We start from the raw sequence: 67986 nt of genomic DNA, 5'->3' as shown, positions 1-67986 counted from the left end.
GGAGCTGGAATGCTGGTCCCGCCTCTGCTCCTTTCCTGTGGGTGAGGCTATGGGCTGGATCTCTCTCCTGTGACTTTAGGACGTTAGTTCCCCTGTAGCTCCAGAGGCAATCAGACCAAAGCAGGATTGTGGGTCCTTCCTCTGTTAGGACACACAGGCCAAGAGGGCAGAGGAGATGCATGGATGTTTCTAGACCCCAAAGTGAATTAGGCCCCATACAGAGGATTTGGGGCAAGGGGGGAGGGGGATGTTTGGAGGAGTTCCCGTGGGTCATGTTGATCCGCATGAGAGGCCACAAGAAACGAGGTCCTTCTTATTGGGAGGCCAAGGGGAATCAAGGCTGAAAACCAAATAGGTTGCAGGTGAGGCGTGAACACTTCTAAGGAAAAGGCTTCCAAGAGGGTGCTCCATCTGGAAAGTCGGAGTCTCTTGACACTTATTGTTCAGAGGCCTGTCTCAGTCTCCATCACCCAGGCCGACATCCCACCCGGGGGGTAAAGGATGGTGGGGGGATGGGCTCAGGGTACCATGTTCCACCACCTGAAGGAGAAGGTCTGCCGGCGCACGATGGTGCCGCAGTGTACCTCCCCGTGCAGCTTGTGGTATAGGGTGAAGTCGTCAATGAAGGTGCATTGGAGGCCCAGCGGTTCCAGCAGGGACCGCACCTTCTCCCCCAGGCAGCAGCGGCCGCAGATGATGGGTCCGAAGGGCTTGGGGATGCCCAGATGCTTCCCCAGCACCAGCATGTTCACCTACAACAAAGGGGGAGCCCAGGTCAGGGGCAGCACTTCATCATCGGCTCCCACCCCAGCACCCTCACTATACCCGGCAGGACCTGGGTTTGTCTTTGAGGCAGGCTTGCAAATAGCTACTCGCCTCTCCAGGCAGTGGGAGAAGAACTTGGGCTGCTAAGAAATCTGGCCAGCTGTGCATTGCCATGGGCACGTCTGCAGAGTTCACAATGACAACTTATTTCTCTGGTGACTGCCCTCCTTATTGGTGGATCATGGTGGTTGCCATGTCTGTGCTACAGAATCCCAAACTCCTAGGCTGTAGCCAATTGGACCAGGGTAGACATATGACCCCAGCTGGATCAATCAGATTCTCTCCTCCGGTGTTTGAAGTTGATATGGTGGGAGAGTTGAGTCAATCTCTGCCTGTGTCTATACTTATATGTGGCCATATTAATATTCATCCCCAGGGACAGAGGAGCAAGGGAAACCAAGAAATGGAGGAGGAGAAGCAGGGAAGGAGAGGGATGAATGATGTAGACGCAGAGACAAGAAATGGTTCCACGCGCTCCTGATGTCCCCCACAGCTGCCCCTGGCTTTCCTGGGGTCCTTATACTAAATCTTCTGCTCTGGCTGAAGCTGGCTTGGGTGGTCCTCCTGCAAACACAAGAATCTGGACCAGTGCACAAGCTTCTTGGGGGCACAGACATAATTGCCAGGCCTCCTTAGATATGCAGGAAGGAAAAGGAGTGATGAGAGGCTTTACAAGTGGGGAAATCAAAGATGGCAAAAAGCCAGAAAGGGGAAGGAAAAAAGGAGGGATGAAGCAATGGTGGTGTGGACAGGCTCCCTGCAAGCCTCTGATGATGGGCGAGTCTAGTTCCTCTGGAGGATGGAGGTGTAGAGGGTTTGAAAGGGTAGGGGAAAGAAGAAGGAGGAAGCCGGGTGATTGACAGCAGTGATCTCAAAGTGTGGTCCTCAGAGAGCAGCAAGCATCACCTGGATGCTTGCTTGTTAGAAAGGCAGCAGTGTCTCAGGTCCCTGCTAGATCAGAACCCCTGGGGTGAGGGCCCAGTGGTCCATGTGTTCCAGATGCAAGTTCAAGTTTCAGAGGTAAGGCCCTCAGGGCTCAATCAAAGGCCACTTCTTCCATGAAGCCCTCTTGGATCTCCAGTCCTACCTCTTGTGCCGGAAGTGATTTGTCCCATCTCTGAACTGCCACATCACTTTATTATACAAAGTAGATTGTTGGGACACATCCTCAGAGAGGTGAAGAGAGTTTTCCCCTGAACAGATTTGACCGGCAGCTCCTTGGGAGCAGGGAGCAGCCTTAATCATCTGTGTATCTCACACAGGGTACCCTAAATATGTGGAGGATGGTGAAGAGCTATTTACTGGGAGAAAGAGAGCAGAATGGGCACCTGAGCTTCCAGTGGATACTACATGCTTTACATGCACAGCCTCATGCAATCTTTCATTCACTCCACAAATATCAAGTGGGTCCCTGGGAGGAGAGAAGAGCCCTTCCCTGATGGCCCCTGAGCAAGGGCTTGGCCAATGAGCATTTCATAGTGACCATGACAATCAGCCAAGAAGAAGTCCTTCTGCTGGGCACCATGGGACCTCTGATTCTCCCTGCCGCCGCTACCAGCCACCACAGTCCCAAACATGGCAGCGACCAATCGTCTTGCCCACTGGGGAGCAGAGGCTCAGAGCTTAATTTGATGAAACCTTAAATCACGGGTGGTGGCCTCACCAAGTCAGGGAAGAAGGCCACCACCTTTCTCCTCTCCATCTTGAAGAGCTGGGGGATGTCGATGATGTCACCATCGGTCAGGCCCAGCTCCCGCTTCAGCACCTCCCGGCTCCAGTCGACGCAGCCCTAGGAGAGGAGGAAGGAAGAGGTAGGAGACCTTGCCCGTATTGGAGGGAACCCCAGGGGTCATGTCTGGTTAAGGACGGGCAGGATGCCCAGAGATCAACTCTCCACACAAACCTTCTCTTTGTACCCCTTCATCAAAATATACCTGCCCCGTGTCCCACCCCTCATAGTCCTATCCCATTAGCCAGGCTCAAGTGAGAGTGTTCCAGAGTGTTCCATCCTTGACCCTCTCCTTTCTCTAGATCCTTCACTCCTTAGGGGATCTCCTTCAGTCTTTTTTTTTTTTGGCTGCGTTGGGTCTTAATTTCGGCGTGCGGGATCTTTCGTTGTGGTGTGCAGGCTTCTCTCTAGGTGTGGCACATGGGCTTAGCTGGCCCTCAGCATGTGGGATCTTAATTCCCCGACCAGGGATTGAACCTGAGTCCCCTGCACTGGAAGGCAGATTCTTAACCACTGCACCGCCAGGGAAGTCCCTCTCCTTCAGTCTTATGGTTTAAAACACCAGACACTGACAACTCCTAAATTTCTATCTCCCAACCGCTTTATAGAGCCCAGCCTCTTTGCTGAGCTCAGACGTGCAAGCATAACCAGCACTTTGCATCTTTACTTGGGTGTCTAACGGGCACATCAGATGTGACGGGTCCAAAGACAACCTCTTCATTTCCACCCATGCCCCCACCCCGTTCTTCCACTCTGTGAATGGACCCATTGCTTGGGTCAAAATCCCTGAGGTCATCCTCGATGCCTCCCTTCCTCTCACTCAGCATCCATCATCAGCCAGTCCCGTGGGCTCTACTTCCAAAATATACCCCCGATCGGACCCCTCCCCACTACTTCTACCCCTTCCACCCGGGGGAGAGGCCTCCCCGCCGCCTGGCTGCCGGCAGCGGCCTCCTCACTGGCCTCCTGGCTTCTTCTGGTCTTGCTTCATGTGGCGGCCATAACAATGCTCCACGAAGACCTCCAGCCATGGGAGTGGAATTGACCGAGGGCCCAGCTGCCCAGATCCAGCTCTGAAATCCTTCCTGTGCTGGCGCCCGCCCGAGGCCACACCTCCCACCAGCTGCTAACAGCCAATGGCTGAGCTCCGCAAGGATACTAAGGCAGACAGTTTCTGGGAGCCGGGACCCTCTGATGGCTGATTGGCTTGCAGAATCCCGCAGTTTGGCCGAGCCTAACTTGACCGTGCGGCAGTAAAGGATGCATCCACCCTTCCTTCCCTCTCCTTCCCTCAGGACCAGCTCGCCCAGCCTCCTCCAGCTCCCTTCCTCTTTCCCTCCTGCAGCATTGCCCCTAATAAAATCCTTGCATGTTTAACCCCCATCTTGGCATTTGCTTCTTGGAAGGCCCTGGGCTGGATATTCTGTTTGCTCTACTGGACCCACTGTCACCCATCTTATCTGCTCTGTGCCCTGGGAGGCTGCCCCTTGGGAATCAGGGGCTCCCCTACCCACAGGCTTCCGGTTGGGTTCAGCCAATGGGGGCACTGGCAGAAGGTGGGGGGGGCTGGTAGGAGAGTGCGGTTGGGATCTTTGTTCCCCCAGCTCCCTCCCTGTCAGGTCACTGTGGGTTGGCTGTGAAGTCCCAGCTGCTGTCTCATAGCCTCTTCTTGTAGTGACCCCTCCAGGTTCCAGTAACATCTTCCTTGCCTAATTCCTCCAGGCCCAGGGGTGGTGACGGCTCCCCTCTTTCTACCCTGGGGATATGGGGCAGGCCTTTGTTGATTTCCTCAAATCCTCCCTATGTCTTTGTAAATATTCTCTTTGTTAAACTTTTCTACAGTTATCCGCTTCAAGCGCCATATGTTTCCTGCTGGGACCTACTGTCACCACCTCCCACCCCTCGCCATAATAGAAGATATATTCTCAACACAGCAGCAGAAAGATCATTTCAAAGCATAAGTCCTCTGCTCAAATTCCCCAGTGGCCTCCAATCTCACTCGGAGTCACAGCCAAAGCCCTAGTGATGCCCTACAAGGCCTTATGGGACCTGTCTCCCCGCACTCCACGTGGGCCTCCTGGCTTGTCCTTAAACACCCCAGGCCCCTCTGTTCCTCCTCAGGGCCTCGTCTGTGCTGTGCCCTCTGCCTGGAATGTTTGTCCTCCTCACATGCGCCTGCTTACCCCCTCCTTTCTCTCGGGTCAAAGTCAGGGTTTAGGGGCCCTCATCTGGGCCTGCTCCAGCCTAAGCTTTCATGAACTGTGAGCTTCAGACCCCCGTCCCCATCCCGGTCCCCAGCCACACCCAGCTCCCACTCACAGCCCACGGCCCTGTACCTGGACAAACCTATTGTAACTGATGAGGTTTTCACCGGAGAGGACCTGGTCGATGGAGATGGCGTTGATCTGCTGATTGCCTGTGAAGGAGAGAGAGACACGAAGGGCAGGGCGAGAACAATGCCAGCAGGGAGGGCCACCTGCTCTGGGAAGCAGCCAGACAGAGGCCAAGTTCGCAGGTACCGGTCTTGCTGAGTCAGCAGCTCCCCGGCCTTTCCGCTTGGCCACTGTGCGAGTCTGGGCGTGTGAGGACGGCTGGGGCAGGTGGCTGCAGTGCCATGAACTTTAGACCCTCATCTGAGCACTTCGGAAGTGGCGACACCTTTTATTGGAAATGTACAGCCTCCCCCTCTCCCACCGGGGCACTGGGTGATGATCGCTCTTTTTTGGCTAGTGGTGGGTCAGGGAGCTGGGTCACCCACCTGCCACCAGTGCCAGCCCTGACGGACACCACTGGACCCTGCCCCTGACCTCCAAGAGGTGACTGCATGGCAAAGGGGCTCCCCCAGGCCCAGCTTTCCTGCAGCCTTGATGAGGTGCCCGTGGAGACGGGCGTGACAGGGGAGGTCAGAGCCAATGGCTCACAATCCTCGTGGCTGCCATTTATGAAGCTCTTACCCTGTGCAGGCCCTGAGTCCAGCGCTCTACACTCAGCACTTCATTTAGGCCTCATGGTAACCCTACAAGGTATGCATCATCACCCCCACTTTACAGATGAGGAAACTGAGGCTCAGAGAGGTAAAAAGACTTGCCTCAGGTCTTGCAGCTAGGAAATGGGGGTGCTTGTGATTCAAACCCAAGCCCAGTGCTCATGAAGGGGTGAAGCCTTGACCAAGGGAAAGGAGAGGGCTTGCTGGCCACCCCCCCCCAGGCTTGACATCCCCCCCACCCTAGTTGGAATCCAGACCCAGCTCCACTGCATTCTTGCTGAGGCCTCTGGGCCAGCGACTTACCCACTCTGAGCCTCATCTTCTGACGTGTGAAGCAGAGTGACAGTAAGCCTCACAGGCTCTCCTGAGGTCAAATGGGGTAAACTGCGTGGACCTCACAGCCTGGGGGCTGGTACACAGTAGGTGACCACTGAGGTGTGCTGGACCTCCACGGCCACCACCCTGGGTATCAGCTCTCCAGTGCCACACGGTGGCTATGTGTGGTCTGACAGCTGTGAATTCCCTCACTGTCCTGCTCAGGACACTGCTCCCTGTAAAGCGGTACTTCTAAGAAAGATGAAGATAGCTTTCTCCCTGCCTGGTACATAAAATTTGGATTTGAGGATTTTTTCAGGTTTCATCTGAGCTCAAAGGAGTCTATTCGTGGTCCTTGTGGGAATGATGGGTTTGGGGGAAATTGTATTTCTTCCACTTTATAGCTGGGGCTTCCGGGTGATGGTAGTGAGGGGTGGTAAGGGGACGTGGGAAGTTATACTCGGGAGCTTCTAAGTTCTATGGAAGCTTTTCTCTCAGAGAGAGGTGTGGTCCAGGGTGGGACTGTTCATGAGCCCAGGCTCCAAGCCCCCAAAAGATGCTCCATTGATCCATCAGATTTTGCTCACAAAACACAAATTATTAAGATTTTCAAGACAGTGAAGGGCAGAGCGTCAAATCCCAAGTGCTGGACCCTTCTGAGCAGAGGGCCCTGTATGACTGCCCTGGTCACGTGCCCACAAAGCTGGCCACGTCTCCACTCTGTCCACACCCACCACAAGCCCTTCATCCATCATGGAGCTCCCTGCCAGCTCTGCCCCAGCCATGGAGAGTGGTGTCTCGTGGAGCAAGGGATCTCACACCTGGGAGGACAGCCCTGTTTTAAAATGTGCCCTTCCTCCCTCAAGCCACGACGTGTCTTAATTTAGGTGACAGGGGTGGGAGATCTGTGATGAGGGATACAGCACTGGTACCCACCAATAACCCCTTGGAACAGGAGGGCCGTGCCGTGGCCCTGCTTCTGCTTTTCCTGGAAGAGCTTGAAGCAGGCGCTAGGGCTGGCCAGGAGCGTCCGGAAGCCCTGTGTGGAGAGAGCAGATTCCATTGAGCTCGCCGGCCTCGGCATGGCTCCTTGGAGCTCATCCCCTAACCCAGAGCTATCTCCCGAGTCCTTACCTTCCCATGGGGGGCAGGGACAAAGCTCAGAAACTCATCCACACGGCCCGTGGCCAACCAGTCCACAAAAAGCTCCACAGTGAGCTGCACCTTCTGTGCGTGAAGGAAGTCCCGAACCACCTGGGTGACCCTGCGGCCTCTTGACCTGGGGCCCAAGGGGTTAAAAAACAAAAGTTAACTAAAATTATACATATATGCAGAAATGGAATGACAAGAGTTCAAGATTTCTGCAACATCTGCCCCAAAATGCATTGCTTTTGTAATCAGGGAAGACAATAAATATATATTTAAATTGCACTCGGGGCTTCCCTGGAGGTCCAGTGGTTTAGAATCCACCTCCCAATGCAAGGGACACGGGTCCGATCCCTGGTGGGGTAACTAAGATCCCACATGTCGTGGGGCAACTAAGCCTGCACGCTGAGACTCCTGAGCATGCGAGCCACAGCTAGAGAGAAGCCCGTGCCCAGCAACGAAGATCCCGCGTGCCACAACGAAGACCCAAGGCAGCCAAAAATAAAAAATAAATAGGCATGGACTTATATATACTACCAAACGTAAAACAGATAGCTCGTGGGAAGCAGCCGCATAGCACAGGGAGATCAGCCGGGTGCTTTGTGACCACCTAGAGGGGTGGGATAATGAGGGTGGGAGGGAGAGGCAAGAGGGAGGAGATATGGGGATATATGTATACGTATAACTGATTCACTTTGTTTTAAGCAGAAACTAACACACCATTGTAAAGCAATTATACTCCAATAAAGATGTTAAAATAAATAAATAAATATTTTTAAAATATATATATATAATAAATTACACTCCAGGTGAGTTCTCGATGAGGCAGACACAGGACAGGTCAATCACACCAGGTCAGTGACCCACCCAGGTCTCACCATCCAGGCAAATCCTCAGAAACACCCTCAGGCCCCATCCTCACATTCTCCAAGAGACTGATTTCACCCCCATATTCAATCACCGGCTGGGCAGTGCTTTGTAGAGTTTAACGTACATCTCTCTTGCTGCAGCCTCGCCTTCCTGCATGTCAGTGAGGGGAGAGGGTGATCTTTTCTCATAGCCCCGGCATATTACGTTCATGAATTTAAACCCCATTCTTCTCTTGCCTTCTGAAAAAGTATCTAATGGCATGGCCCCAACTTCCTCTTTCTGTGAGATCATGTGTTTGAGGGCAGGTAGTCCCCTTCAAAGCTTCTTGTTTCACCTGTTGTTTGATCACAAGTCTGTTCTAACTGCTTTGCTGAATTTGGTTGGCTCAGTTTTGGTCTATTCCGTAGCAAATAACCATTATCATATAATTCCTTTTCTTTTTCATCAATATCCCTGTGTCACATATTGAACAAGACATCATCAGTTACACTCTCTCTTTGTGTCACTGCTGTCTCAATTTTCATGTCCTATACCTCCCTTTTGCTCTCAGGACAAGGTCTGATATTAGTCATTTACATCATAGTGTGAACAAGCATTGATTTAAATGTAATTTCTCCTGGGACTGCTGAGACTTAAAACTTTTTCATCTATAACTATTAATTGATGTCAACATCTATTTATTTTCTGAATCAGAAGACCTAAGTCTAGTCATAACTTTGCAGGCTATGTGACCCTTCCCAGGTCACTCACCTTCTCTGGGCCCACTTATGAAATGAAAGCGTTGGACTGAAGGATCTCTTACATCTCTGCTTGCTCCAGTCTTCTCAGACTCCCCAAGGTAAGTGTGGACAGTGTCTGGAGAACCGTCTTCTGCTCCCACCCCCCCACATCCAGGTCTACAATTTCATCACTGATTTTTTCTGGTTCTCTTCCAGGAGTAGAATGGCCCCTCCCCCAGCCACGATCACCACCCCACCCTCAGTCTCCACCCCAGGAACACCTCTTTCACCCAGGCAGGTTGCCACCAAAGAGGATCCTCCCCAGGGGGTATTCTTTCCCATTGGCCACCACTGGGGGACTGACCTCCAGGTTCCCAAAGGAATCCAGGCCACTCACAGAGTTGTCTCGTGGTTCCCAAGTCACGTAGCCGAAATCTGGACCCTGGTAGGGGAAGTTGAGTCAGGCTGGGAGTGGGGAGGCTCACCAGGAAGAGCTTGAGCCTACCTGTTGGGCTTTGAGCTCCTTAGAGTGGGAGTGACCACCCATTCTTCAGATGGAAATACTGAGTCAAAGATGGGGATCTGACCTAGCGGTATTTTATTCACGTCTGCCAAGGCTGGGACACACACAGCCCACTGACTGGCCCCGCTGCCATATTAGAGAACGTTATTCCCCATGGTGATGGGAAAACAGCAGAGAGGGCCCTGGCTGCTCCAACACTCCCCATTAGACACTGAGCCTGAGGCCATGGCCTCCCCCTTTACCCTCTGCACGGCCTTCCTGCCAAGTCCAATCCAAGGCAGGTATCTGGCTGCTCTAGAGTGGCCTACTTTGGGGACAAATAGGCTGTTCTCAGTTTTTCAACTGAGACTCAGTTTTTCAACTCTGGAAAAGGGGAGAACTTCCCAGGGCCATCTCTTAGAAGGAATTTAGACAATATCGAGGGCCAGGGGAGAGCTCCTCCCACCTTTGTGATCCAATAAGGTGCTGGAGAAGTCTTCCGTTCTCTTTGGCACGAGGGAATCTCCCCTCTTTTCTCAGGAGAGGTAGATTAAGACACTTTTTTTTTTAATTTTATTGAAGTTTAGTTGATTTACAATGTTGTGTTAATTTCTGCTGTACAACAGAATGACTCAATGATACATATATCTCTTCTTTTTCATATTCTTTTCCATTATGGTTTATCACAGGATATTAAATATAGTTTCCTATGCTAGACAGTAGCACCTTGTTGTTTATCCATCCTGTATGTAACAGTTTGCATTGGCTAAGCCCAAACTCCCAGTCCTTCCCTCCCCCACTCCCCCTCCTCTTTGGCAACCACCAGTCTGTTCTCTATGTCTGTGCATCTGTTTCTGTTTCATAGATAAGTTCATTTGAAGACACCCTCTTTATTACCAATAATCATATGAGCAAACTATGTTGTATGTTTTCTTCATGTAGGCATGGAGAAGCCTCACAAACACCTGTGAGGCCAGGGCTAACATATTTTTACTGATGAGGAAATTGAGGCTCAGAGAGGGGAAATTATTTATGCACGGTCACACAGCATGTGAGTGACAGAGCCAGGCTGTCTGGCTCCAAAGCCTGTGTTCTTAACAGCTGCACCGTCCTGCCTCCCTTTCCCTTCTCGGGCTGCCAGATTTAGTAAAAAAAGAAAAGATACAGGATGCCGGGCTTCTAGTAAAAAAAGAAAAGATACAGGATGCCGGGCTTCCCTGGTGGCACAGTGGTTGAGAGTCCGCCTGCAGATGCAGGGTACATGGGTTTGTGCCCCGGTCCGGGAAGATCCCGCATGCTGCAGAGCGGCTGGGCCCGTGAGCCATGGCTGCTGAGCCTGCGCGTCTGGAGCCGGTGCTCCGCAACGGGAGAGGCCACAACAGTGAGAGGCCCGTGTACCGCAAAAAAAATAAATAAATAAAATAAAGATACAGGATGCCCAGTTCAATTTGAATATCAGGTAAACAAATATTTTTAGTATAAGTATATCCCATGCAATGTATGAGATATACTTATACTAAAAGTTACTCACTGTGTAGCTGAAATTCAGCTTTAACTGGGCATCTCCTATTTTATCTGGCAACTCTACTCCTGTCCCTAAAGAACATAGTTCCCAGTCTGGCCCTTGGGGTAATGTCTCTCAGCCCTCAGGCCTAGGCTGTGGCCTTGACCACTCACCAGGATTCTTTTGTAAGGGAAGTCCTGCAGTTCTCCATTCCCCGGGGGAGTCAAAGACTACTGGGAAGGTCTTGTGCGGTGCCTGAACATAGCCCAGCTCCATCCCATCCTGCAAACATGAGGTCGCCAGCTGTGGATGCTCAGCAGCTTCCCCTGCTTGCCTGGCACTCAGCACCTTGGCGAAGACTGTTCATGGGAGTTCTGTGCCGCAGGCCTGCTTTGCCCTTGCGGGGGAGGGGCCGTGATGTCTGCTAGCTGGGGGAGGGGCTGGAGGCTCAGAGAGGGGGTCCCCTTGCCTAGGGTCACACAGTAAGACAGGTCAGGAATGAACGAGAACATGGCCTTGGGGTTGTCCCTGTGCTGTGTCAGGGCAGAGTGGATACAGAGACGGGTTTGGGTGGCCTGCAATGGACAAACAGGCTGCTGGGTACCAGCCAGCACATCTGGCCTCTGCACGTGGTCATGAGGGATTGACGGCTGGACAGGGCTGAGGGGACCTAAGGAGTACAGATCTGCCTCCTTTTCTTTTTGTTTTGCCACGCTGCATGTGGCATGCGGGATCTTAGTTCCCCGACAAGGGATCTAACCCATGCCCCCTGCAGTGGAAGCTCGGAGTCCTAACCACTGGACCTCCAGGGAAGCCCCAGGCCTCCTTTTCAAACACGTAAACACACCCAGGTCAATTCTGAGCCCTCTGGCTCCGGAGGCAAAGATGACCCATCACTGATGAACTATGTATCCAACAAGAAGCTCACGATTATGGGCCCGGCCCTGCCTTAAGCTCTTTACAAATATTAACTCCATCAGTCCTCATGACATGCCTGTGTGGAGGTGCCATGATTACCCCATATCACCGGTGAGGAAAGTGAGGAACAGAGAGACCTAGTTATTTGTCCAAGGGCACACAGCTGGCCAGCAGCATAGCCAGGATCCAAACCCAGCCTGTCCGGCTCCAGAGTCCTGCTCTGAACCACCTCATCGGACGAACCTCCAGTTGAAATGAAAGCTTCTTAGCTGGGCATTCAAGGCCTCCTACCTCAACTCTTGCCCTTCAAAGAAACTGGGCCCTGGCCAAAGAGAATAGATGACATCTTTTCTCATGCCTCCCACCTCTGGTCCTTTGCACATACCAGTCTTCTGCCAGGACCACCGTCCATTGAGTCTCAGCACAGCCCTTACCAGATCTGTGGCCCTAGGCATTTACTCCCCTGAGAGCTCCTTCTTTATTGACAGGGCATTGTCAGGAAGATGAAGTGATGCTACACACGGCCAGCAATGAGTGCTCGATAAACGACACAAATCATCATCCACTCGCCAAATCTGGTCCAGCTCAGATGCCCCCTCCAGGCAATCTTCGCTGATCCCCCAGACAGAGGTGATGCCACACGCCTCCAAACCCTGCTGGCACTTTGCCAGTACCCCTGCTACATCTTAGATTGCTGGGCGGGGATTTCTGTCACAGTCATTCTCTACATCGGGGCTTCTAGCCTCGGCACTCTTGACACTTGGGACCAGATAATTTTTGTCGTGGAGGCCGTCCTGTGCATTGCAGGATGTCTAGCAGCACCCTCGGTCTCTACGCACTGGAAGCCAATAGCACCACCTCTCTCAGTGTAACGACCAAATGTCTCCGGATGCCGCCAAATGTCCCCTGGGGGGACGAAATCACCTTCCATGGAGAACCACTGGTCCAGGTTGTTGAGGGCAAGGAGCGTGTGCCCTGCACCTCTGCCATCCCCTTCAGGTTCAGCCCAGTGCCTATGCCAGATCCTATGGGTGTATGGATGTCAAATTCAATGTCAGTGTTCTTGAGCCTCCAGAAGGTTCTGGAGAGAAGGGGAGAGCTCTAGGTCTAGAGTTAGAAAGAGCAGTGCCCTGGGGAGGACGAGAACAGCCCCGTTCCTCCTGGATATTCCCAGCAGCACCCGCGTTGGGATAGGCCAGCCTCTCCCTCCAGGCCAGTGTCGGGTGAGGTGCTGCCCAGCGGCCGTGGTACCTGGATCCAGCGGTCGTTGCGGTTCTCGGCCTGTGGGCAGATGGTCAGCTTGCAGCCGGCTCTCCTGGCCAGCTCCGCCACTGCATCTGCAAAACACGTGTTGTTCCTCACACTGCAGACGAGCCCAGGGAGAGTGGCTCAGGACAGAGCCGGGCCTGGGGGTGGAGAGAGGGGCCACCAGGGTCAGAAGGACACCCAGCACCCCCCGGACTCACCGGCACACGTACACCTCCAGGGGCGGCAGGGTGCTGGGCGTCATAATCCAGGGAACCACACAGAACACCACGGTGTCAGTGAAGATGGGGGATTCGGAGAAATCCTGCAGGGGAAGACCAGAGGGAAAAGAAACTGGCCTCAGGGTCCAGAGCCTGGATGGTTCAAGGACCACCGTGGACTTGAGCAAGCCGCTTGCTCCTTACTTTCTAGAGGGGCACCAGCGGGGTGGTCGGGATCTTTCACGCCAGCGTCAGGGAAGGAGAGGCCCTCTACGAAGAAGCACTCCTCATCCCCGTGGAAGCGGGGCACCTGGTACGACGCCTTGTTCTGGCCCAGCACGTGCCTGTAAGCCTCTCATGAGCCCTCGGGACCTGGGAGGGGACAGAAGGGGTGGCCGTGGCTCCTGAGCGGGCCTGGGGAGCAGGAAGGGCTGTGTAGCCTTACCAACAAAATGTAAGCCAGACAACAGCTCATGCCTCTTACCTCCCACTGGCAAAGGAGAGAAAGATGCCTAATACCTGGCATGGGCAGGCCTGGGTGGGGGCAAGGGAGGGCATTCCTTTCTAAAATCAGTGCCCAGATCTTTCCGAGGGCAATTTGGTGGCATCTAAGAAGGTAATGTTGGGACTTCCCTGGTGGTGCGGTGGTTAAGGATCCGCCTGCCAATGCAGGGGACACGGGTTCGAGCCCGGGTCCAGGAAGATCCCACATACCGCGGAGCAACGAAGCCCGTCCACCACAACTACTGAGGCTGCGCTCTAGAGCCCACGAGCCACAGCTACTGAGCCCACGTGCCACAACTACTGAAGCCCGCGTGCCTAGAGCCCCTGCTCCACAACAAGAGAAGCCACCGCAATGAGAAGCCCGCACACTGCAATGAAGAGTAGCCCCCGCTCACCACAACTATAGAAAGCCCGCGCGCAGCAACGAAGACCCAACACAGCCAAAAGTAAATAAATAAATAAATTTATTTAAAAAAAAAAAAAAAGAAGGTAATGTTTACCCCTAACCAGCAATTCCATGGCTAGGTATCTTTCCTAAAAAATACATGTACAAGGGTGTTCACTGGTTAATTATTCATTCATTGAATAAATATTTACTGAGCACCTACTATGCACCTAGGAGGCATAGTTCTGGACTCCGGATATGGCTGTGAGCAAGGTCCCTGCCCGCCAGGAACCTAGATTGTTGTAAAATCAGAACACTGCAAAAACTGTGCCTTCAGGGGACCAGATAATTTACAGCAGCTCCAAGCTTTGGAATACGATGAAGCTGTGGAGGAGACTGAAGCGGAGCTAAATAAACACACAGGGAGATGTGTAGGATGTATAACTCAACGAGAGAAACCATTTGGAAAGCAGAGTATGTACACACACACACGCACGCACCCACACACCATGCACACACACACACCATGCTCATCTAGTGCACATAGAGAAAAGTCGGGAAGAACACACACCAGATTGTTAACAGTGAACACATGTTAAGGGTCAGGTTTTGGGGTAGGGATAGCAAACTCTCATTTTTTATTTTACATACTTCTATATTTTTTAAATGACCATATTATTACTTGTATACATTTGTATTTTTAAAATGTAAAAAATTTTGACGTTATATACTTTTATTTGTGATAATGGAATTGTGGCTATGTAAAGCAATAGTTTGGGTTGTTTTTCTTTGAGTGGAGTGGGGAGATACAGACTGAATTATTATAGAGGCAGACAGCCAGGGTGTCTGGGACTGACTTTAAAATACTTCAGCAAACCGAAAAGGATAGATGAAGTAAGAGAGGCAAAATAGTGATCACTGTTGAATCTGAGTGGGTGGCACATGGGGGTTCATTACACCATTCTCTCTACTTTTGTGGATGTTTGAAAGTTGTGATAATAAAAATTTCTAAACGTGCTTAGAACATATTTTAAAAATTCAGTCATCCGGTAAAACCACCTGAGGCACGGCTGTGTCAGGGATGCCAGCCAACCGGTTCTGGAGCTCTCTCATCTGATTCTTCTTCCTCTGACCCCCAAGGCAGCCCAGGAGCCAAAGCAGAGCCTGCTCTCTCACCCCAGGTGGGGAAACTGAGGCCCCCTTCGGCAGGGCAGGATGGGCATGAACTCACCACAAGCACGGAAGAACTGTGCCCACTTGGCGTCACAGCTGGAGGTGTGGAGGACAAGTGTGTGATCGTCGAAAAGAGCAACGGGGCCTTGGGTCCGCAGGACCATGACAGACATATCTTCCAGGTCTGGGGAGCCAGACACAGGGCGGCAATTCAGGGGGCCTCCGACACCCCAGCTCCTCCGACTCCTCCCCGTGCCCTCCCCAGGGCAGAAGGTGCCGAGACTTGGGTCTCTGAGCCCCAGCTCTGCCCAGCCTGTGGAAGCACTGGGAGCCATCAGGAGCAAACCACAAAGATGGCTGTAAGCATGTGACATGGTGAGCTACTTCCTACCCTCTCGGAGCCTCGGTTTCCTCATCTGCCCAGAAAACCAGGAAGTATAGAGCAGCCAGCCCGGTGCCTGGCACACGACAGGTGTGCAGGAGAAGCATGTGTGGTAAGAAGCCCACCTGGGCAGCACGAAGGTGAAGGCCCCTGTCTCAGTCCCAGAATCGCTCACTGCTGCCCTGGGCCAGCCCCTCCCCGCCCCAAAGCCTCAGCCTTCCTGTCTCCAAAACAATCATGCCAACTTTTAGAGTAGCATGGGCATCTCATGTGTGAAGCCCCTGGCCCACACCAAGGATGCTTCTGCAGCATCCTTCATGGGGCTGTGCATGTGGTTCAGGATGGATTTAAACGTGGGCAGGGCTTCCCTGGCGGCGCAGTGGTTGAGAGTCCGCCTGCTGATGCGGGGGACGCGGGTTCATGCCCCGGTCCGGGAGGATCCCACATGCCGCGGAGCGGCTGGGCCTGGGAGCCATGGCCGCTGAGCCTGTGTGTCCGGAGCCTGTGCTCCACGGAGGGAGAGGCCACAACAGTGAGAGGCCCGCGTATCGCAAAAAAAAAAAAAAACGTGGGGCATCTCTGAAACCCAGACCAGCGATGCCAGGGAGGAGGAAGAGGCCGGATTTCGGGTTGGAATCAGAAGGCTTGGACCTGCCACAGGCTGGCTGAGTGACTTTGGGGATCTCCTGACCTCTGAGCCTCAACGTCCTTGTCTCTAAATTGGGGCGATGTTGCCCTTCTGCTTCGATGGTTAAATGAGAATTTGGGTAAAGAGTCTGGCACATGACGGGTGCTCAAATAATGTTAGCATCCTCTACTCCCCTGGAGGGAGAGAAAGGTGAGTCAGCTCCTTTCCAGAGCTCTGCCCCAGCCTGCGAGTGCCCGCTGGCACTGAGGATGGGGAGAGGCAGCTGCCGGCCTGAGACAGGTTTTAAGGAGCATCAAGGTGTATACAGGAGCTGAGACTCTGGCCCTGAGCTCTGCCTTCAGAGCTGCCTGTGGGGGTCAGAATCCCTGCAGGGTAGCTGAGCATTGACCCTGGAAACCCAGGGACACAGGCTGCCCCGGTGCCCCCCTCGCCTTGCAGGCAGCGCACGTGCCGGTCACAGTTGTCCTGGTCATCACAGTTCAGATTGTCCCTGTCACAGTTCACCAGCAGGATGGCTCCATACCCACTAGATCCCCAGACCCACTGCCGCTGCCAGTGGCAAAGCACAGCTGATGACGGGGGCTCAGACCAGACCTGTGCCTCCCTCCTCAGCAACCTCCTGGCCAGCCTCCTAACCCATCCCTTCCTTTTCACCCTGCCCTGTGATGATAGGTCCACTCCTGCTCAAGAAACGGCAATAGCTCCCTACTGCCCACACCATCAAATTCAAATGACACAGCTGTCTCTCATGGCTGCCTGTGTTATGTCTCCAGCCAACATCCTCTTTCCGATAGGCAGCTTCCTGATAAGATCCATTCCTTTCTCCAGGCCTTAGCTTCTGCTGTGCCCTCCACCTGAAATGCCCTCCGTCTTGCATCGCTTTGGAGCCCAGCGCACGGGGACTTCAAGGGAAGTCTTTCTTGCTCACAAAGCCCACCTTGCCCTTCTCCTCTGAACTCCCAACGCATTAAGTGCCACCACAATTCAGCCCAAAGTTCTTTTACAGTTTCAGCCTTGGTAGATTTCCCTTTTCACCTAGATTAGGGGGTCAGCACACTACTGCCCGTGGGCCAAATCTGGCCCACTACCTGTTTTTTTTAAATAAAGTTTTATTGGAACACTGTCACATCCATTTGTTTCTGTACTATCTCTTTCATTCTACAATGGCAGAATCAAGTAATTGCAAGAGAGACAGGATGACTCGCAAAGCCTAAAATATTTACTATCTTGCTCTTACAGAAAAAGTTTGCCAACCCCCAACCTAGATTGAAAATCCAGAAGGACTTTTCCCCAGAAAGGAAGGCCTAGCCCAGGGCTGGGCACCTGTGTGCTTGAAAACTCTTGGTGATGATTTTTCTCCCAGAAGATCCCCAGCCATGCCTGGTTCCTATCTGGCTCCACTGGCCTTGACATCAGCTTGGAGGCAGGGGGATACCTATAATGGTCTCCCTCCTCTTAACCCAGCCTAGAGCAGCTCCAAACTCCATGCCCGTTTCTGGGCCCAGAGATAGCCTACCTTGTCCACAAAGCCCCTATCCCGTCTGCCTTCACAGTTCAGGTCACAATCCAGGGTGATATCTGCAAGGAGAGGGCAGAAGGTAAGTCATGACAGTGTTTCCAGGGGCCCAGCACATTTTAGCCTCGGTCTTGGCCCATCTGGCAAATGAAAGTCATTTCCAAGGAGACACTGCCCAGAGGTGGGAGCATCTGGAGCCTCCCTCCCTGGGCTGGGGAAAGAGGCCTTGGGGAGGAAGCAGGGTCAGAGCAAAGACCCAGGTCAAATGCTGCCCCCTCCAGGAAGCCTTCCCTGAACTCTCCCTCTCCTGCATCTCTACAGCCCTCGCCGTCTGGGGCACACCCTGCACTGCGCCTGGGTTGCCCTGGACATTCTTGGTCTGTATGAAGCTGCCTCGTCTCCTTGAGATGGGGCAGTGAGCCTGGACTTTGGTGTTAGATAGTCATGGATGTGAATCTAGGCTCTGGCACCTACAGGCTATGTGGCTTCTCTGAGCCTCAGCTTTTCCCTAAATCCCAGCCTCCATCCCACTGTCTTAACCTTTCTCCCTAGAAAGTTGGGGAGATTTTACAATACAAATGAAACCTTCAAGGGAGAGAGAGAGAGAGAATTTGAAATGATTTTTAAACATGTGAAAAGGCACCCACCCACCATGCAATAAGTGCATGAAACTCACAAAGCTAATATGGGGCAAAACAAGCCCAACTCCAAAGGACGCGTACAATAAGATTCCATCCAGGGAGAATTCAAAGATAGGCAAAAATAGACTGTATTATTTGGGTGTGCCTATTCAGATGATAAAACCATAAAGGAAAGCAAGGAAATACTTACCACAAGATAGTGGTTACCTCTAAGGGAAGGAGGGAGCTTTGATCAGAGAGAGGCTCGGTGGCAGGGGGCACTTTGGGGTATTGACCACGTTCCCTGTTCTATTTCTTTTTTTTTTTTTTTTTTTTTTTTTTTTTTTGCGGTACGCGGGCCTCTCACTGCTGTGGCCTCTCCCGTTGAGGAGCACAGGCTCCAGACGCACAGGCTCAGCGGCCATGGCTCATGGGCCCAGCCACTCCGTGGCATATGGGATCTTCCCAGACCGGGACACGAACATCGGCAGGCAGACTCTCAACCACTGCGCCACCAGGGAAGCCCTCCCTGTTCTATTTCTTAACCTGGGTAATGGTTGCTCAGGTGTTTGCTTTGTAACTATTCCTTAATGTGTGTGTATTCACACCCATACTCTCACACACACATACATACATACGTACTTTGCTCTATGCATATTTTCCAAAGAACAAGGGTGGGTGTGTGTTCAGGGAGAGGAGGTGGGGAGGTCCCCAACATCAGTCCTAACTAAAGGGAGGCAAATTAAAGCAACAATGAGACAGCGACCTCTCAGACTGGCCAAAAACAGAAACGGTTGATAATGTACAGCGTTGGCAAGGCACTCCCATACTCCCTGCTGTTGGCAGGTGTATAACGTGGTACGGTCTTTTCAAAGAGCCATTTGGCAATATCTATCACAATTTAAATGTACCTTCCCTGTAACTCAGCAGTTGTGCTCCTAAAAACGCCTCCTGCAGACAAAGCATTTTCAACTTTCTTGCTAACTTTCTTGTTCTCCAAGTGCTTGTACCAACGCAAACCCCACCCCCGGTAGAAGGAGTTTCCAGTTGCACATCCTTCGCAGATAAGTATCTTCTAAGGTAAGTATCCTTTCATTTGAGCTCTGATCATTGGGGCTTTTCTCATCTGTGGTTTGCTGGGGTTTTTTCTTTTTTGTTGTTATTGTTGTTGCTGTTTTGTCTGTTTCTATCGTTTGGTTTTTCTTTCTTATTGATCGGCATTCTCCATTACCCATAAGCACTGAGTCAGCTATATGCATTGCAAAGCTCTTCTCCATAGTCTGGCTTTGTACTTGTCCTCCACTGTACAGAAGTTTTCGATTTTAATACAGTCTAATTTATCAGTCTTGCCCCTGAAGTCCTGTGCTTTTGTTTTGCCTTGTTAAAGAAAACTTCTGACTGCTTTGATGTTGAAAAGATATTCTCTTCTAAAAGCTTTAAAATTCTGACTTTCACCTTGAGATTTTTAACCCATCTGGAATTTATTTTTGAGTATGGTATGAAGTTGGGCTCCAAGTTCATTGAGTTCATTCAATGGGTCTGGGTTCTGGTCCTCTATTTGTTCCGTTGGTCTGTATTTAACCCTGCACCAATTTCACACTGCCATTGGCTGAGGCCCCGGACTTACCCACACAGGTGAGGTAGAGCAGCGCATAGGCCAGAGGCTCTTGGCCGGAATGGTAGGAAATCTGAACCTGTAGAGAGATGGGCCCCAAGGTCAAGTTGGCTGAAGCCAAGAGCCCTGCCCCAAAACACAGGTCTTGAGGGATCTGGCAAGGAGGGGAGGAGTTCCCAGGAAACTCTGTACACTAAAGTTGAGTTTACTAACCCAGCTCTTCCTTTAGCCTTCTCTGTGCCATTTATTTTTCCATGCCTCAGTTGGCCTATCTGTAAAATGGGAACAATTTGTGAGGGATTCCTTGGACACGTGTGTCCCGGTGCTGCCAAGGACTACTGTGTGCTTTTGGCAAGCCCCTGCTCCAAAGAACAGGAGCTGGGGCTCCTGTTTTTGATCTCAGTTTCGCCATTCCTAAAATGAGGAGTTTGGACTGGGCAGGCTTTAGGGACACTCTCTTAACTCTGGGATTCAGACAGGCCTAGACTTGAGCCCAGCACCTCTGGGTTCTGTGACCTTGGCCGAGGCCCTTCACCTTTCTGAGCTACCTCAGTTTCCTCATCTGCCAAATGGGCTTTATATAGGTCCCTACCTCAGAGGATTGTAGTGCGGATTTGAAATGATCCATGTAAAAGTCTAACCTTATAGGAAATACCCAAGAAATACCAGCTATTGTTATTAGAGGGCAGGGGCTCTGATGTAAGAGTCAGTGCAGAGTTCTGGAGTCAGATGTCCTGGGCTCAGATTCTGGATCCACCATGTGAGAATATCCTGGGAAAAGTTGCTGTCCTGTCTGGGCCTCAATTTGCTCAGCTGTAGAATGGGGATAATAATAGTTCCGTAGGACTGATTATAGGCTATGAGGATTAAAAAAGGAAAGCACGTGACATTCGTGACGCGGTGCTCACAGCACACGCCCAGCAACTGTCAGAGGTGAGGCTGAGGATGGTGGTGACGATAAAGCAATCCCAGGCTGATGTATCAAACCCCTCTGACCCACCGCCCTCCACTTGGACCTTCCCTTTTTGGCTCTGATGTTCTCAACTCGGCCAGAAGGTTCAGGATTTTATAGAGACTCCTCAGCCCTCTGTCCTGGGAGCCCCTAAATCCTGCAGTTACTGACCCCTATGTGTCAAGCCCCGCAATGATGCTCACCTCAGGCATAAACTTACCTGGATCCCGGGCAAAGGGGGGGAGGGGAAGTAGGGGACACTCTGATGACCCTCTTCAGTCCCTGCGGTCCTCGGTGTCAGGGAGCTCAGATTGGGGAGGTATCCACACAGCCTCTGACTCAGTGCAGGGCAACCAGGAGCGGCCCCTCACAGGATGGCTGGTCCTCCTGCCCTGCCCCGGGGGCCTCTGTCCCGACTCTCACCAACTCCGCTACTTACTAATCATGTGACTTCAGGTAAGCCACGCCCCTTCTTGGTCTGTTTCCTTGTCTGTAAAATGGGTTCATTCTGCCCCACCTGCCTCACGGAACTCCCTGGATAGGATAATTCAGACACATGGATGGTAAAGATGTGGGGGTGATGAAGGGAGCCTGTATCCAGGTGTCGAGCGGCTCTGACACCTGAATTCTAGCCTTCCCACTGATTGGCTATGTGGCTCCAGGACAGTTACTCTGAACCTTGGTGGCCCCACCTGTGAAATGGGGATCAGACCCTGCCTCTCAGGGCTGCTGTCGGGGCCGGTCACGGCTGCCCCAGGCTGGGCGCGTGGTCAGTGCTCCTTAAAGGGCCAGTTTCCCAAAGTATCGCCCCTGACATGGAGTGGGGACCTGCCACCCACACGACAAGGCCTGGTTCCCATCACCCCTTTAGGGGGCGTCCCCTGTGCCCTGTGTCGAGGGACACCCGACTTCTCCCACTTTTTTTTTTTTTTTTTTTTTTTTGTGGTACGCAGGCCTCTCACTGCTGCGGCCTCTCCCGTTGCGGAGCACAGGCTCCGGACGCGCAGGCCCAGCGGCCATGGGTCACGGGCCCAGCCGCTCCGCGGCATGTGGGATCCTCCCGGACCGGGGCACGAACCCGCGTCCTCTGCATCGGCAGGCGGACTCTCAACCACTGCGCCACCAGGGAAGCCCTCTCCCACTTTTTAAATCCGCCCCCTGCCATGGGGCCAGAACACTGCCTCCAGCTGGGTCTTGTTAAACTCAAACTTAATGGGCAGAGAGAGGAGAGGAAGGGGAGGCATCCGGCCTCTGAGAAGTGAATGGGGGTCAGGAAGGGAGTGGGTTAGGGGAAGGTGAGGCCCCTGGGGAAAGGGGTCTCCCCAGGCAGCGGCTTCCCTCCCCCATCTCTGCTTTCTCTCCCTCATTCAGAGTATCAGAGACCACGAGTCAACCCTCAGCCTACAGATGGGGAAACTGAGGCCCGACACAGAAGAACTAGGACAACTCCTCCCTTCACAAGGGGTCCTGGGAAGCAAGAGAAGGAGCAAAGGCTGGCTCCTGTTCAACACTAGGAGGAAGGTGCTATGATTATCCCCATTTTACAGTTGGGGAAACTGAGGCCCAGAGCAGTGATGTGACTCACCAGCAGACTCACAGTTTGTGTTTGTAAGTTGCAGAGCTGGCTGGCTCCAGGGCCAGGCACTTACCCACTCTGCTACCCTGCACTCTGGATAAAGAGAGGGCCCTGGGCCCTTGTGGAGTGAGATCACTGCCTCCCCATCACTCCCTCAGACCAAGGGACCTGCTTACGTGACTGTCGTTGAGGTCGTTGCTGGCAGAGTTCATGACCACGATGGTCTGCAACCCCACATCAAAGCACCACCGCCCGGTGTCTGCATGTTCCCAGTCCCTCTCCACTCTGGGAGAGATGGAGATGTCCACGCTGGGGGTTCCGTAGACCTCAAACATCTCTGTTCCCTCAGGTACTGACCTGGGAAGAACAGGGAGCCACGGGAAGTGCTAGAGGGCAGCTCTTGTTCAGATGCTTGAGCTCTGGCTCAAACTCTTTCTTCCAGGAAGCCTTCCCTGACTACCCCAGGCCTCTCAGATTCTCACAGCAAGCTCCTGGAAGTCAAGCCTGGACCTCACACACAGATAAACATTCTCACATTCTAAGGTTCTGTGTTCATTAACGTTTCCCTTGTGAGTTCTCCAGGCATTAATTGTAGGGTTAAAAATTCCATGCTGTTCTGTGGCCCTGGGACCTCATTTCCCCCACTCCAGCTAGTCTGGGAGTCCTGTTTGAAATCAGTCTGTTCATCCTCTGATTGTCTGCGGGGTGCCTACTGTGCATGCTGGCACTGCTGGGCTGAGGAAGATACACCTACTGCCCCCGAGCCTTGAGTCTGGCTAGGGAGCTGCGGACAGCACTGCCCAGGGCAACCAGATGGGATTCAGGGTGATGGGGTCAGGGGTCAGTGAGATCCCATGTAGGGAGAGACCACTGTGGGCCAGAGGAACCGGAAGGCTTCCTGGAGGAAGCAGCACACACATCCAGCTGGGAGATAACAGTAGCTGACTTTGGTTGAGCCCTTGCTAGGTGCCAGCCCTATTTGACTTTCTTTATGTGCCTTATGTCATGTAATCCACTCAAAAACCCCAGGAGGTAGCGACTATTATTGTCTCCCGTTTTACAGGTGGGAAACTGAGGTTAAAGTAAACTATCCAAGGTCATGGAGCTAGTTAGTGGCAGGACTGGGGTCCTTCTGGCTCCTGAGTCCACATTCTTACCCAAGAGTAATAACAGCAGTAATCATAACCCCCAGGGCTCCCACCCCCTGAACATTTACCATGGCAGGCTTGGCTGAGACTTTCCGAATATCAGCTCATCCAGTCCTCAGCACGGCCCCAGGAGGAGGGGATCATTACTCCCACTTAACATGGGGAAACTGAGACTCAGGAGGGGCAAGAGGCTTCCCCAAGCTTGCAGAGCTGGCCACAACCACTACCCAGGCCCTTTCCCTTCCCTGTCTCCATGGGGAAGAAAGCAGACCTCCTGCAAAGCACCCTCGTCACTCCTCTTCCAGCATGAGTCTGACACTTCTCGACACGCCTTTCCTTTAAAAAAAGAGAAATACGTGAAGCCTAAGTGTACTCCACCAGGCGGGTCCCACTCCAGGGCTTGGCCCTGCTGGGTATCCTCACCAGGTGGGAGGGGCTGACACACCTGTGTCTCCTTCCAAGCAGGGCTGCCAGATTTAATAAAATACGGAACACCCAGTCGGACTTGAATTTCAGATAAACAACAAAAAATTGTTTTAGTATAAGTATGTCCCATGAAATATCTGGGATATACTTACACTAAAAAAGTATTCATTTTTCATCTGGATTTCAAATTTAACTAGGCATCCTGGATTTTATCTGGCAACCCTACTCCCGAAGCTGTCATTTCCAGGGCTCTGTCCTATTGTGCCCTGGGTGTGTGAGAATCTAGATAGAGAGACATGGGGACACAGAGACAGTGACAAAGGGACATGAAAAGATATGGAGAGACAGAGACTCATGGAGACAGACCCGGGTATGAAGGGCCCCCAGCCTCCTCCCCCCAAACACAAGCTAGAGCGGATCGCCTTGGGTGGTCCTCCTGGTACGAAGCCCACCCAGTTCCCAGGCCCCAACCTCTGGTTTGGGGTATCTCAGCCCAGCTCCCCTGCACCTCCCTGGCCCGGGGCTTGTATGAGGCACCAGGGGACCCCTGATGAAGATAGAAGTGCCCCTGCCCAGGAGGGGGCCAAAGAAGCTGAGAGCTTGGTAGTGCCAGGACCAAGATCGAGAGTCAGGGTCTAGCCTGGGCTGGGTTGCCCATCAGCCAGGTGACCTTGAACAAATCACCTAGCCTCCCCGGGCCCTGTTACCTCACCTGTAAAGTGGGATAATGACACCTACTGGGCCATCCTCACAGGCAATTGTGAGGCTCAAGCACGATAATAGATGGGCAAGTCTTTTGGAAAACCACTGGCCCAGGACTGGGGAAGGGGTTACTAGGGTAAATTAGGGCACAGGAAATGGGTGGATGGGAGCAGCTTGAGAGGGTGTACTGGGGTGTCTGGGGAAGGCTTCCCGGAGGAAGGCAGGTAAACCGAGGACAAGGAAGAGACACATCTAAGGGGAAGGGGTTTCCACTGCAGAGCCTTAGGAGGTCAAGTGCAAACTCAGGCTGCAACGAGCTCATTTTCATTTCACCCCTATGTAATGGGAAGCCAGCGATGGTTCCTGATTAGGAGAGGCAACACAGTGGAACCATGATGAGGTGGCTAAGCCTGTGGACTCTGGGGGCAGGAAGCCTGGGTTCAAATCCCAGCCCCACCACTCACTAGCTGTGTGACCTTGAGGAAGTGACTTGGCCTCCCTGTGCCTCAGTGTCTACATCTATAAAGTGGGGTGATGAGAAGACGAAAGGAGTGTGAGTAAACACTGGGGATGAGTAAAATTTGGAGGCACCTGAACCCATGCCCTCATTTCACTGCTGGGGAAACTGAGGCCCAGAAGAGGAGAGACTAGAAGACAGGGCCCTAGACTCCCAGTCTCGTACTCATGCTCCATCCTGCAGCCGTGTGTTAGGAAGATCAAAGGGGAGGCTTCTAGGCGGAGAGCCTGCGTCAGGTACAGGAGGATCTGGATTTCCCATTTCCTGGAGGACAGGGAAAGTGGCCAGAGGCTCATGAGGATGAAGTTCTTCCTCCAGCCAGGCCACCCCGAGTGCGGCATGCTGTTCTAGACAGTGTCCCCAGCCCAATCCTGGGGGCACTTCTGGCTGGGGACCTCGTCCTCTCCCAACGAGTAGGACAGTCCAAGACCCTCCCCAGCCCTGAGCCCTTCTAGCCAGCCCAAGGGCCCAACTGATCCAGTAGTACAGCCAGCCTAGGAGCTGGTGCACATTGAGAAAACATGATGGGATGACCAACAGTTCTGGTTTGCCAGGGACTGAGGCATTTCCTGGGGTGCAGGACATTCCATGCTAAAACCTAGAAAGTCTTGGGCAAACTGGGACAGCTGGTCACCCTCACAGTGGTCAACTTCAGATCTAGCTCTTGAAAATGCAGATTCCAGAACCATAAGTTCTGCAGTCAGAGCTCCGGGACCTGCATTTTATTTTATTTTATTTTTTTAATTTAATTTTTTTTTTTTGCGGTACATGGGCCTCTCACTGTTGTGGCCTCTCCCGTTGCGGAGCACAGGTTCTGGACGCGCAGGCTCAGCGGCCATGGCTCACGGGCCCAGCCGCTCTGCAGCATGTGGGATCCTCCCGGACCGGGGCACGAACCCGTGTCCCCTGCATCAGCAAGCAGACTCTCAACCACTGTGCCGCCAGGGAAGCCCATGGAACCTGCATTTTAAACCACACTGATGCCCAGTGACGTCTGAGGACCATGGCTAAGGATGGACTGTCTCAGAAACAGTGCACCCTAGTCCCCCGGGAGTGTGGGAGTGACTCAATGGGAGCTCACGCCCTCCTGGGAATCAAGACAGGTCAGGTCTTCCTTTAGAGTCGTGCCACCCCTTCAATGGTGAGGATGATGGTGGCGACAAGGGTGATGAAGACGGCTCTCCTAGTCATAGGACGTCAGTACTATTTCCCCCACTTTACAGATAAGAAAACTGAGGCCCAGAGATGACAGGTGACTTGCTCAAAGTCACACAGCTGGTGAGTGACAGAGTTAGGACTCACAGCCAGTTCTGTCCCCACTCCCTTGCAAACTGAAACCCACTCTCTCCCTTCAAGGGCTCAGGGCCTCCACCTCTGGGAAAACAAAATCAGACATTTCAGAGCCATGAAATTGACAGCAAAGGTCTTTGTGGCTGAAAACAGGAAAGTTGACAAGCTGACCACCAAGGTCCCCAGCAAATTGGCCCATAGGAGCCGAGGAGACCAAGGTCCCAACAGCTCAGGCTCTGGGTACCAGCTGCCCCTCCCTCTTCAGTGAGGCTCCCAGATCCCCGACTGCACTGGCCTCACCAACAGAACACAGTTCAGGAAGTCACTGCCCCTCCTTAATTCTACGTCTTCCTGCCCCTGGAAAATGGCAGTCACACAAACACTTTTTACAAAGTTCAAGTAGTTAAGAGAGTTAAAGATGCGTCCACCTCCCAGAGCCCAGCTCTTTGCACAGGCAGGTTGGAGCTTTACAGCAAACAAAATCTGGTAGAGACAGGAGGGGAGGTGCTTTGTCAAATCAGGGAGGAGGCTCAGAGGCCTCCATGAGCAGAGCTTGAAATCCACTCTTCTACACCAACCTCCTCAGAGTACCTATGGGGAAACTGAGGCCCAGGAAGGAGCAGAAAGTTACTCAAGATGACATAGCAAAGGGTGAAAGAGTTAGGGCCAAAACTCAGGGTTCCTGGCCCCCAGTGCCCCAAGCCTTTTCTTTCTATTAGACCACCTCTGCTGAGCAAGGGGTGAGCTGTTTGCCCTTCCAGCTAGGGCAGCGGTTCTCAACCCTGGCTGCACATCCGATGCGTGGCTCAGCACACCTGTGTATTACCCCTCCTTACCCTCCTCCCTAAGAATCCCTATTCAGGGGCTTCCCTGGTGGCGCAGTGGTTGAGAGTCTGCCTGCCGATGCAGGGGACATGGGTTCATGCCCAGGTCCGGGAAGATCCCACATGCCGCGGAGCGGCTGGGCCCCGTGAGCCATGGCCGCTGAGCCTGCGCGTCCGGAGCCTGTAGTCCACAACGGGAGAGGCCCCAATAGTGAGAGGCCCGTGTACCGCAAAAAAAAAAAAAAAAAAAAAAGAATCCGTATTCAGGAAAGCAAAACCCCCCACCAAGTCTGGGCCATCTCCAACTCAGTGGAAGGAAGACAGGGTTTAATCCACTAGTGATCAGAGAGCCCCAATGGTCTTGCTCATCCTGCAAGGCTCTGGTTGGTGCCCTTTCTCCAGGAAGCCTGCCCTGACTGCTCAGCCTGTGTTAATTTCTCTTTACTCATTTCCTCCTTCTCCCAGTACAGCTCAGAGTTTGTTCCCCAGCCGTCTTGTGGATGGCAGGTGTGGGGACGCTTGAGGCTGTCTAGAGACCCAGGAAGGATACTTAAAATGATGATGATGGTGGTTCTAATGGTAGCAGTTACCATAATCGAATGTTCACATGACAGCCATCGCCTATGTGCGCTACATGCACAATCTCATTCAATCGACCCAATAGCCCTTTGAAGTGAAGGCCAAAGTGCTCGGGCTGCATCCTGGCTCTGCCTCTCCTCACTGGCTGTGTGACATGGGGCAAGTGACTTAGCCTCTCTGTGCCTCAGTTTCCTCATCTCTGCAATGGGGATGAAGACAGTACCCATCTCACAGAATGGCTGTGAGCATCAGTTAACATATGTTAAGCCTTTAGGGCAGTGACTGGTATGGAGCAGCCTCTAAGTATCATTGCTGATATTATGATGACCTTCATTCTATAGACGAAGAAAGAGCGACTTGAGAGATTAAGTGACTTTCCCAAGGTCAGACAGCTGCTAGATCACAGAGCCAGGACTGAGCCACCACGCCCAGTGCCCTTTCTCTTGTTGGCCCACAGTCTGAGCACCAAGGATTCCTAAAGCACTGTATCTCCGAGCCGGAAGGGACTTTAGAATTAGTCCAGTCCCGTTCCCCTTGCAAGACAGGAATCCTTTCCACAGCACCCCTGCAAGGCGGTCCAGCCTCTGCTAGAACTGCAGGACAGGGTTCTCAGAGAGCAGGGACCACGCCTGCTTGCTCACCATTGTGTCCCCATGCCTGGCACGCAATAGACCCCCCCCAGATACTTGATGCATGTGTGAAAGAACAAACTAGGAGCTCTCCCCCATCCCCAAAGTGGTCTGGTCATTGGAGGCCCGAGGGTCCCCCGTGTGAGGGTGCCAGAGGCTCCACCCCCCACCCTGTGACTGTCCCACCCACAGCTCCTTTGCAAACCCCAAAGTGGCCCATCTATCCACAACACCCCAGGATACTGCTGCCTTTGCCTCTCATGGCCCAAATCCTTCCTCCATCCTCTAGGAAGGTCTGCAGGGAAGGAACCAGCCCCCGGGCTTCCTGGGGCAGGTCAAACTAGAGACACATCTGCCCCATGGGCGTGAGGAAGCCAGGGCATGAGGCAGCCGTGGGCACACAGCCCTGGAGGAGGTGGTGGTGCCAGCCGGCACAGGTACACCTGTCCCTCATCACCCCTCTGTGGCTGCCCCCTGCTTCAGGATCAGCTGAATCCCCTTCCCACTCCTCACTGCCCACCCACCCTCAGCTGGACTTTAGCTCCTCCTACTAGCTTGGAGGCCTTGCTCCAGACTTGGTTCCCTCCCGTGACCAGCTCCTCACCCCCTGTCATCTAATGCCCTGGGACCAACCCCATCTCTGCTTCTAAGTTCACTCCAATTTTTAAAGTCTTAGTCTGAGACACTGGTTCTCAACAGGGTGTGATTTTTCCCTCCAGGGCACACTTGGCAACGTTCGGAGATGTTTTTGGTTGTCATAAGTCGGGGTGTGCTACCAGCATCTAGTGAGTAGAAGCCTCTCTACCCCCATTCAGTCTCCCACACTTAACACCCCCTAGCAGGGGTTCTTTAAGAAGCCTGGCTGAGAAAGACGAGGACCCAAGCTTCCACAATTGGCAGCTATGCCAAGGCCAAGGCTCAGGAGAGGGCAGCCAAGTCAGGCCTGAGCCTTGAGGAAGCCCCACACAGCTCGCAGGGAGAGCCCAAGAGGTCAGCACCAGGGGCCTGCAAACCCCCAGGCTTCTGGCTCTTACCCATAAATGTCCACGAGGGTCTCCACGCCAGCCACACACACAGCACCGGTGGGATGCTCCAGGGACACTCGCAGGATCCTCTGCAGAGACATGCTAGCCTTGGGCTGGGCTTGGGCCACAAAACCCCTGGCATGTGGTTTAAAAGCCTTTGTTATACAGCGGAAACTAACACACCATTGTAAAGCAATTATACTCCAATAAAAATGTTTAAAAATAAATAAATAAATAAAAGCCCTTGGCCTTTCCCTTCCAGCCCAAGATGCTAATTCATTGGCTCCAGTCCTGGAAGCCCAGCCCCTTCCCAGAGCCAAGAGCTCAGGATTGGCTGGAAGGAACCCAATATTTGCATATGAACCTGTTGCTCCCACCCAGGCACAGACAGGGTTAATTTCTCACTTTAAGGGGAGCAAGTAAGTACCTCGCCAAGGCACCAGGACCCTGGGGGGCGTGCAGAGATGCAGGGTATGGATCAGGGGACCTTCCTTGCTTTCCACACTCAGCCTCTTCACCCCTTTTTCTGCATTTTCAGAGATCATTGCTTTAGTGGGGAGTTTCTCTATCCTGATTTTGGAACTGATGAAAACGCAGATTCCCAGGCCCAGCCTCCAATTTGATAAGCAGCCTGGTGTCTGGAGTCTTTTTTTTTTTTTTTTTTTACAAGCACCCCTATAGCATTTTGAGGCACTTTGAGGAACGCCAACTTTTTTCTTAAGAGCATGGATTTTGCAGGCAGGACTGGATTTCAGCCCTGCCTCAATTACACCCTGACTGGGTGACCAGGGGCAAGTCACTTAATTGCCCTGTGCCTCACTTTTGGCATCTGAAAAATGGTTGTTATGGGGGTTAAAGGGGAAAACGTGGGTAGAGCTCTAGTGTGGAGCTCGGTACTCTTTTATTATGGTTGCTTTTGTTATTGTTATTATTGTTAGATGCCTAAAGCCTCTGGAAGGAGTTAGTGATAAGGGTGAAAACCCTCTCTGGCCAGGAGCAGCTTAGAATGTCAGAGTAGGAAGGCTCACTCGTTAGGTGGGGAAACTGAGCCCAGAGGGGCATTCGGCCACCTGAAACAGAAAGAGCGAGGGCTCTGGGGAGAGGAGTCTCAGGTTTGGACCCAGGGGCCACCAGGCACTGGCTGTGTGGCCTTGGGGGTTATGTCCCCTCCCTTGCAGCCTTGGTGTCCGCATCCGTAGAAAATGTGGCTACTCACCAGCCCTGGCAGAGATAATGGTGGGACACGCCCCGTCCAGCAAGGCTCAGAAGGTGCTGAATAGAGGTTTCCTCCCTCCTCCCCGGTGATGCTGACAATCTGAGGCAGGGTGAGGACCAATATCTGCTCCCCCAGAGTCCCCGGCTAGTACATTCACACCAATTCAAGGATCTCAGCAAGACTCTAAGACTGGCATCCCTATATCCCAGGTTCCGGTAACGATGTTCTTAAGGAGAGCTGCTGGGCTGCTGGATCCAGGGACAGCTTCACTTTTTTGGCTGTAAAACGGCTCGGGGGCTGACTCAGCTCTGGGTAAGAGTCAGAGTTCAGGAGGAAGCCTCAGGCAGGCTCCATAGCCTGTTTGTGGGCACAGCTGGGGAACAGATACAGAAGCAGGGGCATTCCTCTGGGCACTGGCCCACTGTGATGGCGGCAGGATAGCCTCCAGCTCAGAGCCCTGGATCTCCCTTTGGAAGTAGACTCATGCTTTCACTTCTCCCCAGTTACCACATGCCAGCTTTTAGAAGGAGATTGGTGGTTCATTCAGACTAAAGTATCCATGACTGATGGGCAGCAACTTTTTGCCTCTTAGTCCACAACAAATCTAAAATAAAGTGAATGAGTGAGTGAGTGAGTGCCAGGGGAGCCATCTGAAGCAGCACCAGGTGTGTAGGATGAGAGGGGTGATAATTTCGGGTCCCTGAAATCAGACCACTGAGGCTGGGTAGCTTAGTAGCTTTAGAGGCAGGAATTCAAGGGAATTATATTGGCCTGTGGCCCTGGGCACCAGTCCTGCTGGGGACTCTCCCACTCTGCCAATAGGGCCCAGCCTGCCTGCCCTGTGAGAGATGGAGGAGATAGACCAGGGAAGGGAGAGGAATGAAGAGATAGAACCCACCCTCTCCCGATAGCCATCTCAGCAGGGCAGGCAGCCTCACGGCAATGGGCGTGTGCCAGCCATCCTGCTGCGTCCGCCTGCCTGCCTGGCACTGGCCCTGGGGGCTCTCCCAGCTGGGTAGGAGCTCCCCATGGCCAGTGGAAGTTGAGCCAGGGAGCTGGTAGCATTGTGGGTGGAACTGAGAGCACCTCTCCCCTCCGCTTCCCTCCCCTCCCCCCCACGGCCCAACGAACAGAAGCTAAGGAGGCAGCCACTTGAAGAAATGCATGTTGACATTTTTATTAATCAGAAAGGAGGTGACCAGTCACCTGGAACATTCTCGGAGGGAACATCAGCAACCCCCCCCCCAAACAGCCCAGCAGCAATTCCAGAGCTCCCCACACTCAACGCCACTCCCCTCCCACCCGCAGCGCCTTCCCTGGGGAGCCCCAGCTGCACACCCTTGGCCGCCGAAGAGATCCCTTCTCCTCTTGGCTCAGTCTAAGGGGCATAATGATTATGAGCAGAAAGTGCACAGGCTAGACCAGGGGCTTGCAAACGGGGTTCCCCAGAACCTTCTGGAAGGGGAGGATCCTCGTACACCACCCCCGCCACCTTAAACCAGAGCAGTTCCGTTTTCATCAGTTTCACATGCTGGGTCTCCGTGGTAGCCTCTGATGGCTAAGTGTTCCACAGCTAATAGAGTTTAAGGGCAGATGGCTCAATCTAAATCTCACCGAGAGCCAGGGAGAAAACCCAGAAGGTAGAGGCCCAGAGGCTGTGGGAGAGGAAGGCCGGCTGGTTCCCTCCTGCCCACGCTTGTCTGGGGCAGGGGCCACCTCTCGCCCTGCACCGGCCAAGCCAGCTTGCCTGTGCATGTCCCGGTGACCTCACCTGGGCCCAGGCTATTAAATTCCGTGGCAGCTCTGCCTTGCCTTCTGTGGGAGGGGACACAGGCCTGCCACAGGGCTTTACTCACAGGTGAAACCCAAGCTACATGCAGGGTCTCTGAGTTGCTGAGAGAGACTGGGAGAGCCTTCTCTCCCACTGCCGGCAGAACGAAGGGGAATAATGAAAGACTATTAAAGGAAATTAAACCCCACCCTCAAAGATAACCTAATGACCCCCCACCCGCTTCTAACATCTAGGCCCCCTCTCCTTGCTGCATCTGGAACAGCCAGACCCCATCACATCCAGAGTCCAAAACTTAAAGCCTGGGAGGCCTAGGGCGCAGAGGCCAGGTCCCAGGTTTTATCCCCGTGCCTCAGCCTCCTCTGCCATCCTGGCCTCCTCGCCTCCTGCCCAGCCTTCCTCCGTGCGCCCTCCTCGGGCCTCACTTTGGCCTCTCAGTGTTTGCGAGCCGGAAGCAGCCAGCACGCGTAATTAAAGGCTTTCCAAACAGGTAACAGGCACCCTTCTGAGGAGGGAGTCAGGTATTAAAGGGGGGTTGTTGCTTTTTCTTTTTAAAACAGTAAAACAATTATACTCTAATAAAGATGTTTAAAATAAAAAGAAACAGGCCATCAGATGCTGAGTTTTCCTGCCCTTATTCGCCTACATAAATATGGCTGAGGAGTGCTAGGAGATCACAGCCTGGGGGCCCCCTGAAGGAGAAGATAGCCAGAAAAGGAAAAAGGGACCCAAATCCCCCTTCCTGGTCTTACAAGAGCCACCGGTGGCCTAGACCCAGGGCTCTCACCCCAGGCCCCAGGCCCTGTAGGCCACGCCAGAGGTGAGGGTGTGCAGTGTCCATCCCTGTATCCTGGTACCCATGGTGACCAGCACACTTGCGGGCACACAGAGGGAAGCGTCCAAGGCTCCCCCAAGAGGATGGAGGCCAGGTGGAGGTTCCTTATCCTGGCGGAATTCCCTGGCAGGCGGGGAGAGAGGATGGCATGTGGGGAGCAGGCTCAGGGCACCATGTGCCACCACTTGAAGGGAAAGGGCTTCCGGCGCACGTTGGTGCCGCAGTGGATCTCTCCACCCAGCTCGTGGTAGGACGAGTAGTCATCGATGAAGGTACAGCAGAGGCCCAGAGGCTCCAAAAGGGACCGTACCTTCTCCTCCAAGCAGCAGCAGCCGTTGATTATGGGCCCGTAGGGTTTGGGGATGCCCAGGTACTTGCCTAAGACCACCATGTTCACCTGTAGAAGAGACAAGGCAAGAAAGAGACCCGGTTAGCTGGGGATGCTCTACACCTGCGGCCCCTTCTGGGTTCTGGCTCTGGCGGACCCATCCCCAGGGCCTGTCCCATCTTTGCCAGCATCTCTGGGCCACTAAGGCTGGCACTCGCTCAAGAACTAAGGTCTATGGAAGCAGAAAAGACATAGATCCGTAGTTGGAAGAGAGGATGAATAACAGGCAGGGCTGCCAGTAACATACATGGGAACTTCATATAAATAAAAGTCACCCCTTCCTCCAACACTTTCCTCCACCTATCAGAAAAGTAGATTATAATGACTTCGTTAGAACAAGATTTTACCGTTATCTGCCAAAAACTTGTACAGCAAATGTATCCATCTACAAGGTCCACGGTGTGAATGTCACAGGTGTGGTGCATTTATTTGTGCAGTACACACCAAGCTCAACTGTTCCTGGAAGCCCTGATAATTGTTACCGTTTATTGAGCATCTTCTACGTGCCAGATATCGCATCCGTAAACCTCACAGCCTCCCTCTGAGGCCATAGCGTGGACCGGTTAAGTAATATAATTAAGGCCACACAGCCAGAGAACAGGGAGACTGAAATTTGACTCAGGTCTGACTCATGCCAAAACTCGTGCTCTTTCTACTCTGTCAGAGTGTAGCACTGTGGCTGCCTGGGGTGCTAAGGAGTTGGGGCAAGGGGCTGGGAGTCCTTGGGGGCACCTGGGTTTATCTCCAATGACACTTCTGCTTCCCTGGCTGGGGGACCTGGCAGGGGGCCCTAACACCAGGGAAGGGAAGTCTGCCCAGTGCAGGGTATGGAGGCTTCTTAGAGGTAACTTCTGGCCCAGTAGATGGCCAGAGGAGCTGTCCTTGGTGTTCAGAGGGGACACTCTGACGCACTGGGTCATCTCAGTGTTGGGTGGGCTGCCCTTACACTCTCCACGCCCCAGCCCCTCACCCCCAAGTCTGCCCCGCAGGGCCGTCCACGGCTGGGACCAACATGGAGCTGGAGGGTCCTGTGGGGGTCAGTCACATGGCCTTGGCCCTGACCTGCTTGGTTGCCCACTAATGGGCCAGAACATGGTGGGAGTGAGGGCACACAGAGGGACAAAGGGCAGGGAGAGGAACAGAGAGCGGTATTCAGGACCATTGCTGGCCTGGCTTTGCCTCCTCCTAGACGAGGACTCAGGAGACTGGAGGTCGGTCCATTTGCTCGCTGGAGACCTCAGGCAAGTCAACCACTCTCCTCCGAGGGCCTCTTTCCCCTTCTGACAATGAGGGTTAACTGAGTGTTCCCTAAGGGCTCTCCAGTGAGAACATGCTGGGATCCTCTAGCTGGGCCTGGTCTGAAGCTGAGAGATTCCCACGGAGGGCTGTGTGTTGGGGAGGGGCTCCCAGTAGGGGAGGGCAGGGCCACAGCCCAGGGCTGACCACGGTCATGGGCCTTCCCCCACGCTCAGTCAGAACCGGAGGCAGGTCACCCCTTAGAGCTTCACTGTCTGATACGGTAGCCGTCCGCCACATGTGGCTGCTGACGTTAAAGTGAAAGTAAAACTTCCGTTCCTCAGTCACACTGGCCGCGTTTGAAGCGCTCAGTAGCCGCATGTGGCGGCGGCCACGTCATATTGCACAGATGTAGAACATCTCCATCACCCGAGAAAGTTCTGACAGCACTACCCTAGAGCAGTGGTTCTCAACCAGGGCGATCTTGCCTCCAGGCATTTTGCAGCCATCCTACGATACACAGGGCAACCCCCAGAGCAAAAGATTCTTTAGCCCCAAGTATCGGTAGAACCGAGGTTGTGAAGCCCTGCCTGCGAGGTCTCTGCAGGGGCCTCACAGCGAGGGGTCAGGAGTGAATGCGACCCTGGCGGGGAAGCCCAACCCTACACACTGGCCTCCAATCAGGACCCAAGGATTCACTGGCTGGTCCAATGACAGGGATTCGAGTAAAGGCCCCAGGCTGAAGAGGGAGGGTCTCCCATCCTAGGGAACCACCCCTCATTGCTGCCAATGCCCCGACATCCTTTCCCAAGGGGTTACTGGGCGCTCTGGGCAGGGCTGTGCCGATAGCATCGCTCAGATCCCTCCCGGGGGCCACACTGGTGAGATCACATCTGCTTGTCAGGTGCCTGAGTTCATGACAGCCAGGGTGGCAGCTGCCACCCCTGCACAACTCAGGATGCCTCTGGGGAGCAGACAGTGGGGTGCCAGCCTGGGGAGCAGAACAGGCAGCTGAGACCCAGAAGCGAAAGCTTGAAACATTGGAACCAAACCACGCTTCCATTTTCCATTTTGAGGGGGGGAAAGGCCTTAGTTGTGGGGCTGCCCTGTGTACTGTAGGATATCCAGCAGCATCCGTGGCCTCCACCCACTAGATGCCAGTAGCACCCTCCTCGTGTGGAAATCAAAGTGCCCAGGGCGGGGGTGGGGGGAGGAGAAATCACCCTGGTTGGGAACTACCGATGGAGATTTTCTATATCTGCCCCAAAAAGCGAACACTGGCGAGGTCCGCAGGGCCCGTCCCAGCCTCCTTGCCAGTCTGCCCCCGGATAGGGACGGCTTCTCCTCTGGACCCCCAACTGACCACCCAGCAGGACCCCGCCAGGCACCAAGGATGGAAATGACCCGTCCTCCCTCCACGCTCTCACCATGTTGGGGAAGAAGGCTTCTGCGTGGGAGTCCTTCAGGTAAAAGAGCTGGGGGATGTCCACGATGTCCCGCTCAATCAGGCCCAGTTCCTGCTTCAGCACCTCCCGGTTCCAATCGATGCATCTCTGAGGGTGGGAGGAGGGGCACAGGTACCCAGGGAGCCAGGAAGGAGCCAACGTTTCTGAGCACCTGCTACGTGTCGGGCCCTGTGCACCCTTTAGCTTGTTTGATCCTCATAACAGCTTTGTGCCATTGCTACCGCAGATGGGGAAACTGAGGCTCAAGTGACCTGCCCAAGGGCACAGAGCTAGGAAGTAGTCGACCTGGGGTTTGGATCCAGGCAGCTTCTGGTTGCAAAAGTGCTTGCCGTCACCACACACCACACACCAGAGCCGGGCTTACGTTTCTGCCCAGCTCAGCTGTTTAGGAGAAAAGCGTCGGGCACCACTGGGGAGAAGCATGGGGCCTCCTCCCGTCTACTGAGTAGGACTCCATGCCAGGCCTACACCAGGCACGTGGCAGGCGTTAGCTCCGCCCCTTCCTGGGACCTCCTTCCACCCCATCTCTTCACCAGGTCACCCTGATTCTCACGCACCCCAGCCCTCGCCCCTACAGGGCCCCATTTCCCCACCACATCTCTCCCATCTCCCCAGACTTCTCGGGGAACTCAATTCTACTTCCGCTGAAACCCATCATTTCCCCAGAATGGGGGCAAGATGTCCCCCACTGGACTGGCACGGCTGTGTCTCTTCCATCAGACTGTGGGTTTCCCAAGAGCAGGGGCCCTGCCCAACTCACAGGTCTCAGCAGCCCCCAGGAGAGTCAGAGGCCCAGGGCTGAACCCCTCACCCCCACCCCGGCAGTTCCTGGGGCTGCTTCACCCTCCACCCCCCTCACCTGTGCATAGAGGTTGTCACTCCTGAGAAGTCTGTCTTCCAGTATCTCATTAATGCTTCTCTTCACCTGGTGATTTAACCCTGCAAGAGAAAGAAGACCACAGCCGGCTCAGGGAATGCTGCCTGGGGCCACCTCAAGCCTGGGCTTTAAAATCCGGGCCAGGATTTTTCTCCCACCTCAGCGCCAGGGTCTGAAGCAAGGACTGAGAAAGCCAGAGACTGGAAACCCCGATGGGACCAAGCTCTGGCTGCAAGTAAATCCTGGTGATGGATTATAAACTCCTTGGGAAGGGACGCCTGAGCTCAGAGCCTAATAATAACAGAAGAGCTACCGTTATTGAACACCCATTATGCTCTGGGCCTCCTATTATATTTAGTATTGATCTCTAAAACAATGCTAGGTCAGGTTAGTTATCACCCCGCATTCAGAGAAGAGGAAATGGAGGCACTGAGAGGTTCAGAACACATCTTTGATCTCATAGCCAGCAAGTGGCAAGGTCAGGATCTGAATCCAGGTCTATCTTTGCTGAAGGCTATGCCACATCCCTTCCAATGCTCCATTCCTCAGGTGAGAACACTGCGATCCCTGGTGGGGAAGGGGGAGGTGCTCAAGGGGGCCAACCAGGCCCTTGGAGGGTCTGTCGATTCCCCAAGGAAGGTCCACAGAGGGGCCCCGACCACCCTCCTGGCTTCTCACCCCTCTCTCTTGAGCCCCTGGCCCTGCTGCTTCCTGCTGCTTAGCCCTGGGCAAGCCGCTTCCCCTCTCTGAGCCTCAGTTTCCTCCTCCAGGAAAAGGGATAAGGAGAAGGGGGTGAACAATCTGATTGGGCAAGAGCGTGAAAGTGCATGCTCCGGCAGGCACGGGGGAAGGCTCACGGCTTCCTGTTCCTTTCTTCCCCTGGGGTGTGGCCAGGAACAACCCAGTGTATGGAGGAGGCCACCCAGGCTTCCATCCCTGGCCCGAGAAAGGGAGAGCCCTCATCCTTTGCTCCCATATGAAGTGTTGGGAAAATCAGTGATGGATTCTGAGCTGAGAGCTGGCAGACAAATGGCCTGTAAGCAGAGCACAGCCATGTCAGGCATCAATGGTGCCCAGGGCTGGCAACGAGAGGGCATGGTCTGGCAGGGTGATGGGCTCACTGGCACTCACCGTCAAACTGGGCCGCCTCCCCGTAGCCCTCCTCCTTCTTCTCTTGGAACAGTTTGAGGCAAGCGCTGGGGCTGGCCAGGAGCAGCCGGAAGCCCTGGCACAGAGGATGGGAGAGCAGCTCAGTGGACAGGTTCTCCCCCCATGCGGGAAACCCCAAACTCAGGAGGGGTCTGAGTCCAGAGGCCAGACTGCACATGGCAGCCCCCCTCAATCCCTCCCACCAGCCACAAAGGACTGTCTGCACCTCCCCGAATCCTCCAAGCTGGTTCACACCTGCAGGCCTTTGTCCATAACCTTCTCTTTTCCTGGAAGCCCTTCCCCACTTTGTACACCAGGGGACTCAACTACTGGTCACTAGGAGGCCTCCCCTCCCAGGCTGCCTGCTCCCTGCGGGCTGTACCCTCCCTGATCGCCTCTGCAAGGTGGTGAGTGGTTAACATTGCTGGTCCAGAGCCCACCATCTTGGTCTGAATTTTACCCTACTAGTTAATTGCCCTTCTGAGCCTCATTTTCCTTATTTATAAAATGGAGGAAATGATAATAGTACCCACCTCATGGGGTTGCTAGAGGATTAAATGCATTAAAACACATACATCTCACAGGTGCTCAGTAAATGTTTCCAATTATTACCAGTGTCAGTCCTGGGTCTTGACTGAGAGGTCTGGATCAGAACAAACACCCAGTAAGTGTGAGAATGAGTGTATGAGAAGTGAGCGAATGAGTTCCCATCTGGGCTCTGACCTCCTCCAGGAAGCCCACCCTGATTAACACCACCTGGCCCAGAGGGTACCCTGACTCCAAGCTCTCTATGGACCGAGGTGGTGAGCTAGTTTCAGGTGCCTTTGCCCTATCCTGACCCATCAGGATAGGGAGGGGCAGAGGTAGCTCAGGCAGGAGGAGAGGGGATGTACCTTTTGGTCGGAGGTGGGCACGAAGCTCAGGAACTCGTCCACGTGGCCCACCCAGAGCCAGTCAGAGTAGAGCTCCACAGGCGCCTGCACCTGCTGGGCCTTCAGGAAGTCGCGCACCACCCTGGCCATTCGCCGCCCGCCAGACCTGGCCAGGGAGGGAAAGAGCAGGGTCACCTCGTGCGTGTTGTGTGCTGGTTCCCTGCAGGCACTTCCTGAGCCCCTCCCTGCCCACTGTCAACCCTCTGAATGGGTCTTCTTTGGTCCCTGCTTCCTGGCCCCAGCGCCCAGGTGCTCCCAGGAACTCGCTGTCCATCCTGAGTATCACCCAAGAGAGTCTGTCCCTCCCTCACCTTAAAGCATCCTCCCCAAGGCCAGAAAGGTCCTGCCACCCCTTCTTGCAGAAGAGAGTCAAATGAGAGCCCTCCATCTGCCAAAGGGAACTGAAGACGCTCATCTCAATTCCTGGGACTCAGAGAGGTTGACTCTTTACCCAAGGCACCAAGCTTTTTGTTCAAAACATGACTGGGAGCTGGCAAGCCACCCCACAACCTGTTTAGTCCAGTGTTACCCAAAGTGTGGGAATTGTTACCCACCCCCCATGTCCCTCACTTTCTTCAGGTTTAACTCAAATGTCACCTCTTTCTCTATGTGGACTTTGGAAATAACAACCACCCCTCAACTCCTTTCCCAGCTTTATTCTTCTTTACAGCATTTGGTACTATTTGGCATACTTGATATCTTGTTTATTGCCTGGCAGCCCACTAGAATGTAAGCTCCAGGAGGGCTGGGATTTTTCTCTAGGTTCACTGCTGTATCCCCAGCACCTCTTATAGAATAGCTGCTCAAAAATATTTGTGGATGATATTAAGGCTTTTGAACAGCTGTGTAAGAGTCCACAGTCTATATAACAACAAAACTAGTAGGGAGACCCAACAAGCAGTGACACAAGGCAACACTGATTTGATTCAGGGGATGGGAATGTGGAAAATATTTTTCTTGTATTTCTGTTTGTTTTAATATAATATTTTAACATTTAATATTTTAGTTTCTGTTATTTTAAGTCCCTCCTTGGGACTCTGCAGCCCTCTGCCTGGAGGCAGGGGAATGGACCAGATGACTCCAGCCTTGAGAAGCATCAGACCTGGTCTCTGAGTCACATCAAAGCTGCCACCAGGAGGCAGAATTGTTCCAAGATCGTTTTAAATGTGGGGAGCAGAGTTTGGAGAACCCAAGATAGTAGAGAACAGAGGGGGCATTTGCTGAGCACCTGCTGTGTGCCTGCCTGAGGCTCCTCACACTGGGTGTCTTGTTTAATCCCCGTGATAACCCTATTATGTACGTAAAAATGACAGGTCCATGTCATGATCTGAGCTCTGCCGGACCAAGCTCTCTGACCTCATCCCCCCACACCCCCTTGTTCCCTCTGCTCCAGACCCAATGGCCTCCTGGCTGTTCCTCTAATGTCTCCAGCACACTCCTGCCTCAGAGCCTTTGCACTAGTTGTTTCCACTCCCTTGCACATCTTCCTCCCAATTAGCCACATCTTTAACTGTCTCATCTCCTTCAGGGAAATGTCAGCCTCTCACCAACGCTTCTTTTACCTAACATACTAGATGATTTACTTATTTATTATGTTTGCTTATTGTCTGTTTCTCTCTGCTAAGATGTATGTAGGTTGTTTTTTTCACTGCTAAGGTCAGAAGCCAAGACAGGAACACAGGACAGCAGCCTGGATGTTAAATTTTAATTCGGGGTCCAAGGAGGAGATCTGAATTCTGACTATTCCCCTAACTTGCTGTGTGGTCCTAGGCAGTAGCTGCCCCTCCCTGAGCCTCAGGGTTCCGTCTGTCTACCAAGAGCTTTGTTCCTGATTTTCAACACAATAGCCAATGGAGTGAGGCCCAGCTCTGCTAGAGACCCCCCACACGTTCCCATCCGGGGTCCTTGCTCTGAGCCTGGGATTTTCCAGAACATTTCTTTTATCCCCAGCACGGGGCCCCGAACCTGGCATATAGGAAGTCTCAATAAATAGTTATTGAATTGATAAATGAATGCATGAATTAGTGCATTCACTTCATTTATCTAAGCCTCAACTTCCTCATCTGTAAAATGGGGATAATAGTCATCTCAACCTCATAGGGCTGTTGTAAGAACTAATGGAGGTAACCTGGGTAAAGCGCCATGTTCATGGCATGTAGGTGATCAATAACTTTTATCCATTGAGTTCCAACCTACTTCAAGGCACATCCACTGCCAGGGGTCCAGCTAAGTAATACCCAAGCATTCGGAAGTTGGTTAACGTGAATCCTTTATCCCCAGTAACGGCTATTATATAGCTAGGACAGGGATTTTTTTATAAGCCCATTTCACTGAGGAGGACACTGAGGGATGATGTATAAAATAATTTGCCCATTTAATAATGTACCTTTGTCACCTGATGTATCCCTAGTACCTTCATCAGTGCCTGGCACACGGTAGGCATGCAATAAATATTCTAAATGAATTCATCAAGCACCTACTATGTTCCAGGCCCTGTGGTAGGCACTAGTTAGATGATGTACCCCAAATCATGTGGCCAATAAGTGGCAGAGGCAGGACTTGAACCCAAATCCGTTAGATATCAAAGCCTGTGCTCGTTCCTCCTGGATCCCTCCTGGAAGCACAGAATGACTGCCCAGCGGTCCCAAGGCCCTTCTGCCCCCAGAGCTGTGGGCAGGATCCAGCCCCAGAGTAGTTCTGCACATGAGTCGGCAGCAAGGTGAGTGCACTCCTCTTGTCCTGGCCAACCTCAGCCCCGGGTACCCAGCCTGGGCACCCAGCTTCATGCCTGGGGCTGGTGCCAGGAAGCCTCACCTCACCTGATCCAGAGCCATGAGGCTACCAAGGTCACCACATGAGCCTGGGTAACCTTCCCAGGACTGCCTGGCTGCTCTGGGCCCAAGACCAGATAGCCAGGGCTTGGGGACGCAAGCTGGGGCACGCCTGGGCTCCATGCCAACCCCACACAAACCAGAAGGCAACCTCCAGGGCCTGGGGTGGGCTTAATCTTTAGGCAGGAAGCAGGGGATCGCACTAGGATCCCTGTGCTACACACCCCGTTCTTCGACTGCCCACAGGCTGGGTGGGGACCCACTAGGGAGATTTAGCAGATGCTGTCATCTGTCTGAGCCCTAAACCCTAAATACCTTGTTTCCTCCTAGATGACAGCTGTCCAGGGTAGGACCTTTCAAGTTACCTCTGTCACCCTGGTATCGTGACCTGCAGTCTTGTGGTGATGGCTGCAGCCCTGTGGTGACGGCTGCACCCTTTCTAGCTGTTGCCAGGACAAAAGCTATTTCGATTTCCTCACTGGAGAGGTCAACGGATCCAACTCCTACTTCTGCCCTGGATTACACGTGACCTCCCCGCTCTTCTGATGTTTCAAAAGAAGTCAGAAATCTGGCTTTTTATATGAAGCCTCCTGATATATGTATATTTAATGTTGGTGACGAATTATGCTCATAAAATACTAGGCAGGGCAAAAGACCCTGGGCCAATAGTTTGTTTTTTCCTAAGATTCTGTGATCTGTGATTCTAGGACTCTATTCTAGGATTCCATGCAGGAACTTAAGACCACTTTTCAGACTGGAGAATTGTGTTTGTGGTGGAGGCAGGGGGTGTTGGAGAGTGGATGCTGCCTTGGGTCCCCCGGGCCCTCCCGTGACCTCCACCACCCTCCTGCCCTGGTTTCTCACTTGGGGAAGCTGCTGCCAATGAGAATTCGGCCCAGGGGGTACTCCTTGCCCTCCACTGTGACTGGAGGGCTGATGTCCAGGTTGCCGAAGGAGTCAAGGCCAGAAACACCAGCGAACTGCGTTTCCCGGATTACATATCCGAAGTCGGGACCCTAGGGGAAAACCATCGAGAGCTCTAACCGCCAGTTAGAAAAGGAAGAGACAGCTCTTGGGGCAGGGGAGCAAGGGGTGCTTCTGGGGGAATCCCACTCCCTGAAAAACAACCACTATTCACTTTTCACACATCCTCCCGGTGCCCTGAGCCTTGTGCTGTTAAAGCCGAAGCCAATAACAGAACAATAACTAGAAAATCCCTGACTGTTTGGAAATGAGGCAACATACTTCTAAAGAACCCATGGGTCAAAGAAGAAATCAAAGGGGAGGTTACACAGTATTTTGAAGTGAAAGGTAAAAACCACACAGCACGTTAAAACGTGAGGGGATGCCGGTAAAGCTGCACTTCTAGGGAATTGCCGCAGCTCTAAACACATATATTAAGAAGAGAAAGGGTTGAAAAATCTTAGCTTCTGTTTCCAGCTAGGAAAAGAACAGCAAATTAAACCTAAAGAAAGTAGAAGGAAGGAAATGATAAAGACAGAGCAGAGAACAGTGGAAAAGGCGCTGGCCAGGTCAAGCCCAGGGCTTGGGGTCAGGCCCTTTGTTGATACAGACTCACCCCACAGAGCTCACTGTCACCTCCCCAGGGACTCTTCCCTGATCCCTCCAGGCTGGGGTAAATGTCCCTGCTCTGTGTGCCCGTGAGTTCCTGGACCTTCCCCATCATATCCCCCACCAGACCCTGGCATTGTCCTGGAGGCGCGGGACAGGGGCCAGTAAACAGGCAGAGACGTGAGTTCTGGGACCCGGACCCACCTCAAAAGGCAGGTTAGCCTAGCGGTAAAGTTCAGGGGCCGTGGAGGCAGCCCCTCTGGTTTTGGTGCCACTGCTAACTTGCTGTGTGGCCTTGGGTAAGTTGCTTAACCTCTCTGAGCCTCAGTAAAGAGGGAATAATAATATCCATAGGAGTATGGATATCCATACTTATCCATAGGAATCCACATGGATTAAATGAGCAACTGTGTAAAGCTAGGAGAGAGGGCCTGGAACTCAGGACACGGCTGCTGGAGTGGCTCCTGTCGCCCTCCTGTGTGTAGAAGCAGCATTGTGCCTGGCACACAGTAGGCGTTCAGAAAACATTCGTTACCTGAAAAGAGGACCTGGCTCACAAAAGCAAGAGCCATGAGGGCTCACTAAGGGTGCGTTGCCCTCAAAAGGCAGTTTGGTTTCCCCAGAGATGACTCCTTTGTTCACTCCCCCTTGGGGGAAAGGAAGGACCCCAAGGAGGACTTTACTGGCCTGTCCCTCCCAGAACAACGGTGATTTGCGTGAGATTTGCATTTCATTTACATATTCCTCCCAAACCTCCCACTAACTCCCCATTTGCCAGAACCCACCACCTGTGTCCTTTTGTAGCCCCTAAAGGACTAGGACCATGCAAGACTGACTGGAGAATCCTATAGGAGGAGCCACCCACGGTTTCCCCACTCTGCCCTTTGCCGCATACCAGGATCCTCTTATAAGGGAAATACTTCAGGCCTCTGTCTCGGGGGGAGTCAAAGACCACTGGGAAGGATTTGTGAGGAGCCTCGATGTAGCCAAACTCCATCTCGTCCTGGGAGGGGAGAGAGAAAGACCACAGTGACTGCCTCAGTATAGTATTAAGAATGGGTTAATCCCCCCAGGCCCGGGGCAGGGCAGGGCAGGACAGTGGATCTTCCCCAAGACCTGGAGGGTGCAGGGACCAGGGAACAGAGGTGGAGTGAGGCCTCTCAGGACCGCTGCCAGAGGAGGACTCTGCCTGGGACCAGAGCACTTGGAGGGAAGCAGGAGACACTGGGGCGACGCAGGCAGTGGCGGGGGGGGGGCGTTCCCCTAGACTGCAGCCCCCCACCCTAAGTCCTGGCACCCAGGCCGGCCTGGCTTCTCTAGGGAAACGGAGGCCAGTAGGAGCCTGCGCAGGCCAGCTTTCCCAAAGCCAGCGTAAAGGACGGGGTTCAAGCCTCCCGGGCTGCCCTCTTCTCCCGGGATCGCTCCCGCACCCACCTGGATCCAGCGGTCATTCTGATTCTCAGTCCAAGGGCAGACGATCAGCTTGCAGTTGGCTTTCAACACCAGGTCAGATATGTCTTTCAGAAACTTCTCATTTGAGCCATTGGAGTCTAAGACACTGCAAAACAGAGGGAGAGGGGAGCGTAATAATGACTGCTGACTGTGGCCTTGGCCTCAGGGCCGGGAGGCAGGGGATAGATGGGGTGGCCTTGGTGCGGTCTGAGCTAGGCCCCGAGTGGACCCTGGGCACAGGGGTTCAAACCCAGTGTCTGCACTAGAGAGATTCATGGGCTAATGACAGAGACAAATAATGTCCCCAGATCACATCAGGTGGCAGGTGCAAGGGGAGGGACAGGCCCGGGACTGTGGAGCCCAAAGGCAGGGCACCATAAGTCCTGGAGAAGGTGACTGGGGACTGAATCTCACTGGTTAAGGTGGTAGTGAGGGGGCAGGTAGCCCCATCTCCTCCTGTTTCTCACAACTGGCCTAAACAAAGGAGTCAGGGTGGTGTTAGTGAGCAAACAGAAAGAGTTCCCTTCTGAACACCTGGGCCCAGCTCAGCAGAGCAAACCTGTTTGGCCACACCCTTCCTGGCCTTTTGACTTATGTTCCAAGTCATCTATGGCCCTTTCCAGTGGCCCGACCTCTGATGCAGAGACCCGGAGTAGCCTTGCCAATCCAGGTTCACCTGCCCATCAAGGGGCCTGACAAGGATTCTGAGAGATGGCAGAAGGACCAGAGACCCGGGTTGGGCCAGGGCTCACAGAGGAGCTTGGAGTTGGGGTCCCGAGTTCTCTGCAGGCCCAGGAGTACACCCACATCTGAGCAAGGCTGGGTCTCCTGCAGCTGCTAGCAGTCTGAACGGGGCCTGGCCCCACTGCCTGGAATAAATCCTAGATGTTCTGGGGCTGCTACATGCAGGACACGGTAGGGCAGGTGTGCTGGACTTGAGTCATTGACCTCAGCCAGGGCCTTAGCTGCTCAGAGCAGGTGGGGCTGACAGGCCCAAGCCAGCCTGCTGCTATCCTGTTCCCAGCTTGTGTCCGTGGGTGCCTGCAATGAATCCGTCCAGTATGAGTGCAGGGCCAAGCCTGGTACGGCATTCTGTTCCTATCTCTATGAGTCCAGAGACGGCGGGAGAGCTGCAGGAGGGGCGAGGCCTCACCTGCACACATACAGCTCCAGGGGGCACTGGGTGTTGGGGGTCATGATCCAGGGGGCCATGCGGAAGGTCACGGTGTCTGTGAAGTAGGGCACCTCAGGCAGGGTCTGGGGGGAAAATGAGGACTCAGTGGGCCCTGCAGGGAGCCCCATCAGGCTTCAAGACCCTGCAGCCCCCAGCCTCCCAGTCCTGGAGCCTCCATGCTGGTCCCTGAAGCCCCTCATCCCCTATCACGGCCCCCAGCGCCATACATACCTTGGTGTCCACCAGGCTGACGCTGAGAGAGACCAGCCCCAAGAAATCAGCGTCGGGAAAGGTGAGCCCCTCCACGTAGAAGTTGATCTTCTGTTCCCCCGGACGCCGCTCCACTTCGTAGTACAGATGCTGGGGCCCCAGCACCTGCTTGTAGTCTGAGAGAGAATTCCCACCTAGGGGGAACCAGAGTCAGCACCGGGGGCCCAGTGCTGGGACAGGGGTGTGGGGCTGCGAGGATGTGAGGACAGGAAACCCAAGGCCAGGAATGTAGAGGCAGAACCACCTTTGTGTTAGATCTACTTGGACTCCTCCAGCTCTGCCATGTGCAAGCTGTGTGACCTCAGCTCAATGACTCAACCCCTCTGAGCCTCAGTTCCTCATCTGTAAAATGGGCTAATATTACATTTCTCGTGCGGTCAGCGTAAGCTTTAAACTAGATAAGGAAGTAAAAGCAGCTGGCACAAAAGATGAAAACAACCTAAATGTCCATCAACGGATGAATGGATAAACAAAATGTAGTATGTCCATATGCTGGCATGTTATTCATCCATAAAAAGGAATGAAGTATTGATACATGTGACAGCACAGATGAACCTTGACATTATACTAAGTGAAAGAAGCCTGACACAAAAGGCCTCATATCGTATCATTCCATTTGTACGAGATGCTCAGAATAGGTACATCCATAGGGACAGAAAACAGATTAGCTGTCGCCTAGGGCTGGGGGTTGGGGGATGGGGAGTGACTGCTAATAAGTACAGGCCTTTATTTGGGGATGATGAAAATGTCTTAGAGCTAGAAATTTTGTGGTAGTTACCCAACATTGAGAATGTACTCAATGTCACTGAATTGTTCACTTTAAAATGGTTAATTTGGGGACTCCCCTGGTGGTGCAGAGGTTAAGAATCCGCCTGCCAATGCAGGGGACACAGGTTTGGGCCCTGGTCTGGGAAGGTCCCACATGCCGTGGAGCAACTAAGCCTGTGCACCACAGCTACTGAGCCCGTGCTCTAGAGCCTGTGCGCCACAACTACTGAGCCCACGTGCCACAAATACTGAAGCCCACGCGCCTAGAGCCTGTGCTCTGCAACAAGAGAAACCACTGCAGTGAGAAGCCCGCTCACCACAACGAAGAGTAGCCCCCACTCACCGCAACTAGAGAAAGCCCGCGCCCCTCAACAAAGACCCAATGCAGCCAAAAATAAATAAATTTATAAAAAAATAAAGTAAATAAAATAAAATGGTTAATTTTATGTTATGTGAATTTCATCTCAAGTTTTTAAAAAAATCACCTGGCACATAGTAGTTCTGGCCCGTAGCCTTTTCCCCTCCCCTGAGGGTTGTCTGGGAAGCGCCACCCTGGCACGCTCTTACAGCATGAAATGTTGTCAGCTCACTTACGGAGACTTTGCTTATGTTCTGGTATCACAGTAAGTGTTTCCAAGCTGGACTCCTGGGTAACCTTCCACCACTGGAACATTCTGGTCCCTGCCAGGCTCATTTAGCTGGGACAAGTTCTAAGTCAGTTTGAACAGAGGAGGATGAAGAGGAAGAAGGAAGGGGCAGGAGAGGTCTCTTGTGATTTATGAAAATGAGTAAGGGCACCTCGGGGTTAAGGATTAGTGTTTCTGCCAGGTTTTTGTTGTTGTTGTTGTTGTTTTTAATCCACAGACTTTGATTAATAAACTGTCAGAACAACTGGATTCTGAAGGCAAGCCTGGGCCTCAGCTTTGCTAGTCCCTGCCTCCACCCCACCCAGCCTGGACACTGCTGTTTTACATCAAGAACTCATTCCATGCGAACCGACCAGAGGAAGGATGGGCTCAGGAGAAAGGGCAAGGGTAGTGGAAAGAGGGGCTTTGGTGCCCAAGAGACTGGCTTTGAATGCTTGCTCCATCCCCAACTGGTTGTGTGACCTTAGGGCAGTGAATTCACATGTCTGAGCCTCAGTTTTCCCCTCTGTAAAATGGGTCTAGTTTGGGAACCTCTTTCTTGGGCAATATGTCGTGTCCTGATGGAGTGGCTGTTTGTAAGTGGTAGTGAGAGTTACAAAATGATGATGGAAGGAGGGAGAGAGGTGGATAAGAGAAGAATGGTTTGGGAAGCAGAAGATGGAGCAGGGAGGGAAGAGATCCCTCCAGGCCACTCACCCCTAGCGCAGAAGACCCCCATTCTCCTGGAATCGGAAAACGGCACGTTCAAGACCAGCTTGTGGCTGTCAAAGAGCTCATCAGGGCCATCGCAGCTCAGCACCATTGGGGCCATGTCCTGCAGGTCTGGAGAGAGGGGTGCCCATGAGACAATCTTGCTCCATCCCACACCATCATCCTGGACAACGCCATACACCCCTTCTGTTGCTCACCATCCAGTGATGTCAGCTGGGTGCTGGTGAGGTCGATCTCCCTGGACCTGAAACTATCCCGGTCACAGTTCACCAGCAGGACAGCCCCATAGCCCTCAGGGCCCCAGCGCCAGGTTTTCTGTGGCAAAGCAAGAGGCCTTAGGATCAGTGGGACCCAGGGGTCTCTGAGAAGGGGTTCTGGACATGGCTAGAGCTGTCTGCTTTGTTAACTTGGAGACTTTTGCATTCTGGGTTTGCTTAAAGATTTATAGAGGGATCATAGATTTGGGGAATGGAGTTCCAGGTCCCTACATCCAGAGCCACTCCACGCTTGTGCAGTGAACAACTTGAACAACAGCTCCTCCCAGCCATCAGACTGGAAGAGGAAGGGTGATGGCGCCAAACCCAGAAATGGCCTTTGCCAGTCTGCTGAGCTTTGGTCCGGCCAGCAGACTAAGACTGCCTCACCCTGACCTTGATGGGGCTGGAGAATTCCTGGGAGACTCTCCCCATGCCAGTCCTCTCCTGGGGCCAGTCCCACAGTTTTCTCTGACTTTCACTTGAGATCCTGCAGGCCCTGCAAGATAGTCTGAGCAGAGAGGTGGGGAAGATGGCTGGAACCCTGCCTCTGTGATCAAAGCTCTTCCTGACGTGCTTCTCTTTTTTTCTTTTAATTTATTTGCTTATTTATTTTGGCTGTGCTGGGTCTTAGTTGCGGCACACAGGATCTTTGTTGCAGCATGTGGGATCTTTAGTTGCAGCATACATACTTCTTATTTGCGGCATGCGGACTCTTAGTTGCAGCATGCATGTGGGATCTAGTTCCCCGACCAGGGTTGGAACCCCAGGCCCCCTGCATTGGGAGTGCGGAGTCTTACCCACTGGACCACCAGGGAAGTCCCCTTCCTGACGTGCTTCTACTTTATCCCCACCAGACTCTGCAAGGCAGGGCTTATTTTCCCCATTTCACAGAAGAGGGAAAAGAGGCTCTGGGGTGTGAACCCCAAGTCACATAGATGGGATTCAAACTTGGGTCTGGGGGACCTCCCAGGACCACTGCTAACTTACATGGCACTCTTGTTCACCCCTCTGGGTAGATGCTTCTCTGTACCGGGACCCAAGACATGATTTATATCATAGGCCCCACCCGCCACCTTGCCCAAGCAACCTTGTGCAGTGAACACTCTGCTCAGCCATCCGTGGCAGCCCTACCCCATCTTGTCCACAAAGTCTTCTATATGATTCAGGCTTCCTCTGTGGGGTCTTTCCCTGCAAATCATATCTTCTACCCTCCCAGGATGGCTTTCAGATACATCCGGTGGGATAATGCCTTGAGCCCACCCCATCTTCATCTTCACTCTTCAGGATCTGTCAGTCACTTGACAAGTCACCTACCATGCTTGGGGGTCCAAATACAGCCCAGGAAATAGAAAAGGCCTCAAGAAAAAGAACTAATCCCAGTTCTAAGGCGGCACAAGAGAGACCCAGAGAGGGTAAGCTGTTTTCCAGGAGTCACACAGCATGTTGATCACACAGTGTAAGTTAAGGCCCATTCATGCTGATTTGGGAGTCCTCAGATGGCTTCCCTATACTGTTGGATACCACAGACCCTAGGAATCCATCACCCTTCTGGAGGAAGAGCCCACTCCACCCCAGGACCACCCCCAGGTTTGCCTGTCAACCCTGCCATCTTGGGGTAACCAGGAGAGTCCCACCTTGTCGCCGTGGCTCCTCTTCACCTTGCCCGTGCGGCCCGTGTCGACGTCGAGGGAGATGTCTGCAAAGAGATGTAGAGGGACAACAGGGCTCCCCAGGCCCACCCTCGCACCATAACGTCCAGGTCGGGGCAAGCTTCGGCCCCTCCACAAGCCCTTGGGAAGCAGGAAGCCCTGTTCTGGGGACCACACCCAACACCTGAGAGGCCCTTGTGGCAGCCCCGTGTGGTTCTGGGTGTTGGAGGGACCCAAGGCTCTGACTCTTGAATTTTTGACTCATCTATGTGGGCTGAATTGCTAGCTCTTGGGGGCCCTGACTCTGGAGGTCGGGATCAGGCCTGAGGTTCTAGGTGCTGGTTCTGCAGTCCTCAGGGCCAGCTGCCGGGGTCTGGCCCAAGGTAGCATATGGCTCTCCATGGTTTAGTGACGTCTTGAATTTCCAGTGAGTGTGATAGGCAGACTCTGGATGAAGGAGGTACTGTTCGTCTAGCTGGTGACCCATGGGCAGTGCAGTTTCCAGATTCTTATGGCCCTAAGTATGGCTGGGACTCCACCCCTGAGGCTCTAGAGTGGATGAACCACCTCTGAAGAAGCCAAGCTCCTCGATAGGGGAGGAAGATGTCCATGGACCTTGCACTTGGGGGCTCCCCTAAGACCCTCAAGCAGTCAGCATGGAGGGGTGGATGTACGGAGAGCCAGGGAGGTGGGACTTACCGGCACCAGTGAGGTAGAGTACGCTGTGGCCCAGGGCAGCCTTCTGCAGCCCGAAGTAGGAGACTTGCACCTGTGGGGACATGGTCAGCCCTAAGCCAGCACGGTCACCCCTTCAGAAATGGCTGTGACAGGGGCAGTTAGGGGACACTCCGGCGGCCCTGCTTAGAGGTAGGGGAGGCATGGGGGTCCCAGCTACTCCCTGCTGCCAGCACCCGGCTTGGATCCAGAGCTCCCTTCTCCAGCTGGAGAGGCTGTGGATGCCTCCTCAGCTCCCAGGGCTGGGCTGAGGGGCAAGGAGGGCCAGATGGGGTGCAGGAGGATCCCAAAGGGAGCAGCTGGACCCTCAGGAACCCATGGAGATGTCAGAGAGAAAGAATGAGGGAAGGGACAGCTGTCACTAGGGACAGGCAAGTTATTCAACCTCTCTAAGCCTCTGTTTCTTCATCTGTAAAATGGGAACAATGACCACCCCCCACCCCCACCCCATAGTAGCAGCCCAAGCTCACAGAGCTTTCCCCATGCCCTAGAACCCATGGCCAGGGCTCCACCCAGGCCATCTCAGTGAGCCCCCAGGATGACCCCAGTAGATGGGGCTCAGAGGTAGGATCTGAGCTCCAGGGCCCCTACTCTCAACAGCTGCACAGTCCCCACCTTCTTGGTGTCGTTGGAGAAAAGGCTGAATCAAAGAATCAGGGGTCACTGTGTATGTGGTGGGTGCCTGAGGGTGAGTAAGAAGGATATCCTCTGTGAAAGAGAAGGCTTCCTGCTTCCTTAGGCGGGAGACACACACCCTGGGATGTACCTGTGTCCACGTGCATGCATGTGTGTATGGGTGCTGCCGAGAACTCCTGTCTGCACAGGAGTGAGGGGCTTGTTTGGGGTCTGTGCGGAGCTGTGTTAAAGCAGGTGTTTGTGAATTTGAGGGGGTGAGCAGGAAGGCTGTGCTTTTACGGGAGCACTCGTGTATGTGTGCGTGTGACGTTGGGGCATTGGGGTGGGTTTGCATCTTTTGGTGTCTGTTGGGTTGTATCAGGATGTGTCGCGTGGATGTGGGTGGCAAAGCCTTGTGGGGTTTGGTTGAGTGGGGGTGATGTGTGAACGGGATGTGCTTTGTGGGGGGCTCTTACCTTCTGTGGGGAAGTAGCCTCTTACCTCGAGATCGTTTAAAGCCTTACTGGCTGTGTCCACAGATATGATCACGTCCACGCCGGCATTCAGGGGCCAGTAGGCCTTACCTGTGGGCTCTGTCACCCGTGCTGTGCTGTAGACCGTGAAGACCTCCACCCCGGGGCTCCCAGAGACACTGAAGTTCTCAGCGCCCTTGGGCACATCGCTGATAGAAAGGAGAGAGGAGAGCATCCGGGGGCTCAGGAGAGAGACCAGTGGGGTAGTGGGCTAGGGCTACCCGGCTATGCAACAGCACCCCCTAACAGCTGGAGTGGGGAGCGGCGGGGGGTGAGGGGCCCACTGGCCGGGAGACCAACCTGGTTGGGCCCCAGGGCTCCATCCCAGCTCTCCACTGATCTCCACATGACCCACCCTGGGCACGTCGTCCCCGGGCCTCAGTCTCCCCATCTGCAACATGAAGGGCTTGGAGCAGAGCAGTGGCTGTTGAGTTCTGTTTTAGTGGCAGAGCCCTTTCAGTGGACCTCACGTGGAACCCCAGACAGAAGAAGGACAAAAGGGAGTCGGGGGTGGTGCCGAGCCACGGTGTTTAACCCTTCCACCCCCACCGTGGCCCCTGAGGCTCCAGAGAGCAGAGACTGAAAACCTCTGGACATCCTCAATCCCCCACCTCCCCCAAAGCTTCCTGCTTTTATGCTTCCGAATTCTCTAACCCAACAAGAAATCCATTTGAGACCACCTCTCACCTCCTCCACTGCCACCCCTGCACCCACCCAGAGTGCTGAGCAGCTCCTTAAGCCCACCTGTGCCCGCTCCAGTCTGTTCCCCACTCAGAACAGATCACATTGTTCTCATGCTCAAAAGCAACGGTTCCCATCACACACAGCGAAGTCCTCACGATGGCATAAAAAGCCCCTCCCGATGTGCCCTCTGCCAACCCCCGGGAACCTCCTCCACCCCACTAGGCTCAGTCCTCACTCACTCTGCTCAAGCCACACTGACCTTCCTGACGTTCCATGAAGCTGCCAGGCTGTCCTGCCTCAGGGCCTTTGCACTGGCCGTTTCCACTGCATAAAATGCTCTTCCCCCAGATATCCACAAGGCTCACTCCTTTACCATCTTCAGGGCTCTGTTTAAATGTCACCTTCTCAGTGAGCAACCCCCGCCCATCACTCTATTTAATGCTACACCTTGTCCCACCTTCTCCCACACTCTCCTTATCCCTGCCACTCTGCTCTGATTCTTTTTTGTTTGTTTGCTTGTTTGTTTTTAACATCTTTACTGGAGTATAATTGCTTTACAATGTCGTGTTAGTTTCTGCTGTATAACAAAGTGAATCAGCTATATGTATACATATATCTCCCCACCCCTCCCTCTTGCGTCTCCCTCCCACCCTCCCTATCCCACCCCTCTAGGTGGTCACAAAGCACTGTCTGCTCTGATTCTTAATCATACTGTTAGGTATTGTCCGTCTCTCCTGCTAGAAGGTCAGGGAGTTTTGTCTGTTTTGCTCATTGCTATCTCCCAGCACCTATAACAGTGTCTGGTGTGTGGTCAGTCTCATAAACACTTGTTAAATGAACGAATGGATTCAGTTGCCCCTGGTCTGCAGGGGGATTCAGGCCCATCTGCACCCAGTGGTACAGAACTTGACTGAGGCCATACCCTGCAAATTTCTCCCCATCTACCTGATATACCGCATCCACCCAATACTTCAGAGCTCTGGGCTCCAGAAAGGGGGATCAGGAAGCCCTCAGTCTGCCAGGCCCCAGCCGGGAGCACCCATCTGCTGGGCCTCCACGCTACTTCTCAAGTCACCAGCTGCTTCCAGCCACAGCAGGTAGGGGCCAGCCTTCCTGGGCCGTAGACTCAGAGGGGATGCTCTGCAAACTCGGGCCACAGGGCACCAGGAGCAAAGTCAGCAGGGCCTCTGGGGGCGCTTGTCCTTCTTCAACCCCTGAATAAACCTGAGCTGTGTGCCTCCCTGCCCCAGCCCTGCGATGGGCCCCAGGGTTCCATGAGGCATTTGGCCATGTGGAACACACACCCTGGAGGGGAAGTCGGACGAGGGAACTACATGTCAGGGCTACCCACTGCCGTCCCTTAGGACAGAGCCATCAGCCTCAAGGCCACCACCCAAGGTCAAGTCAACTTGCAAACGTCCACCCGACTGCAAAGATGCCAGGCCCAGAAGGGTCCTTTGATACATCCTCCTGCCTCCATCGTTTCCTGTATCCCTGAGAAACCACCCAAGTATTAAAGCCCCTGGAGAAACCAGACACCCCTTCCAGATCCCTGCCGTGGTCACTCAGTCCCCACAAACAACTGCCCCCATTGACAACGGTGGTGATGGTCGTAGTTACAACAGGCCCAAGTTCCACTCAGGACCTGGCTCTCTGACGCACATCATGGCCCCATAAGGCAATTATTATTCTCGTTTTAAAGATGAGGCTGGGGTGGAGAGGGGCCCCTGAGCCCTGCAGGCTGCTGGCAGGACCCACAGGTCCTCACCCCACCCCTGGCCTCACGGTCCTCAAGAGGCACTTTCAGGCATCTTCCCACCTTACATGCCCTTTGCCATTGTTTAGTCAGTTGCCATAGGAACCTAAGCCTCCCAGACTTAGAACCCCCATTTTCCATCTCCAGACTCAAAGCTGTCTTTTGAACATCTCTTTAGGGTGTCTAACAGGTTTTTTACATTTAACATGTCCAAAACGAAACTCTTAGCTCCCCACTTCTGCCCCGTCCAAACCTGCCCGGGTCAGGCCACAGTTGCCCCATCATCGGATTCATCCTGGCCTTCTCTCCTTCCCTCGAGCTCACATCCAGTCACCAGTGAACCCTGTCAGCTCCCCCTTTACAGCATCACCTGCTGACATTCACGTCTCTTCCACGCCTAATGCCCTGGTCCAGGCACCAGCTTTCTCCATGTGGATTTTCACAATAGGCTGGTCCCCCTGCTTCTTCTCCTGCTGCCCACGATCTGGTCTCAGCACAGCAGCAGAGGGATCCTCTTAACACAGAAGCCATTCAGCAACCCTTCTGTTCACAGCCTTTCCCCGGGGGCCCTGCAGTCTGCGCGGAGTTGGCTATGCCCTCCTCACTCCTGCAAACCCAGCTCCTGTTCTCCCTCCAGTTGCCAAGCTCCCTCCTGCCTTCGACCCTTTGCACTTGGGTTCTCTTCGTTCACAATGTTCAGCTCCCGAGCCTCCGCTGGGTCCTCCGTGCCTCATTTCCTTCTCAGAGGTCTTCCCTGACTGCCCTATTTAAATCTGTGTGACATGGGTGACACCATGAACCCCACACTCCCTAACCCCATGACCCAGCTTCATTTCAACCCATGGCACTTGTCACCTGACATGTCATGTTTATTTGACATGTTTTTCTATTGCCTGTCTCTCCTGTTTCTCCCTCTAGAATGTGGGGAATTTTCCCATTTTACTTTCACTAAAACTACTGTCATCTCAGCACCCAGCGTGGTGTCTGGTGTGGGCAAGGGGTACAAGAAACCCCTGTTTTATGGATGAGGGCAAGGCAACCCAGGAACGTGGAACTGTACCCGAGCAAGAATCTATGGACCAGGCTTCCCTGGTGGCGCAGTGGTTGAGAGTCCGCCTGCCGATGCAGGGGACACAGGTTCGTGCCCCGGTCCGGGAAGATCCCACATGCCGTGGAGCGGCTGGGCCCGTGAGCCATGGCCGCTGAGGCTGTGCTTCGCAACGGGAGAGGCCACAACAGTGAGAGGCCCGCTAAAAAAAAAAAAAGAACCTATGGACCTTCCCGGGACAGACCCCCCCCTCCACCATGTCTTCTGCCTGCCTCTTGTTTGTAATTTTAGCCTCCTAGGCCTTCCCCCAAGTTCCAAAGAATAAATTTAATCAGAAAAATGAGAAAATGCAGAAACAATGGAAAAGAGCCAAGCAAGACAAAATAATAATAGTTTAGCCATTAAACAAAGTCAAGGATCTCGAGTTCCTCCTCAAGGGCTATGGATAATATTGTGAGCCACATCCTTTGAGCTCTTTTGCAGATACTGAAGCCCCCACCAGGTGGAAGAAGTTAACTGCATGCTGCCCACAAGCACAGAGACCCCAGACCGGTTGGAACCAGAAGGTTGATGATGTTGACTCCCAATTACCTCACCACCAACCAATCAGAAGAATGTGCACGAGCTGATCACACACCCCGAAACGCTGTCCCTCTTTTTTTTTTTTTTTTTTTTTTTTTGCGGTACGCGGGCCTCTCACCGCTGCGGCCCCTCCCGCTGCGGAGCACAGGCTCCGGACGCGCAGGCTCAGCGGCCACGGCTCACGGGCCCAGCCGCTCCGCAGCATGTGGGATCCTCCCGGACCGGGGCACGAGCTCGTGTCCCCTGCATCGGCAGGCGGACTCTCAACCACTGCGCCACCAGGGAAGCCCAATGCTCAGCTTTTGGTGCCTCGTCTACCCCTCACAACAACCCTCGCAGGAACCCTTGCTGTCCTCATTTAGCAGATGAAGAAATCTTCTCAGAGAGGTTAAGTAACCTTCCTGGTAAAGGATGGAAGGAGCAGCAGGTTTGTCTTCTATATTATGCTGTCCCGCTGACTTGAAAATGAGTGTGTGTGCCCTGAGCATGTCCCCGGCGGGGACCGGAGGAAGGAAATAGTCAGGGAAGACGTAGGAAGGAAAAAGGAAAATGTTGAAACTTTGCAACACAAGCGCTTCAATGTGATCCCTTGGGAGCCGGCAGGATGTGGGGCACTGAGGCAGGAGAGCCCTCTTCCCCCTCCACGCACCTGAAATTTGCAGGGGTGAAGTCAGTGCAGACCAGGAAGATGGCACCCATGACCTCTGGCCCCTTTCTGCCCTAAGACAATGAGACTGTGGAGTATCTTCATAGGCCTTGGGTGAGAGAGGGGTCTCAGAGGCCATCCTGGCCAGCTCCTTGCCCATCGCAGAACTCTGTGCTTGAACGGGCAGCTCACTACCTTACAGCCCTCTGTGCTTTGACAGCTCAGGTAATTAGAAAGCTTTTCCTTTTACTTGGCTGCAACCTGTATCCAGAAGCTTCCTCCCACTGGGGCTCCACAGGCCACACCTTATCTCAACTACTCGGAAGTTGACCACCTGGTCTCTAGGGAGAAGAGAAACAGCAGTCATGGAGTCCCTCCCCTGCTGTCCATCCTACCTGCTGCTTGGATACCACCAGCCCCTAGGGACGATCTCAGGGGTCAGGGGACCCCTCTGCCCAGCCTAGGGTCTGGGCAGGGAGGGCAGGATGGGGCTGACCCCGCCTCCAGCTAGGGGAGTAGGTATGGGGGTGGCGGCAGAGGACCAGGTTGCCCTGGAGGCTTGTCCAGGGCATTGTGCTGGGGGAGAGGTGAGGGCAGAAGGGAGAACAATGCAGAACTGGATGGAAAGGCTGAGGAGCAAGCTGGCAGGCAGCCCTTGAGCAGACCAGGCCAGCCAAGCCTGTGACTCCCCCTTCACACTTGATCAGCCACCTGTCTGCCCAGAGCCCCAGAGGTGCCACTCTCCAGGTGTCCCGGACTTGATGTTCCCTGGACTGAAGCCACAAGAAATGCCCTGGGACCAGCCAGCAGGACCTGGCAAGTCCTCTCAGGTACGACCAGGTCTGTGGTCGCTTCTGCCAGGAGCCGAGAACCACCGTGGCCAACAGTCCCACGGAGCTGGCCAGACCCCCACAGGCTCTGGCCCTAAAGAACGTCAGCTCCGGGGAGCACATGGAGTCCTGTTACTGCTGTTGGCCGCTCCGCCTCAACATGCATTTCCTGAGCACCTACTGTGCCACGCTGGGCACCAGGAAAGAAGAGATGAGTCACCCCTGGCCCTGCCCTCATGGCATCCACCCAGGTCAGGGACATCACGGGCCCCAAAGTACTTTTTACTCCATTCTGATTCCATCCCTACGGCCCCTGTTTGCTGAGCAGAGCAGTTATTATTCTTCTCCCCGTTTTACAGATGATGTGAAATTCAGAGGGAGGTCACATGCAGGGCGACAACGGAGAGCTGAGATGTGACCCCACTCAGGGTCTGACTCCAAAGCTCATCCTCTGCCTTGCCTTCACCCGCCCCTCGCACCAACCCAACAATGCAGAAAATTCCCCAATAATGGGCTCTCTTGGGGTTGAGCTCATAGAATTTGCGATCAGGCAAACCTGGGTTCAAATCCCAGCTCTGCCATTTGTTGGCTGTGTGACTTTGGGCAAGTCTCTTGACATCTCTGTGTCTCAGTTTCCTTGTCTGCAAAATGGGGATCGTAGTAGTCACTACCTCAGAGGCTTGTTGTGAGATTTAATTGAGATAGTACAGCAAGCACCGTGAGCTGAAGATGGTGCTGTCACCATTGTCATCACTGTCACAAGGGGCATGGGGAGCAGGCAGACCCTGGGAAATAGGATTCTTCCATCTCCCTTCACTCTCAGACCTGACCCCAAACCCGGTTAGCGATGCAATTGTTAGCGTCCACATTCTGAAGGTTTTTTAGCTCCCAGACTAAGATGGGAGCCCCTCGGGGGCGGGGGTGGGTCATATAATCTCCAGGTGTCTCAGCCCAGCACAGAGCTGAATAAGGAGCGGGTGACCAGTAACATTTGTCAAGTGACCACAGAGAGGCAAAGGTCACAGAAAGCTCAGGCCCCCGTGTGGCTTCCTCCTTGGTCCTCCCTGGGTGCTGGCTGTGGCCGACAGAGGTTGGGGAGGGCAATGGCTGACATCACATCACAGGCAGACCCCACATCACAGGCAGGGATTTTCCCCTAAGTGTAGAATCACACAGGGTGTAGCTATGTCCTCTCCCTCTTTCCTTCCTTCCCAGAGATAAGAATCACGGGTGCCTTATGCCCTATCATTGCTCAACTAAGGCCACACCCAGAGAGCCTGCAAGGAGGGCCGGGCTGGTCAGGCCTTCTTTCAGTGGACCCCTGCCTGCCCAAGGATGGGGGCTAGAGATGGGGGGTGGCAGCTTTCCACCCCGGGCCTTCCCAGCAGAGGCAAACAGGAGCTGGGGGCCAGAACATCCTTAAGAGAAGAGCCCTGAATGGAAAGTCAGAATCATGAGTCACTTCTCCCCTCTCAGCCTCAGTTTCCCCATCTGCAAGATGGGAAATTGTATGGCTGTGCTCCGTGGATTATGCAATTCTCATCTGTAAAATGGGGGCCAAATTCACAGGTACAATTAACTGGCGATATTATCCTCATCTAGCATGGGAGGAAACAGGCTCAGAGAGGCTAAGTAACTGGCCCAAAGTCACACAGCCTGCAAGGACCAGCCTGACCCTAACTGGTGGTTATGACTGGTTACCAGCCATCTTGTTCTCTGCAGTCATCGAACTGACTCTCAGAGGCCCCATCCCAATGGAGCTTCCTCCTCTGGGGCCCAGGCCTTCCTTCTTGTCCAGGTCCGGAAGCCCCAGCCCACCCTTTCACTACATCTGGCAGCGTGGCTCAGACCACACCCTCTGCAGGATCTTCCTGAGGAATTTCTGGCCTTCCCTTTGCCCACTCTCCCAGCACAGCAGTGGAGACCCAGGTGGGGGTATAGGCAGGGTCATAAACGTGGCAGGGAAGGTGTGCTGGAGAAGTGCTTGGCAGGGCTTCAGGTGGCCTTGGTCTCAAATGCAGAGTGACTGGGTTCTCTGTTCTGGGGCCCAGGGTGCATTTGGAGACCCAACTCAGGTCTGTACCTGCTGCGAGGCCAGGCTCCTGAAAAGTTCCGGCAGGTCCCAGCTCCCTCGGCACCCACCCCTGGGTGGCAGCATTTGGAATCGCCCCCACTGCTCCCGGCCCACAGCTGAGGTCCCCCTCCTGGGCTCCCCAGGTGGCTGATGTCTTTGGCTGGGTGTGGATTTGCCAGTTCCTTCCAGCCTCACCCCCACCTCCCATACGTCTTTGAGCATCAGAACCACTTGGCAGAGCTGAACAGCTGCTTAAAAGCCACAGCAAAGGGAATGGAAGCTTCTCTGGACATAGCAAAGGAGAGGACAACACATCACAGGGAAAGCATTTTGGGGGTCAAGGAGGCATCTACATCATGGGTGAGCGATCACCCCTCCATTCCCTGCATCTCAAGTCTTCTCTTGGGGTCTGCTGCCTGGCCCCGGGCCGGCCACCAAGAGAGGAAGGCGGGGATTGGGGGGAGGAGAGAGAAGTAGAGTTGGAAGTGATGGGAGCAGTAGGGGGAAGAGGAGGCAGTCAAGGATGAGGAGAGGTCCCAAGACCAAAATGATGGGAAGGAGAAGCGGGGACAGGGAAGGGGCTATAGGGCCAGAAGAGGGGAGGGAAGAGTGACTGAATGGATTCCCAGGTCTCAAAATGGGAGTTAGTTAGCAACGAGGACCAGGGAGGCAGGGACATCTGTAGACTTAGGGGGCGTCTGACCTCTGGTACCCTCTCTGATGCCAGTATTTTACGTTTCAAGAACTCACACTGCCCCATTTCACATCCAGATCCTGTAACTCCCTGGCCTCTCCTGGCTCCGTGGACCTTACAGGGGACCCCGGCCTCATAATCTCCAAGAACCCTCGAATCTAAACATTAACATCACTTCCAATGAAGGAATGCGATACAGCAACAGGACGGAACAAGTAGGAGAGGAGATCCTCACGTGGCTTTAAATCCAGGTCCCAGCCCGGCTCAGAGCCTGTCACTCATCATGAATTAGTGTTGGCCTCAATCCTGTAATTATCCCTGAGGAGCACAATTATGTTTCATTGTACTTCTTCGCAAGTTAAAAGCATTAATTTACTTAATGTAAACATCAAGTATATATAGATCAGGACTACCCTGGTGGTGCAGTGGTTGAGAATCTGCCTGCCAATGCAGGGGACACAGGTTTGAGCCCTGGTCCGGGAAGATCCCACATGCCGCGGAGCAGCTAAGCCCGTGCGCCACAGCTACTGAGCCTGTGCTCTAGAGCCTGCGAGCCACAACTGTTGAGCCTGTGTGCCGCAACTACTGAAGCCCACGAGCCTAGAGCCCGTGCTCCACAACAAGAGAAGCCACTGCAGTGAGAAGCCCACGCACTACAATGAAGAGTAGCCCCTGCTCACCTCAGCTAGAGAAAGCCCACACACGGCAACGAAGACACAAAACAGCCAAAAATAAATAAATAAAATAAATTTATTTATTTATAATTATTATTTTTTAATAAATTCATTTTTTAAAAAAAAGAATATATAGACCACAAGTTTTACAACTCTGTTTTGGCATTTTGGGTTTTTGAAATACAGGGAACCCCAGAAAAGAGAAGTGGTCTGGGTCTTTTCTCTGGCTCATCTGAGAGGCCCTACAGAGACCCCATTCCCTGTGCTCCTGGAATTCCAGTCATCTTGGATCTAAGAGTCTATTTGGCTTTGAGGCTTGTGTAGGGCTGGGGGAGGCTTAGAAAAAATCCAGGAGATTGTCCCTAGCCCCACCCAGCCAGCCTTCTCCTCCATCCCTAAGGATAAATGTTCATGTGATCTCCAGCCTGGGGCTCTGATTCTGGCCTCTGGGCAGCCAGGGAGCGCCAGGCTGGACGGCTAATGGATTCCCCATGACACACCCCCTCTTTTTTGGCATAAGTCCTCTGGGAACCACCTCCAAGAAAAGGACAGAGACAGCCAGAGCTATCCGGCCAAACCCAGGGGGTCGCGGTGGAGAGCTAGCCCACTTGGGTGAGGGTGTAGGATCTGCAGTGCATGCTGAGTCAGGGGATTTCTAAGGTTCCTTGGGCTGGGACCCCCTGGGGCACACAATTACCCCCAAATAACCAGCCTAGAGAGCACATGGGGGAATTAATCACATCCCATGACTCCCACACGCCCATCTCCACTGGCTCTGGAAGGTTGGGAGTCTGGGCAGCTCAGGTGACCAGCACAGGTGACCCTCTACTGGGGGGCTTCCGCCTTCTACCAGCAAGGCCAAACAGAGGCCCCTTGCTCGGCCTCAGCTGGAGCCAGGCACCTGGCACTGGGAGTGGGAAAGCCCCAAGTTCATCATCAAGTACAGCCCCTTCATCCTAGACAGCCAAGGCCCTGGAGTGAGCTTCAGGCTCCTCTTAAACCTTCCCAGGTTGTCAATACACGGCCCCCTTCCTCCACCTGTCTTGACAATTCTACGTCAAGGTCCTCATCTAGGATGAGGACCCGAGTCTGTCCAAGTCCAGAGTGTGGGTGCTTTACCGCCACGCTAAACTGAATAGGGAGCTCAGTTCATCCTGCCAGGGCCCAGAGAGGGCCAGCGGCTTGGCCCACGCCAGACAGCAAGTCAGTGGCAGAGCCAGAACCGGAACCTAAGTCTCCTGGCTCCCAGTCAAATGCTTCTGTCCTCAGTCAGCAGCACAACCTATCATGTAGGGCCTGAAGTTCTGAAATTACCTTCCAGAAATAGCCATCCCCTGGGATGAGAACAGGGGTCCGGAATCGGGAAGATAGGGGCTCACTAGAGACCTCTTCCCTACTTTTGATGTTAACGCGGAGTTACCAGATAAAGTACAGGATGCCTAGCTAAATGTGGATTTCAGCTAAACAGCATTAAAAAAAAAAAAAAAAGTACGTTCCATGTAATATACTTTAAAAAAAAGCATTTTTTAAAATCTGAAATGTAAACTTAACTGGGTGCCCTGTATTTTCATTTGCCGAGTCTGGCAACCGTATGATAAAAGGGCAGCAGAAAATGGGATCTCTGTTAGCCACCCAGATGCAAGAGAACCAGCCCCATGCCAGGGCCCCCAGCATGACTTAGAGCCGAGGTCTGGCCTCCCAGGGCTCCTGGCTCTCCCTCCCCAGCCCCAGGCCACTGCCCCAGAGAGGGAAGCAGGGAGGTCTTCTGGGGCAGAGGCTCCCCTGAGGCCAGGTGAAGCTGGGCCCAGCTCAGATCCCACCTTATAACAGACCTCAGCTCCCACCTACTCTGGGAGGGAGACTCCCACCTTGACTGCCCCCTGCCCCCTGCCCATCCGATCCAGTAGAGATGGAGCTCATAGAGAGTGTGTTGAGTTGGAAAGAACCCCAAAGACCCCCAAAACCAACTTCCTCAATGGCCAGGTGGGGAAACTCACACTGGGCCAGGTCCCTGGACCTCCATCTGGGTAAAGCCAGGCCAGGAAGTATTGGGACCAACAGGGGAAGCTAATGCTTCCACTGCCCTGAGAGGTGCCTTCAGTGCCATAATCACCATCATCCTCCTGGCAAACACAAGCCCCAGGCTTGTTCCAAGCTCTTTTCCTTTATTAAAAAACACATTGAAACATAAGCCCCAGGCTTATCCCAGTTCTTTTCTTTCATTAACACATTGAATCATTCCCTAACCACTCCATCTTGATCCCAGTCGCCCCAGCTGGCCTTCTAGGAACGAGCTGCATCACACACAGTGCCCCTCCCCACCTCAGAGAGATGGGTCATTGGCAAGAAATTGAGGGCAAAATCGGGGGAGGCCAGTCCTGTCCCCCGTCTTGAGCGACAACTCATTCTGATGCTCCACACAAGTTCCACTGGGATGTCAGAACGCAGAACCCAGACCCTAAAGTCTGGCCCCAGGGCTCAGAGCTGGAACACTCATCCAGGAGCTTGAGGCCAAAGGCTTGACCCTGGTGCCAGGAGCCAGAGCCCCAAGATGGACCTGATATCCTAGTCCCTCTGCTCTGCTGTCCAAACAACCTCTTGTCAGCATCCTCCAATATGCCCCATTCGTCCACCAGGCGCCCACCCCGTTGCCGCGGGTCCTCCAGCCCAGCTCAGCCCTTTGCAGCCAGGTGGGTGCTTTCGGCTCTCACCTGTAAACATCCACGTATGTTTCGATTCCCACCACACACACAGCGTAGGTGGGCTTCTTCAGGGACAGCTGCACAGCTCTCTGTGGGGCCATCCTGTCCTCCAGGCTCCAAGCCTCCGTGCGCCCTGGCTTCCTAGCTCCTCTCCTAGGCACCTCGTCTCCAGGAAGGAGCGTGAGTTATGAAGTTTCGGTGTTTTCCTCCTCCCTTTTATTTCACACTATGACCTGATTAGCCTGCCTGAGCCCGGTCCCCACCTCCATGCCCATCCCTCCTCACTTGGGCCTGTCAATCCAAGAGGCTGAGGGAGGAGGCACCCAAGGCGTCTCTGGGGGATGGGGAAGCGGGAACCCCTGGTGGAGCAGGGCTCAGCTGTCAACAGAAGACAAGCTCCCCAGCAGCCCCCATCCCCCTTTCTCTAGCTTCACCTCTATCCTCAGACTCGCAGTGCCTGAATCCACACGGTAACGATGTCAGCATTTTCTGAGGGCTCTGTGCTGGCTAAGTGGCTTGCAGATCTTATGTCATACATTAAGGGATCAGTTAGCACATAAAAGCACGGTGCAATCAGACTGTTCCGGCTCTGCCACTTAGAACCTGTGATCTTGGCAAGTTCTTCAACCTCTCCATGGCTCTGTTTCTCCACGGAGAAGATGGCAGTTGTAGCCGTGGTACCTGTTCCACTGGGTTGGTGTGGAGATTACATGAGCTACGTGTAGGAGGGTGAGCACAGTGCCTGGCACCTAGTATTCACTAGAAGAAAGCCTGGCGACTATTACTAGTCTCCTCATTTTACAGGAAGAGTCTGTATGAGGGGACACAGTCCCCACCTCCAGAAATGCCCAGCCTGATTAGGGAGATGGGAAACACACAAATGGCACAGACTTTTACTTGGTTACTTTCGATTTCGAAGATCTTTCTGGAATGATCCTTCTTACTGCCAACATACCTGATTGCAAGTGTTCTTGATCTGCAAAGTTCATTACACCCAAAAGCACTGAGGCGGAGTCTACGTTTGCCACATGGATACGGAACCCAGCAAAACAGCACTTCAAGGATGCTCAATGATTTTGTTTCCATCACTCTCACCGCTCCCCATTAACCAGGACCTGAGCCATTTTGTTTATCTGTAATGTAATGTGGAGTGTATAAAACAGGTTCCTGAAGAGCATGTGGGGATATTCCCATTAGAGAAGGATGGATGGATGGGTGGGTGGATGGATGGGTGGGTGGATGGATGGGTGGGTGGGTGGGTGGATGGGTGGATGGATGGATGGGTAGGGGGTGGATGGATGGATGGGTGGATGGGTGGGTGGATGGATGGGTGGATGGATGGGTGGGTGGATGGATGGGTGGATGGATGGATGGGTGGGGGGTGGATGGATGGATGGGTGGATGGATGGGTGGGTGGATGGATGGGTGGGTGGGTGGATGGGTGGGTGGACAGATTGGAAAGAGAGAGGAAGGCAGGTTGGTGCATAAAGAGCTGTCTGCAAAGATGATGATGATAACGGTGGTGCCAATGGTGATGATGATGATGGTGATGATGATGACAGGTGATGATGAGATGCTAGCAAACGCATCCATAGCCCTCACTGTGTGCCAAGCACTGTTCTAAGCCCCTTCCGTGGATTTACTTATCTAATCCTCACGACAATACTAGTTGACGGGTACTGATTAAGCCTGGAATACCAAGTTCAAACGGACTACAGCCTGGGTGTGCAGGATGTGTCTTTTATGGGTCGTGGGCAGGGCAGGGGCCTGGGCAGGTCATGGTGTCTTAAAAAGAAAGGTACTCAGAGCTGGAGGAAAGGAGGAGGCAATAGCAGAGAGTGGGCAGAGAGGCTGAGAGGAACACAAATATCCCCATTTTACAAGAAGAAACCGAGGCACCGACAAGTTAAAGACCCTCTCAAGATCCGTAGCTGGAAAGTGGTCACGCCAGGACTTGAGCCTAGGCCATCTGACCCTAGAGGGGCTTGTACAGTGGAGGCCTCTACCTGGGAGGAAGAAGAGCATGTCCTTTTTACCTTTTCTTCGTGCTCAGTTTTTATAAGCAAATATTTTTACCTTTGAAAAAAATTAAGTCTCTCTTGGAAGAAAAATAAGAGTTTCCCGCTCCCAGTCTCCCTGCCCACCCTCTGCAATTTGCTCCCTTCCTCTAGTTTCTTCTGGTTCTGAGAACACTTAAGACACCAAGACCTGCCCAGACCCTTGCCCTGCCCACAACCCACAAAAGGTACCTCCTGCACACCCAGGCTGTGGTCTATTTGAACTTGGGATTCCAGACATGATTCGTCAGGTCTGGGAGGAGGAGGGGTGGGGGAGCCAGATGACATCATGGCCCCTCTCCCTTCTGGCAGGTAGGACACAGCTGGGTTTACCTCCAAACACAGCGCTGTGCAGGGGCAGAGGCCTGGGGGTTGCTGGGTGACCATGAGACTCCAGCACAACTCCAGGACGTCCCTGGAACGACCCAGGGAAACTGTAGCAGGGAGGGGTTCTGGGGCTGGTGCTACCATGCCTAGCGCCTCATTTTCCCCATTCTTCAACAATTTTTTTGAGCACCTACCATGCGCCGGGCATTATTCTGGCACTAGGGATACAACAGTGAAACCAAGTCCCTGCCCTCATGGGGCACACAGAGTAGCAAGAGGGACAGAGAATAAGCTGCGAGGCTAGAGAGGGGGATGTCAGGAGGTGGTGAGGACAAACAGAGCAGGGTACGGGACAGAGAGGCTAGGGGTGCTGCTTTGATCAGGGAAGGTCTCCAAAGAAACGAGCCTGGGACAGAGATCTGAAAATGAGACCTTTGTGATCTCAAGGGCTCTCCCAACCTCTGGGTCATCTAGGATTCCATTCTCCCTGCTCCAGTCTCCCTGTCCACAAAGCAGGGCTGTTGATCGAGCTCAGAGTTTCCAAATGCCTTCAGGGGTCAGGCAGATAACATGTGTGAAGCTACCAAGTACAAGACAATAGGGACAAGTGGCAACTGTGGCAAAGGGAATAGAGCCAGCTTTGCCCAATGTATTGAAATTCAATGTTTCTTAAAAAGCAGAACACTATGGCTCAAGCAAAACTAACTCATTTGTAAGTCAGACCTGACCCTTGGGTCTTTAGTTAGAGACCCCAGCACTGACTGTTTATGAATTGCTGGGTAAGGAGGGTATAACTCTGGTTGGGGAGGTCATATGATGCCCACGGGGATAAGCTACCTGGGCCCAGGTGAGCCTTGGCACCATCGGGGCATGGAACCTGCCTGTCTCGGGCCTTATGACCAGTCAGAGTGGGCTCTGAGCTGTTCGCGTGATAGCTGACACCAGCTGTGGGCTCTTCCACTCTGGGGGAGCCCCCCCGCAACACACACACACAGAGTCTGTGCCTGAGCTTTCCTAGGACAACAGTGGAGGGAGGGAGGGAGGACCTGCAGAGCTTAGCTCCTAGACACCCTGCCCTGTGGCCTTTCTCCATGCCCCACACCCCTGAGCACCACGGGGACAGTTCCCTCTCCTTTCCAGAATCCTCAGCTTCAAGCTGGAAGGGTCCCTGGAGACCATCAGACCAGCTCCTCCATTTTCCAGTTGGGTGAGCCAAGGCTCAGAGAAAAGCAATGACATCCCTGAGATGACATAGCAGTCACTGGATCCAAGGTTTTCCTTCCTCCCTTCATTTCTTCATTGAAAAAACATCTATTGG

The 67986-nt window shown here is 53.5% G+C and overlaps 2 protein-coding genes across 2 annotated transcripts; both read right to left on the bottom strand.

Annotated features, from left to right (window-relative positions):
- Window positions 1-518: 518 nt before the first annotated feature.
- Window positions 519-29593, bottom strand: LOC116760809 (protein-arginine deiminase type-3-like). The gene is given in 17 exon segments (XM_032646244.1): window positions 519-752; window positions 2489-2614; window positions 4891-4970; window positions 6792-6894; window positions 6990-7134; window positions 8881-9032; window positions 10770-10814; window positions 10816-10878; window positions 12766-12877; window positions 12981-13179; window positions 13227-13352; window positions 15101-15226; window positions 16505-16622; window positions 17590-17651; window positions 19837-19903; window positions 22529-22709; window positions 29502-29593. Coding segments are annotated over 17 exon segments (2031 nt in total).
- A 3902-nt stretch (window positions 29594-33495) lies between these two features.
- LOC116760834 (protein-arginine deiminase type-1-like) lies at window positions 33496-64385 on the bottom strand. Its single transcript, XM_032646296.1, has 16 exons — window positions 64294-64385; window positions 52563-52743; window positions 51411-51480; window positions 50697-50758; window positions 49003-49120; window positions 48791-48916; window positions 46641-46813; window positions 46389-46492; window positions 45218-45341; window positions 44679-44786; window positions 43076-43227; window positions 39342-39486; window positions 38431-38524; window positions 37282-37361; window positions 36384-36509; window positions 33496-33729 (listed from the first exon to the last, which is right to left on the bottom strand). The coding sequence occupies exons 1-16, from the start codon at window positions 64383-64385 to the stop codon at window positions 33496-33498; spliced, it is 1989 nt and encodes a 662-aa protein (XP_032502187.1).
- Window positions 64386-67986: the final 3601 nt, after the last annotated feature.

This window comes from Phocoena sinus, chromosome 1 (assembly GCF_008692025.1).
Source record: "Phocoena sinus isolate mPhoSin1 chromosome 1, mPhoSin1.pri, whole genome shotgun sequence".
In the NCBI taxonomy this organism is placed as follows: domain Eukaryota; kingdom Metazoa; phylum Chordata; class Mammalia; order Artiodactyla; family Phocoenidae; genus Phocoena; species Phocoena sinus.
The sequence above is the reverse complement of the archived record's forward strand: the minus strand, read 5'-3'. Positions and strand labels throughout refer to the sequence as shown.

Bases quoted from the DNA above. Each gene is read 5' to 3' on its own strand.
- LOC116760834 (XM_032646296.1), bottom strand. From the start codon at position 64,385: ATGGCCCCACAGAGAGCTGTGCAGCTGTCCCTGAAGAAGCCCACCTAC. The intron at 52,744-64,293 runs GTGAGAGCCGAA...CCTTTCTATCAG, and splicing joins ACATACGTGGATGTTTACAG to CGATGTGCCCAAGGGCGCTG. The intron at 45,342-46,388 runs GTGAGGCCTCGC...TCTGTTTTGCAG, and splicing joins CTGGAGCTGTATGTGTGCAG to TGTCTTAGACTCCAATGGCT.